Below are 72,089 nucleotides of genomic sequence, written 5' to 3'. Positions count from 1 at the left end.
AGTTTAAAAAGAAAGTTTCAAGCCAGAAGAGAAGATTGAGCTTTGATTTTCCCAGGATTTTCCACTGTGAAAGAGGTGGGAAATGAACAAGTTTTGACAGCTTATGTTTTGAAAAGAATAATTTTATATAGTTCATATTAGTTAAGAATAACTGGAATAGCAAAATAAAAGTCTCAAGAAAATAAAACGGTATAGAATTTAACAGTAAAATATCAAATGCAACATCTTTTGAAACAAATACTAAGTTTGGAAACAAACAAAAAATAAAGACTATATTTCAGATAAAACCTAAATAGACTTTTCTGATTTTTTAAAAATTAGATAATTCCTACTGTTTTTCAAAACAAGATGTCACTGGAACCAATACACTTCTACAGAACAGTTTGATGAATCCAGAACTTTTTCAGCAAACTTATTCTCTTCTATAGTTCTTTCATGGAGTCATACTGTTGATGTTTTCCCATCAGGATAATTTATAAGGTATTGACTGCGTTTCAGTAAATAATTAAGCCAAAGCCTGAGACTTTTCTCAGGCAGAATTCCCACTGAAGCTAGCAGGATCTCTGTTTGAATTGAGGCAAGAAGCCTGATCCAACATACTGAAGTTTTAATGATTCAATGGACTTTGCAAAAGGGTCCTAATAAAACTTAACTAAAAAAAAAAAAGTTGGTTTATTGCTGTTAAATGTCATCATAATACTTAAGAGGTGCAGAAGCTGCTCAGTTTGAAAGGAAGCACTTTTTGAAAAGAATAACGGTGAGGGAACTTTGCAAAATGTCAGCAAGCTAAATGACTACTATATTTGTAAAATAAATCTGTTCCCTGCAAATCTCCAGTCTTCCCTTTGTAGATCAGTATATAGCATGCACTTTAGCTGCTTTTCAGTCTGCTCATATGGAAGCTCAAAGAGATCTCCCCTAGCCAAATGTGATTTTGTACGGCAAAATAATTGTATAATTAAATGTGTTTTTCCTGTATTTTCTTCTCCATGTGTTTGCCTGCCAACATTTCTCCCTCCCTTTTCTTCCATTATATCACTTGTAACAGAGATGAAGCAGCCTTGGTTTCCAGTGAAATGGAAAGATAGCAGCAGGTCCACAGGAAGAATTCAGGATGCTTGCCATAAACCATCTACCACATACAGCAAACCAGGATTTTTTCCAGGATTATTCAGAGCCAATGCAAGCCTGCAACATACAGTGAGACATTTATCTTGAACACCCTATGGTGATCTATGGTGATTTTAATGGAAGAACAGTCATTCACAAGTACATGGAACTCCCCTCTCTTTTTCTTTTATATTTTTTAATCCTTTTCTTAGTTTTGTTGCAGGATCTTTACATTTAAAAAATTTTCTGGGTTATCCACTTTAAAAGTACCTCCACCACTGACAAGTGCAGAATCTGTTTTATGGATACTTTTGACATGATTTAAGCCTACAACGTCTTCCTAGAGAAACCACACTCCGCCTGTCTTGTATGATTTCAGTTTTAAAAGCACAACCTCAAAATACACATAGAGTTTGTCCAAAGATTCAGAGACATCAGTGAAATATAAACCTCATATTTTCACTGGTTTGATTTGTGGGTTTGGGAACTCACATATTTCATTTTGTATAAAAATATTTTTAATTGTAAAAAAATATAAATCAATGAGAAATAATAATATTCAACATAATTTAATTTTACTGTTAAATAAGTTAACAGTAAAATGTAAAATAACATACTTTTAAAACAAAACTTAAATTTGTGTAAGAAAATCTCTAGGCCTTTGAATAGTAAATACTTCTCTGACAGTTTTGATGGTACTTGGACAAAAACAGAAAATGTTGCTAATTATTGCTCTAAAAGTTCTGCCCACATAAAAGTAAAATCCAATGTGCAAAACCCCAGCATTTTTCCATGAGCTAAATATTTATTTGAAGAAAAAGCTGTGGAGTAGAGATTTGGTCATTCTTTCTTTTACAGTCCTGGGAGATGTAAATTATTGAATTCATCTTTTAAAATACAAGCACAAAGAAAACAATTCTTTGTCTCATGAAGAGCAAAACATTTGGTTTATATGACGTTGCTTTACTGGCTGACAGTTTTAACAGTTATACTCTTCAATGCTACACAGCTTTACGCCTATGTTAACATTTAAGCAGAAAAACACATTAATTGAGATTAAAACTACTGCACAGGCTGGAACTCCTGCCGCTTTGAAGAGTAATAGAAGCTCTGGGTCTGGGGCATTTTTTCTTCCAAAAGTGTGTATCCTCTGTGTTTTTTACCTAAGACGTGTGCCTGAATCTGCAGACAACCTCCAAAACCGTGAAGGAGCAGCGTGCACCAGCCATTTTGATGGACTACCCAATATAAAACCATTGTGGGTCAACGAACTACCCTTTTCTCCCCCCTACTGAGCTGTGTGTAGCAAGAGGCAAGCAGAAGCTGAGAAAAAAGACCAGGGCCTATCCACAACTTTACTTATCTGCTCCAAAAGGTGCAACCAACTTCCTGGAGAGTCTCCTACTACATTTTTTTCATCTTGAGATGTGCAGAATGGAGTCCCCAAGCTACTTCAGGGGAGGGGACCTGAAGCAGGGACTTAAATCTCACATCATACTGTATCTAGAGCCTCAGATTTCCTTCCTCTGAGTTGGAGCACTGCAAACATGCACAAATGCAGTTAAACAAATGCTTGCACCAATACAGGAAAGGGATTTTAGGCAGAAAGGAGAAATACAGATGCACACCATGTGCCAGTAGCCTCTGCAGAGGCTTACTGTGGTGCAGGATTTAAATTCTCTGCATACAAACAGTTAATCACCACAACCATTTAAAATGTCAATGGAAAAAAAATGGTTTCCAAGAGCATATAACTGCCCAGATAGCTTTCATCAGCCCAGCCACATGAAAGACCCAGAGGCAACTGCAAAACCACCGTCAACACAAGTGCCTGTGGAGTCCTCTCTGGTGCCAGATCCTGCTGCTTCGGTTATAAACAATATCTCCTATAGCGTTACATCTAGGATCTCTGGCTGCCAATCAAGCAGGAAGAGAAGGAGAAGGAAGAACTGTCTAATGCACTTGAGTAAATGTACTATCTCCATTAAGTGCTATATTTTATACCTTTGCGGTGTAGGTGGTTTTGCAAAAGGACAAACCTCCAAAATGTTAAAAACTCGTTGCAGAGAAAATGTAGTCGTGGCTTTGATGCTTAATTTTTATGAATATGAATATTTTTACAGACTTCAGTCTCCCCACAAAACATTAGGCTAATGGACATAAGTTAATTGTTCTTAAGTAACTTTATGCTCAGGCATTCTTGCATGTTTGTGTCAATTTGGGTGGTGCTTCTAGCAAGCAACAAACAGCAGGAGGTGTTTGCAGCATGCTTCCGTTTTCCTCGTTGGTCCTAAGACAGGGGCTCCCACCGAGACTAGGGTTTATAGGCTGAAAACAGTCGGGGGAAGCCATGGTTTCAGGCTGCACACACTGCTCTTGCCCGTAGCAACATCGTAATTTTGCACCTGTGCCTGAAGTAGTTCATTCTGTTTCCCTGTGAATAAGGCTGAACATGATGCTCAAACTGGGAACATCAGCTTTTGGTGCCCAATTTTGACTGGTTTCTGGTCTGTGTGTTGGACTAGACTCATGTAATGGCTCAAATTTTCATGAGACTCAACCCAGTCATTGTGTTTGTGTTCACTGTCAACTCAGGACTCAATTGCAAAAGAGCAGACGAGTGTTAAGGCTCCAGTCTGTGAACAGCAACTGCCTAGTTTTTATTAGGGTGTGTGTTTACCACGGTGGCAGAGATTCCATTTCCACAAGTCAAGATGAATAAGAAAGGTGAGGCAGACTGCAGTCCTGGATATCTAGTCTATAACTACTCTGTATTTATTTAGACATGTCAGCAATAGCATTTGCATCAGGGGCTAATTGCCCCATCAGTTTTATGCTAATAATTGACTGTAAGCCCAGAAGTGTGGGCAAAAGGAAAAAAGGAAACAGGAAGGAAAAAAAAAAAGAAACAAACAAACAACTTACTGAAAGCTAAAGCTAAATAGAAAACTTGTCTCTGATAGCTTTGGCATTATTAAATAAAAGGGAAGATATGGATAACTATTGCTCTGAAACTTCCACTAATGAAAAAAAAAAGTCTGCTATAAACATATTCCACAATTGCAGACTGTGGCTGAAATGGTAGTTTAACAATGTCGTGCTTTCCCTTCTGAGCTGTAAGCTTTTCTTTCAAATTGAACTAACTTTTCACCTATAGTCACCTGTTAGAATTTTAGTCAAGCAACTGCCCTACGTTGGCAGCACTGATTTTATCACACATTATAGAAAGGCTCAGCAGATCCTGGCAGTACGTAATTAAACAGCATGTTGGAATCTTTTCTTTCTTTGTTTGTTTTTCAAGTGACTGGCTAATCAAAACATTTAGAACTTTTTTGCAAATTCTTCAATAGGACAGCTGAATGTAGAGATGAATGCCTTAGTGAGAATATGTAAGAGTTTTTCCAAAATCTCATTAAAAATATAAATAAATATTTCTTATTTACGATACTAAATACAGAAAATACCTACTGGAAATTTATATTAGCAATGAGTTGATGGTCATCTCTGAATTCTGAGGTCCCATCAGTTTTCTACTGACCTGACATTACTGAAGGAAAGAAATTTACTTTAGAGTTACAAGTGAAATTCAGATTCAGTATGTACCATGTTACTTCTGTATCAAATAGATATTGCACAGGTCAGAACCAAGTGCGATATGATACTAAAACAACATAGGTGATTAATAATGGAGACTTGTTAATGTGAAAAACGTTAACTCTGCCTAAAGAGGAGTATACTGTGAGACATTTGTTTTATTTTTATCAATTAGCTTAATCTTTGATTTGAATTCTACACCCTCTGGCATCAAGAAGATGCTTGGTTTTTTTTTTCTTTTTCTTTAAACAAAAGATTATTCTTCCTCAAAAGGGGATTGTCTAGTTCTTTTATTGTTTTATGTCACACAGGGGAAAAATGCTTTTGAGGCATTACCTCTGAATTTAACAGGGACGAGAGTTTACTGCTATATAATCATTAGTCAATGCAGTAGCTGAAACCTTAAACAAAAGAAAACAAACTACAAACAGGCAAGCATCCCCTAAAGGCACATCAGAACACCAGAGAGAGGAAGCATGGATTTCAAACACGGCTGCCCAAGCATGTGCTAAATATTGCCGCTCCTGACTTTAAACAGCACACCAAGGAATACAACATCACCTTCTAGTCTTTGAAACAATACTAGGAAGCAAGTGAAAAAGAATTGAAAGGGTTTAGCAAATGTACTTTACTTCTACTCTTTTTTATTTTGAGACATGATGAAAATTGTATATCCAATGTCATAAAACCCCTCAGTATAAAGGAACTCTATCATAATGCTATTAGAAAGATATCATTAAACCCCAAATGTCTTCTTCCATGACACGTACTTCACCATAACAAGCAAACTGCCTGATCCCTGTGAACTGTCTCAGACAATTACTGCTCGTACCGTGGTTGTGAGCCACAAGAAAGCTTTGGAAAGATTTTTACCATGGCTGTCCAATTGCATGTACAAACAATCGCCAGGGCCACATTTGCTCTAATATGGGTGATCGCCAGCCTGGGGTAACTGTAAGTACTTGGAAGGAGCTAATTAGAGAACTGTATTTCATCCTGATATATGGCCAAATGTTATACAAATAATACGTACAGTGAAAAGCATCTAATTTATGCTACATGTGAAAAAGGAAGGTGATGTATCTAACACAAATGAGAAACATTAAATACATTCTATTTTCTTAATTTCTTTCTACTGGCATATTAACTATGAATTCAGAATATATTGTCGGTGTTATTCAAGACAGTGATTGCTTCATTAATTTAAGTATTTGTCAACCCAGAATAAATTGTAGGTCAGTGATTTGAATACAATCTACATCGGTAATGATCTGAGGCTGGATCCAGCCCCCTCTGCAGAATCATTTTGGCATCTGTAAGGTTTCAAGCAGGAGTCCAAAATACACCATCTGATGGTTGTTCAGTGATCTATATAGCATAAGCTCCTCTATAAAGATAGGTGTCCAGCACGCAAAGGCTTTAATCTGTATGTAATCGACTGAAAAAGTGACTCTGTCACACTCCATCTACCCAAGAGAAATGCCCATCCACTGAAGGATGCTGGTGTAGGGAGGTGCTCTCTGATAACAGTACTTTATACACTTTCTGAGCACAAGACTCCAGAACTGCTGCTTTAGTTTGCAAGAAGGAAATTCACCGCTTGTGTGTCAGTAATGACAAGGCAATTTGCAGGAGTCACTGGGAAAACAGAGAAGACAGGAAACACTCACAGGAGTTTATGGGAGTCAGGTGCAGAACAATAAACTAATTCCCAGAAAAATTATGGACAAAAGGTATTGAGAAAGAAAATGTCCCGGGAAAGGATGACATTCCAAAAAGAATAGGTATCAGTCAAGTCTTTAGCAAGAGTGTTGGTCTTCAGCTGTTTTTGTGAAAACATGGAAGGACAAATAGAAGCTGCATGAGGTTTTCTGCGGGAGCAGCTTCATAACACACAGTAGGGTTAAGGGAGACAAAATAGTGAGATTTTTGATATATTTTATTCCCCAGATTGATTTTTCCTGAGGAAAGCATAAGCTCATGGAATCACCTCTAGACTCACTTCCAAATCTCATGGCCACATAAAATCAACAGAAAGCAAAGGAAGCTTCCCTCAGAGATTGATGTTTTGCCCAGTGTCACAGCACTGTGACTGAGCGGGAACTGCTGTGCCAGGACCTCTTTTCCATCACTGCCACCAGAGCCCCCCTCAAGCTGAACTTATCCTGTACTTGCAACAGCTTCATAGTTTCTGTAGTGGGACATAGGTTCAGTGGGACAGCAGAGCAAAAGCCTTTTTTGTACTTAAAAAACAGTGTAAATGGCTGAGGCCTCTGCATTAGGTAATGAAAGAAATGGTCCACCCAACCTGCAAGATACCTGACACCCCTCCTAGTACTAGACTGGATATAAGGAAGAAATTTTTTACAATGAGGGTGGTGAAACACTGGCACAGGTTGCCCACAGAGGTGCCCAGATGCCTCATCCCTGGAAACATTCCAGGTCAGGCTGGACGGGGCTCTGAGCAACCTGATCTAGTTGAAGATGTCCCTGTGCACTGCAGGGGGGTTGGACTAGATGGCCTCTAAAGGTCCCTTCCAGCCCAACCCATTCTATGATTCTCTGATACTAACGAAGAGCAAGTGCTTCCTTCTATGGTCAGATTTCAATATAAGGTTTAGGTCTAAGGTAGCTGTTATTAAGAACACAGTCCTTGAAAAATTTACTTTTTAAAGATATTTTGAAAGTCTTTCACTTGCCAGAAACATCCTAAAGATGATACAAACCACATGCTATACAACAGCACTTCAAAAACAGACTTTTTATTGGATAATGATGTGGGATGAGAGATATTTCATCTTTCATACATTTATTTGACAATGATGAATTTAATTCATTCTATCACATTGAATGATACATTTATATTCAGTATGTAGTTTAAAATTTCATAAATGATTAAAGTCCTTCCCGTTTTAATTATAATATGAAGAGAGCAGCTAGAACTTATTTGCAGAGAATAATGTGCAAGTCAATAAATTTGGTGAGTACTTCTGACAACATATAAATGATGACTTTAGTTGCCTGACTACCTGTGGAAGACAGCTAGATAACGAGAGTCCTTGTGTTTCTTTTCAAGCAGAGTGAGGATGGAGTTCTGTTCACTTCCAAACTGCAACCATCTCATTTCAGCAACTCTTAGCAAATGATTCGCAGAGCTTTAAAAGTTGTCCTGTACATCCTGTGCTAATGGAAAAGGTCAGCTTGCCAAGCAGAGGGCTGCAGACAGCTATCATCCACCAAGTGGTGAGCTGTAATTTACCTTACCCATGTAAAGAAGAAGATTCTTCAAGCTGGGAGAATCAATAAGGGCTCAGAATAAACAAGGCAAGCAGCTTTTGGCTTAACCTTGCGCTACACAGACAACAGTTTAGGTTTCTTCATGCTTGACCCTCATCAGTCAGAGTTGCAGAGACCACCCCTAGTTAACTCGCATCCACTACGTGCATGACCAAAAGCCTAATGGAAAGATTTCATTGACTCCTTTTGGCTTTGGATAAGGCCCATGTGCATCAGCCACTACAAGAGGACTACTGAAGCATCCAGAAGTGATGTGAGTACCTGTCCATGAGAAACTGAACCAATACCAGTAGCACACAAGTCAGACATGTATCACAGGTCTATTTTTTTCTCTTCATTTTATTTTGCCTCAGGCATCGCAAAGGTATCAGAAGAAACTTTGGATAAACAGTCACAATTGAACTTACACTCTTCTGGTCCATGCAGACTCATTGAAAAAAAAAAGTTGCAGTATTGACCTTCACTCAATTTTCTTTCTGCCACTCACAATATGCAATACAGTAGATCCCAATTTATTCTGTTTACGTTCTTTTTTGACCTCAGAAGCTTGCACAAAGTCATAACACCATAAGTATTTATTTATAAAGAAAAATATTCATAAACTTTTCAAGCTGGAAGCAGTATTAAAACTAAGTGTTATTTTTTCTTCTAATCCTAATTAAAAAACAACAAAACCTAACACCGACAACTAAAGCAATTTTGATCAAATTTTGTTGAAAGAGAAGAAAAATGCCTGTGGGCTGAGGAGTTATACGCCAAGGTATAGTCCAAAGGAGGCTAAACCAAAGGAATCAAAAAGTCTTCTAGCAAACAAGGGCAGATAATGGAAACAAAGACAGACCTTTAACTGTAGTAATGCTGCTGGGTGCCACTATAATGAACTGAAACCTACAATCTCCTAGGGTTAATAAGACACCTGTCTTGAAACTAGCAGTCATATTGGTTTTCCAAGCCTGCCACAATACTTAAAGTCTTGATGAAGTTCTTACTGTGCCAAAGGAACTTACTAACAAAGCCACTGAGTCAATTTAACCTAGTGAAACTGGACCCTGTAGACTGGGTTATCAGAGTTTTGTGTTGAGATAATTACAGCACTAAAGAGAGCATATGGGCTGTCAAGGCTGGCACATGGCCTGCGCCAGCTGTTACCTGGGTGCTTTGGAAAATCTACTGAACAGCATTTTGGACACAGAACAGCTATATGTAAGTTTTCCAAGATATCTAGTGGGAGATACTCATAATAAATTTATTTTTTATATGGGGGAGGATTACACCCAGTAATGTAACTGCAAGAAGTATAACCTTAAACTTCAAAAGGAAAACACCAGAGGAAAACAGTCTTGCAAAAAGGGAAGTGAAGTGTACCAATAGCAAGCCTCACTTGCTAAAAAGAGTAAACTATCCAAGGAACTAGCTATTGTACAGCCCAACTTAAAAACATACACCTATTATACAAACACACCTACTTAAAAGCTTTTCTGGAAACATGTCTCTAAGTCAATGGGATTTATCCTATTATTCCTGGTATTGCTACTCCATAAAAAATGTCTTCCAAATGCAATGTCATAGCTAATCAATAATCATTACTAACAACAATTATTATTGATTAGCTGTGATGCTCTTACAGGGCCTGCCTTCATGAGGTAATATTACCAAGAAAAACATTTCATATAGGCTGTATCCAATGAATTAGAGAGAAAATATAAAGCGGAATAAAACAGAAACGTGCCCATACCTGATACAGAGCGCAACAACTGTAACAACACACCCCAACATTTTATAACATGTGGGGACTGGATATTATGATTATGGCATCCAGGTGGATTATAGTAAATGATATTTACTATTTGGATCAGCAGACTTAATTACCCAAACTGAACTTCCTAAGACGCAAGGTCATTCTAACTAAGCCTGCGGTATCTGCAATGTCTGTGACCTGAGAGAATGACTTGGAGACATGAAGGCTGACAAGTCATGGGGGAGCCAACGCTTAATTTCCAATAGCTGACCAGATGCATCAGAGTTTTGAGAGCAAAAGTGTTTGCCATAACTATAGCTGGGATTAGTGGCACTGCTGCAGCTCTGAAACCCATCCGCAGCATCCCAAATCTTAGTTTCTCAAAGCAAGTTGAGCTTAGAAAGCTGAGGTAATGAAGACCCAGCTTCAGTTGCAAGTCACCTTATCATACAAAAACTCAGATTCATTCCTCTGACGTCATTACCTTCACATACCTAATGTAAATATATCATTATTTGTTTCACATAATTCAATTTCATGTCTTCATGAATCTCTTGAGAAATTAATAGGTGGAAAAACTAAGTTTACTCTCTTTGAACATGTAATTTCAGTAGGAACATAGTTAACCCATATTTCTGCCTTTTCTGACTCAAAAATATGTCGACAGCATTGCTTGTAAAGAAGGGTTTGTAATAAGTTGGTGCCATTAAGAATTTTCTACATGCTGAAATTCTTAACATACCTTTGTTCATCTGCATCTATCTGAAAGCATTAGTAATGCACAGAAAAGCTCAAGGACTAACTATATTGGTATCATACCTTTTTCAAAGCAAAATCTGCCTTTTTTAGCTCTAAAACCCTATTTGATTGAGAAGGAATGTATTTTGGAGTTGAAAAATTCAACTATTAGATTTAAATTTTTAAAACCCTATCCCTTAAAAACATTTAGGAAATCCAGTTGTATTACATCAAAGTAAGGGCATTACCACATTATATTTTGCAAGCTTTAGCAAATAAAAAAATCCCCCAGAAGAATCTTAATTCTTATCTATGGAAAACATTAAACTGCTAAGCGCTAACAACTGGAATTAGTCCTTAAATCTCTAATGAGAATAATAAAACATGAGTGCAGTTTGTGCTGTAACTTGATAAGGCCTGAATTTACTTGCTGTTAGTAAAAGTTCCTGATCCAGCAGTATGGCGTTTTGCTCCCTGAGGTACAGGAAACAATATCTGTCCTTTAGGAGCATCCTCTGTGGTAAGCACTTCTTATCAGGGCTATCAAAGGACTAAGATAGCGTAATATCTAGTAACAGCAGCTTTATGAGCAGATCCATTACTGATTTAAATCAATCTAAAGCAGGTAGTTCTGCTTAACCCGTTCAGAACAAAACTGACCTCCCAGCAAAATAATTTCTTCTGAAAGTAATGCAAACTATTGCTGTGCTACTAGGCGTGATATGCTTTGAATCTGAGCAGCAGAGCAGCAGAAGTGAGGAGGAAACACCACAATGCTATAAGTCGTCCCCCCCGCCCGCCCCCCCCCCCGAAATGTCCCTTATACAAAAAGGCTGTTACTCTGCAAAGATACTATATTTTCCTTTAGTAAAATTTAATATTGTCTACACTACTGATATGAACTAAACTAGGACACTATATGCAGAAGGAATTTGACTGAGTCTGTCTAAAATCGGATTGCTGTCAATTTGTCTGAAAAACTATTCTTTTTAAAAAGTCAATATCTAAACACTCTCCACTGACATGTTCTGGCAAAACACTTATTGCAAGACAGTCTTCAGATTGTATTTTCTTATAAATACATTTTTATTCTTTGCAATGGAAAATGTAATTGTAACTGTTCTTAAACTTCTGAAAGTAAAATGAAAATATTACATTATCAGTCAGCAGTTTACCAAGCTACAGCTATTTAAATTCTTAGTATTTTTACTTACTTTATACTAATAGAGTTTCCCTCCCAAGTTTAAATGTAAAAAGTCATTAAAGGTGTATTTTGTACTTTTTCATATGAAGTAGGAAATAAGGGGTTTAAATACAGTCTAAAAACATTGCAAATGTCATTTATTTGAAAGATGATTTGCTAATTTTGCCAGTAATTAGATAACAGAGGTCTCTAAGCATTACTTTTTGATTAGTGTTTAGAAAGACAAAAAACCTATTGCACTCAGTTTGACACAGCTGCGAAATGTCAATCGGCTCCCAGCCAGGAGTGGCCCACCAAACACTGCACTTCGAGACATTACGAGAGTGCGTAAACAATATACACGGACGACAGCCTCTCGCTGCTACCTTCGGCTCAAGCATTTGTACTAAATGGTCACCTTCATAATTACCTTGGGCCTGATCCTGTTCTTTCCAAAGTCAGTATGAGTTAAATTATTGATTGCAACAGTCGGTCCCTCGTGTCTTAGGAGATAATGGGATCGAAGTGACATATAATCAGCATGCGTAATTTGAGGATCTCTAAGTTCTTGGACTCCCTCATGACTTATTTTGGAGACATTGCCTTTATTTCTGAACTACTCCTCTGAATAATAATAAGAAAAAAGAAATTCAGATTCTAGTAAACAAGCAGTTTGTTTTTCATCCTAAAGAGCAATTTCTCAGAGCTGCTTTAGAGTCTGACCTTGTAATCCTTCCATAACCCTTCCCTGGTGACCCAAACTATGCACGTACTTTCCCACCTTCAGTCTGAATCCATTCCCTTGCCAGAAATCAAGAAAAATCTTGGAGAGGGATAAACACAGGCAAAAAGTCAGCACTTCTGTTTCTGGCTTCATTACAAAGGTTCACAGACCAAATGAAAACTCTTACACATTTGAACTATTTTAATTACTGCAGTTTAGTATTGTCCTCAAATGCAAAAGGTTACGCTCTTACTGATTCTTTGATTTAAACATTTCCTATTAAACAGTGTAATTTTAGTTCAGTAAGTGCTTTCACAGTGCTTTATGCAAACGTGAACACTTTGAGATAACCAAATCAGCATGAATTTTGTATTAGAAATATATTGCAACATTAATAAAACAAAACAGTGTATTTTCTTATGATAATGTAGTTTAAAGAATTAGGTTTATTTTCCAGGTTCATACCATACAGGTGAAAATCTATTTATTTACTCCTGCCTTTATTGGTAGCTATATATTTCTTATTAGAGAAGAAATTTGATCCTCCAAACTATTCTGCTTGAGCATCAGAAAATATCCAAGTGCTAAAGGGAGAGACGGTACCCAAAAATATGCTGCTGAACTTCTCTTTCTTGATAAAACTGGAAGCTGCTCTGTAACTTGATCAATTTCTTGCATCAACAGAATATTGCTTTTTAAGGCTGGTATGGGAGAGGGATATCAAAACAGGCAGAGATATTTTCAGTTCTTCAGAAAGAGATTAAATTAAAAAGCTTTACCTTCAGTACCTTTTCAAAAAGACCTTAAAGAGGAGAAAAATCCTTTTTTCTTCTATCTGACTCAGGAATAGAATATATGCTCTTTATATCATATATGGCTTTAACACATGCAAACTTGCCATCAAAATGAAAGCTAAAACGGGGCCCAGAGCGATGGAGTGTAGTTTTTAAGAGTATGTCAAATTATCTTCAATAGCCATTTTTTAAATAAAATATGAATTCTTGAAGCAGACAGCAAAGAATTGTATTGAGGGTAAAATCTTTCATTCAGACATAAATTTAAAGAACCCACATCCCTGCATCTTAAGAAACCCTGGAATACTGTTTTCCAATTGCCATGGGATGTATATGCCAGTAGTACGAATGACTTTCACATGACAGTTTTAACAAAAGTTCCTCTAAATTTATTTCTTTAAACACACTGTCTTTTGGTAGGTCTACAGACCTACAGGAACAGATGAACAGTAGTATCTGTACATGTGTTTTGTTCCAGGCTGTAAATGTAATCCCATTGCATCCTATTTCAAGGTTACCAAGAGGGAGGAAGGCATTATCATTGTTTCTTCAGTCTGATTGTCCCATTTAGGTGATGTACATACTCTGAGCAAATTAATCGCTTTGCATTTTGCTTATATTTATTAACTGAGATTAGGAAAGGCAGTAAAATACTATATCAAAGCATTATGGAGAAAACAACTGGAATCAATCTCTCTCGTTCGTCACAGACAGCACTTATTTAAATCTAAAATATGTTCTTTGCTGTCCTTGGTCTATTCTGGTAGATAATAGCTTGTACCAAATATAGGGCTACAGACCACTCTCTTCTTTTTGAACATAAAACCCAGAAACAATAAAAAAGACATATCAAACTTCTATTAATAGAAGAACAACAAAAAAACCCCACCAAAAAAACCCCTGCAGTCTGTTAGATCTCTGCTTGTTGAGCTAAAAAGATTTTATTTCCGTTTTTGAAAACTCTAAGTGCATTATTTCTGCAGGGCTACTGCCAGAATTTAATCATTATGCCCCATCATTCAGACATTCATTTGGGGGCAAACCCTGCAATAACAAGAAATTCAGAAGGGCCTTGTGAAGAGGCAAAGTCAAAATTGTTAAGTAATACAGTGCATTGTGACTCTGTAAATAAGGCAGCTGCACACCACACTCCTCGTTCAGCAATTGTGCAAGAAAAGCATCACCCGACCGTAATTTCTTAGGCTCAGAAATGAATTTAAAATAGGCATGCATGCATGTATCCAACGCTGATTCAATCTCCCCAGTTTTTGAAAGTTTAAAATCTGAAACACTGCAACACCATCACCTGCTCATTATTATTTTTTAAACAAAGTTATAATGAATCTCCCACATAGGAAGGAAGATAAGCAACAATATAGTGCAGGCTCCAAGTTAAATCTGGTTCAGACAGCGTAATAATGATGTCATTAAGGCTCCGAGCTGAATGGGAATCAGACAGTACTGTAGTACAGCTGCAGACATAAATCTGAAAGAACTTTTTTGGCTACATTCTCAGACTTACCTTGAAAGATATTTAGGAGCTCCAGCAATGTGAGTTGAAAGAAATGTTCTCAAAGGGAGGTTCGCAGACTGAAGAACCCATGTAGGCCTTATAGGCACTTTCTTCTGTGGCACAGGAAGGAACATTTTGTTAAATGAATAAACTAAGAGAAATAATTTCAGAAGAAGTGCAAACCAGAAAACAAATAAACCTTAATACTACCACAAATAAATGAGACTAAGGCAATTGTGGGACTGCTCAAAGCCTTTTTGCCTTGCTGAATGAAAGCAATCCCTAAGACTGAATGGGTAATGAGATCCTGGCTCCTGAGATTTTAGCTTTCTTAATCATGTTCATAATTAATTCAAGAACATTGATAATTTCATTACATTCTTTTTGTCTTATCAATAAATGATGTGCCTGCACTTTTGGTCCTGTGTACAGGGAGAAAGGAGATGCTTTGGGTAATATTGCACCAAGAATCGTGTATGTGTATATATATACACATATATATTATCTATATGACCCAAAATAGGGATGTGGTAGTTATTATCCTTAACCAGGCCTCTATTATCAGAATATGATGACAAGCAGTTACAAATAATTAATAAGCTTTTTATGCAGAAATGCAAAACCCTTTAAAGAAAAATATGCTGCAAACAAAATTTCTGTCTGAAAGACACGTACCTAGAACAAAATATATTTTCAGAGATATTTAAGTATGGAATTTTCATTAATTCAAACTACAAATATATTTTTAAAGCATCTCTAGATTCTGTTTTTAAAATATCATTTTAAAAAAACCACCAACTTTAACTCCTTTCTCTATTTGAAGAGATGTGCCCTTCTGTTTGTCCTTCCAAACACATTTCCAGTATCAGCTTACATCTAACACCAAGCTGTACTCATCCACTCAGTTGAAACTGTCTGGGGCTTTTTACATTTTCTTTTTTTTTCTTTATTTTAATGAAGACTGAAAGCTCTTTCTTTATCTATCAGTCAGTCAAAGGGGAGGCATCCCTTCAGGGTTTACTACTTGCTCTACGTAATCTTCAACAAAGCAACAAATCTGTTTTGCTCCCTTTTTTCTGTTGTTGTTGATTTAGAGGGATCATTGGGTTTAGACAGCAGAGTCTGTAGAAGCAAAAGTTTCTTACCAGAGCCAAATACTGCTGTGTTATTTGCTCTCACTCGCACCTTATTTCATTCTGACATCAGTGAAACCATTTGCAGAGAAAGTGACCCTGCACCATAAATGGGTCCCAAACAGTCTAATAAACGACTGTAAGAACCTTCAGCACCCAAGCTACACTCAGAAAATGTCTACCACACTGCAGCAATCACTGCTTTTTAGCTAATTATCTTTTAAAGGTAATAAAACCAGGCATTTCCTTCTTATAAGCAGGTTAAAATGCCAACTTAAGGACAAATATATTCTCCATCAAATGCCTTCTTCTTCCTTTCTGATGACACCAGCTTCATGGGGATATTGCTTTACTGAAGGTCTACCTGGTCCAACCAACCCCAGAGGTGGCTTTTAGCCAGCACAGTGCATGCGAGGTCAGTCACATTCTAAATATCCCCTAATAAAGAAAAACCATTGATGGAGGTGTGGATAAAGGGTTTCCATTCTGAACCTACCTATCAAGGTTAGTGGGGAAAAAAGCTTGAATTTCATGTATGTGTAATGTTTTGTGGTCATAAGTAACTTAGCATATATTGTTTATACTGCTAAAAAAAGAGGCCAAGGAGCAATCCCTGGTCCAAGGTCAAATGGTACCATCTGACTCCAGCCCACAGTGATCCCATCATTGAACAGACATGTCAGGGGACAGATTACCCAAGAAGCCCAAAATACTTCTGGGGAACATGCTTGCAATTAAGTTGGGTGGATAAGTGGGGCACTGCACTCAGCCTGGTCTCTTAGCCTTCCCTTATTTTTTATGCCTCCAAAGGTAAAGATACCCAGAGGTGCCAAAAACCTTGGTATCAAAGAAACAGGGTATGCCCAGGATTTAGGGAGCTGAGGAGAGCTGTCAAGCAATTTTGTTTTGTTAGGGGGGTTCCTCAAGCGATGGGAGAGGCAGCATAAAGGGTCTACTATAGTATAAAAGTAAATCTTTCCCTCTTCAAGTTGTAAGCAATGCTATGTGAGGATAACAAGAGGCAAACTCAGGTAAACATAGTACAGATTATTTAGTATGCTTGATGTGTTTAATTGAAAATATTCAGGGTCTGAAATACTGCTTGTACCATCCCTCCTAGACCACCAGCTCTGTCCCTTGAGGCTGTAAAAACAAATCCAAACTGACTTAGGCAATCCAGATACTCCTATTCCCAGTGGAGACAAGAGTGTGCAGTCTTGAAGAGGCATTTATCCTGAGCTCCTGAGCCTCAGAAGGCCATAGCCATAAACCAGGACTGAGCCTATACTCAGATGATCTGAATTACCTCCTGGAGGGGCTCGTCTCCTCTCTGATAGTGTAAAAAGCCTCTGACTACATTTTCAGTTCAGGCATTTTAAGGGAATACCTGGAGTTAGGTGGGATACAGCCAAACTACCATTCCTGGATGCAATGAATTAAGAATACTGAATGCATTCAATTAAGTAGAAAACACTCTCCCTTAAACCTTGCTCTTTTCAGAGGACAGAATTCAAGAAAAGTAGGCTCAGATCCTGGATTTTTATTAGGTTGCTCTTGCTGTAGGTCAGTGTAGTGCCTTCAGGTGTTATGAATCCAAGCCTTATTGCTGATATCAGCAATTGTAATCCCTCTGAAATTTAGGGCAACATTTTGTTGAAGCAATTCTGAACTATAAATAATCTTGAAATCTCTCTGAACTTGATCATAACTTTTGCTGCAAGAGCTATTGACAAGATTGCAGGCATCCATAGTGAGCACATGGACTTTTTCAAGAGGGTAGTCTCAAAACTGGAGCAGTTTATGTGTTTAAAATCACTGACACTTTTTTATTTAGCAGTTTAGATATAGCCTTAGATTAACCATGCTTTACTCCTAATCTTTAAAATGTAAGTAGTACTCCTTGACTTTGGAAAGACACCTTAAAAGGGCCTAAGGGATTCAGAAAACCATCCTGAAATGCTTGAGGAGAATCCACAGCACAGTTGCTGATAGTTATCAACATTTTTTTCAGTGATAAGGCATCTATAAATTCACAAAGACAACCATTATATTCAAGTTTCTAGAATTACATTTCAAAACTAAATCCACTCATATAAGCTTGGGCAAAACTATGTGGGTTTTGTAGGATGAACTGATTACAGGAGAAAGAAGTCCAAAAAGAGCAACCCAGAATCACTTAGCAAGGCAAGCTGTTGCCTGTGACAGTGATGTATGAGACATGGGTGATATATATACTGGGTGGCTTTATCAGTAAATCATTGAGTTATTTACTTCCCTGAGGAACTGGGCATGTCCCTGGAAGAGACTGCACTGTGAAATGCACCAGTGGGGAATTAATATTGGCAAAACAGTCAATTTTGATTTGTTCGCACCAAGTAATCATAAAATATAATTTAATAAATAATAAGCCACAGATGTGCTTCCTCCTCTAAGTACTAGTCCTTTAAAAATGGTAGAATCTGGATCTTCCTGTTGTTTTCCTCATTAACCTGAAAGGAAAAGTCTTCATAAAATGGGTTAGCTTTAAATAAAGTATTTGTCCAATACATCCCTGGCAGGGTGTGAACAGTTACACACTGAAGAATAAAAAGAAAACAGAGTATGAAGCTCTGTAAAGAAAAGATATAATACAACTTTTATTTTCTATACATTGAATATTAAAAGTAGAAGACAATCTCCACCATCTGCAAGCAACAACCGTGAGGCCACTGCAGTTTTGAGCTTCTGCCACCGACCTTTGCTATAGGGCCATCCATAGGGACTCTCAAGCACAGCGATGAACAGGATGCTCCCCACAACCCCCCAGCAGGCAGAGCAGCAGTCAGAACAGCCACTTGTGCCTCACCCCTTCCTGAGGTGCTGCGCTTGCATGGGCAGGAGGATCAACTGCGCTCTGCACCTGGGCTTCAGCACCGCGCTCCCAGATTCACTGCCTGAAGGTGCTGCAAACCTGGTTTGAGAGAGAGCTTAAAGGGCTGTCCTGGTGCTCCACATGACAGTGCTGTATAAGCCCCTTAGTTCCTTGCCTTATGGTAATTATTTTGTTGGTTTTGTTTTTTGTTTGTTGTTTTTTTTTTCCACCTGATTTTAACAAATCTGTAGTTAAAAACCTGTAGACTGAAAAACTACAACATATGTACGTGGTCAAACTGCAAAATGAAATTTTAAAAAATCCATCATTGACACAAATCCTATAAATATTGCTACTTACTTCATCAAAAGTAAGCAAGAAAGCTCAAATACTGTAAACAGTTGCTGTGCAGAAAACAGTTCAACATTAAAGAGTGTTACAGGAAATGTTTCTGCTAACATTAACACAAGTTTCAGAAAAGCTTTGCACAAATAAAGAAAAAACAAACACTAATTTTCAGTGCAATAAAAGCAGTGGCAACTTTATCATTGCTAATGCACAGAAAATGACAGTTGTGATGCATAGCATATTATGGCAGAAATGCAAACAAAATACTTTTTCCTCTTTAATTCCCACACAGCATAGCCATTCATTGGAATTACACCACACCTTCAGCACCGTACAGTGAATTGGCTTTATTCTGATTTGGGGCTGCCACGCATATATGCATATATTTTTTGTTATTATGTGAGAGCTGTGGAGAATCCCAGCCTAAAGTCTAATCATTCCTAATGCTATATGCCAAGATTTTCAAATCAGAAGTGTGAAGTACACTGGACATGGTACTCACCTAGGTCATGAAAATATGACTGGATGTTAAAGCGTGGCCAGACCTAAAGACTAGCGACCAGCAGTACAACATCCAAAAGGTATCTGGTTACAAGTAGCATTTCTTAAGGCTTTATGCTAGGCCCAGAACATCTTGATTAGCACCCCCGACAATGAGGTGGCAGACATCCTCAGCAAGTTCATGAATGACTTCAAAACAGGAGGCACAGTGAATATGCTGGAAGGCAGCCATTCAGAGGGATCCTAACAGGCTAGAGAAAGGGGCTGAAAGAAATCTCAAAAAGTTCAGTAAAGAAAACTGCAAAGCTTTGTGCCTGTGACAGAATAATTCCATGGATCTAGGTTTCTATAGAGGGCTAACAGGCTAGAGAGTAGCTTTGGAAAATATAACCTAGTGATTCTGGTAGACAATAATTTGAGCATTTGTCAGCACCATGCCCTTGCAGAGATGAAGACCAACTGCATACTGAGCTGTGTTGGTAAAGCTGTAGCCAGAAAGTCAAAGGACATGATTATTCCTCACTGTTAGACACCTCTCTGATGCATCTGGACTAATGTTCGGTTTTGGACTCCCCAGCAAAAGAAAGATAGTGACATACCGGACCAAGTCCAGTGAGGGGCCAGCAAGATAGTTGAGGCCTTGAAGCTCACAATACCAAGAGGAGGCTCAGCCAGTTTGTTCAGGCTGAGTGGACACGGCCCCAAACAGCCTGCTGTAGCTGAACTGTGTTGAGTGGGGAGTTAGACCAGAGCACCCCCTCCAACTTGGATTATACCACTGTTCTGTGAGCAGAAAGGACTTAAAGAATACAATGACATATTCCAGACCTAAGACCATAGCACATTCAGTAAGTGCTCAAACCATGACCTGTACAGTCTAATGTTTCCCATGTTTTAAACTCCAGAGGTGGTGAATTGGTGTCACCAGTTCTTTATAGTACTTCTGTCTGTGCAACTCCTAACACTGACATTTTTTCATTAACCGCTTTAACTTCATTTACAGAACAAATGTAAATTGCATCAAAGCTTCAAAACAACTGTGAAATTTCCCCTGTTTAAAATGACTCTTAAGGAATGTGAAAACAATCATTACAACATAAGATATTAAACTGCTATATACAGTAGTTTTGTTCTACTTGTTCTGACCTACTCAAATGATATTTGCTTGAGGTATTTTTAATATCAAAGATGATCGATAATTTCCAAGTCAAAGCAGCCAGAGTCATCAAAGGCTTCTAGAAGCGAAAATGTTTTGAAGACCCTCTTTACAGAACAAATCACAGAATCATAGAATGCCCTGAGTTGGAAGGGACCCACAAGGATCATCAAGTCCAAATCCTGTCCCTGCACAGGACAACCTCAAAATTCACACTGTATCTCTGAGGGCGTTGTCCAAGTGCTTCTTAAATAGCGTCAGGTTGGTGCCGTGACTGCCTCCCTGGGGAGCCTGTTCCAGTGCTCCACCACCCTCTGGGGGAAGAACATTTTCCTAATATCCAACCTAAACCTCTCCTGGCACATCTTCCTGCCATCCCCTTGCGTCCTGTCATTGGTCACCAGAGAGAAGAGATCAATGCCTGCCCCTCCTCCTCCCCTTGTGAGGGAGCTGCAGACCGTGATGAGGTCTCCCCTCAGTCTCCTCTTCTCCAGGCTGAACAAACCAAGTGACTTTAACCACTCCTCATATGGTTTCTCCTTGAAACCCTCCATGAACTTCATGGCCCTCCTCCGGACACTCTAGTAGCTTTATGTCCTTAATGTACTGTGGCACCCAAAACTGCACACAGCACTCGAGGTGAGGCCGCACCAGCGCAGAGCAGAGCGGGACAATCCCCTCCCTCGACCAGCTGCAATGCAGTGTTTGATGCACCTCAGGGCATGGTTGGCCCTCTTGGCTGCCAGGGCACACTGTTGGCTCATGTCCAACTTGCTGGCGACCAGAACTCCCAGGTCCCTCTCTGCAGGGCTGCTCTCCAGCCTCTCGTTCCCCACTCTATATGTACATCCAGGGTTGCTGTGCCCCAGGAGTAAAATCCAGCATTTGCCCTTGTTAACCTTCGTACAGTCAGTGACTGCCCAGCTGTCTAATTTGCCTAGATCTCACTGCAGGGCCTCTCTGCCCTTGAAAGTGTCAACAGCTCCTCCCAGTTTTGTGTCATCAGCAAACTTAACTAGTATTCCTTCAAGTCCTGCATCCAAGTCATTTATTAAGACATTAAAGAGTACAGGACCCGGATGGATCCCTGTGGAACCCCACTAGTGACTGGTTGCCAGCCCGATGTAACTCCATTTACTATGACCCTTTGAGCCCAGCCCATCAGCCAATTGCTCACCCATCACATTACATGTTTATCCAGCTGTACACTGGACATTTTGTCCAAGAGGATACTGCGAGAGACAATATCAAAGGCTTTACCAAAATCCAAAAAGATAACACCAACTGGCTTCCCTTGGTCAAATAGGTGGGTAACCTTTTCACAGAAAGAAATTAAGTTTGTTAAGCAGGACTTTCCCCTCGCAAACCCGTGTTGGCTGGGACCAATGACTGCATTGTCTTTCAGGTGTTTTTCAATAACTCCCAGAATAATCTTCTCCATAATTTTACCAGGCACAGAAGTGAGACTGACAGGCCTGTAGTTACCAGGGTCATCCCTGTTGCCCTTCTTGAAGATTGGGACATTTGTCAGCTTCCAGTCAACTGGGACCTCTCCAGATTCCCAAGAGCATTGAAAAATCATTGAGAGAGGTCTCACTATGACATCAGCCAGCTCTTTAAGTACCCTGGGATGAATCTTATCGGGCTCCACCGACTTATAGGGATCCAGCAAGTCCTGCACAAGTTCAAGGTTGATTGGGAGTTTATCATTCCCACAGTCATGGTTCTCACCTGCTTGACTTCCTACACTTTGGAATTGCCTGCTCCTGTGCTCTTAGGAGATGGTACTTAAAAAGGGACGAGCACTGATGGACCCCAGCACCTTCAAAAGCTTTTTCCCAGGGGACATTACTAAGTAGTTCCCTGAGCAACATGAAGCCTGCTCTTCTCTCAGCAAGTTGAGGTGTTGCTGGCAGTTTTCTTTCTGTTACCATAGATTTTAAACTTCTTTTATAAAGGGTTAAATATCATAAAAATGTGACCTAATCCCAAACACCCGTATTCTACTCTCACCATTTGTTACTCTCCCAGATTCAGCTCTTTTTAGGAATCAGAACTACCTCTGGTTCTAGTAGCAGTAGGAGCATTGTCCACTTATTCTGCTTTTTCACATTACATATGTGGAAGTCCAGTCATACTCATCATATATAGAACTTCACATGAAACAATATGAAAAAGATGCATATAAGTCGCACATACATGAGCCAGAGGGATGTAATAGAGGAGGAATTTGTAAAATAATGCTTTTAATGCACAGGCAATATTTAAACAGGCAAGAATGTATGTCATTGCAACTGTTTCAAGGAGCAGATGGATAAGTATGTGCATTGATAGTGACACAAAATACAGAAGGTAAGACTGGTCAAGAGTAAGAAAAAGCACATAAAGGCTGAAGAGGATAAATACAGAAGAAAGGCATGGAGGTTACCAGAAGAGTAATTAGAAACACTAGAGAGAGAAAAATTTAGTTGTTGTGGAAATAGTAGAAACCAGAACAGAAAAGATCTGCAATAGATTGAATTTGATTTAAATGCCATAATCACAGAAGATATTAAGCATTTGCATTTAAAAAAACATTAACAAAAACCCAAAACTTCTGATGTAGCTAGAATAGTAGTGTTCAGTTAAATACTCCTGAAACTGGAAGCTGCATTTACAGTCATTCACATTTTAAAAGAAAAAAAAACACAAAAGGTCATAGGAAAGAGAATAAATTCTAAACGCAGTTTCAACTTTGTGCAAAATAATAAAGCAAGCTGCTTTTGATTGAATTTGAATTGACAGCAAAAATTTCTCATTTACTGTTATTTGAAGCTTCATTGGGTGACTTGCGGTTCGTTACCAGCTTTCTCAATTGATGTATCACTCTGCAGCCAAATAATGGACAATTGACACATGCTATGAAATATGCATTTCACTAAGAAACTGATTTCCATATCTTGAAAACCCTTGGTAGTATTTATGCTTGAAATTAAACCAAACACTGAGCATCGATTTTAATACGTTCAGATGAAATCAAATTGCCCTAACTGTGTTAACACTGTGGAACATGCAGTAATCCATGTATTTTATATGCTGATAAATCTGAAACTACAGTAAATGCATAATTATGCCATCAGTGATATCTGTTTCTGGTGCCTGTTACTCAGATATTGTGCTATCTACAGCTTTATGCATGAAAGTACCACCAAGGAAGCAATTAGTTTCTCTCACAAGTTACTGAATCAGTTTAAATCAAAAATTGATAGCATTAATCAACTGCATTTGTAATTTCAAGGAACAGCCTTTCACTTCCTTGCCTGTGGAGTACCGATTGACTTTGGGGGAGCTCCCTGCACTAAATATTTGGGGAACTGGGAGTTTGTTGAATCCCCGCACATTTCAGTTCTCAATGCTGACAGCAGTGCTGTTCTCCCCATCCATACTAGCGTGATTGTCTCAAGCCTCTTCCCATGTGAGCCAGAGAAATATTGTTCTGATAATTTCCCCTCCAGGACAGAAAGAAAAAAAAAAAGTTCAGGTAAGAATTCAGACTGCGTATTGCACAGTTACAAATTGGTTCTAATACTTACAGGCAAAGTTCAGATATTCTCAAGGAAGAGAGGAAAAAAGCAAGGGGGGAAGAAGGCAAAGGGTGGGAAATGGGAAGAAAGGAGGGCAACGGGGAGAAAAGGGAGGGAGGGGAAATGGAGACACCAAAGCATCATTTCCAGGTAGTGCCACATAGGCAACTGCAGGGTTTGTGTTTTCTTTTTTCTTTTGATGATGTTGAAGAATTTTTGATTCATTGACAGATGAGGAAAAAACCCAAAATTATTTGGAATTTTTGACAAATTAAAAAAATTAAAAATTAAATTAAATTTTAAAAATTAAAAATTAAAAATTTTTAATTAAAATTTTAAAAAAAAGTCAGCTTGTCATGTGAACCTCTTCTTTAATTAGACCAAACAGATTTAAAAGTTAGTCTGACAATGAGTTTTTAATTTTTCTTGAAATGGAGGAGCTGGCCTGGAACCTGGGACCTGGAGCACCGATGAGAGCAGCAGCAGCTTCTGAGCTCTGTTTTGAGATCTTCTAGATCTTCTAGGAACTTATCTGAGATCATTGGGGGGTTCCTGGGAACCCTTCAAGGAGCATCAGGGTGCGCGTTCTGCCCCATGAGGAAAACTACAGGAGGGCGTGACTTCCAGGAAGCTCTAGACTGAGGACATTGTAGAGAAACCTCTAACCTTTAGTGATCTGACCTTTGGACTATCACAGTCCAAAAGCATGGGAGCTCAGGTGGTTTTTCTCCTCCTTCCTGCCAATAAGGGTGAAGTGCTGGAGAAGGAGTGAATGGATTTTGTGGATCATCAGCTTGTTGCACAACTGGTATTCACAACAGGGGATTCTGCTTTTGTGACCATGGGACCTTCTCTGAGGATCGAGGAACCCAATTTGAGGATTTCTAGTAAGGGAGGGAATCCACTGAACAAGCAGGGCAAAAGCATCTTTGCTGGTATGCTGGTTAGCCTGGTGAGATCTTCAAACTAGGAACAATGCAGATGGGAGATGACCACAAGCAATCACGTGAGAAAGTGGTGGACTGAGATGGCAAGCAAAGGGTGTGATGTGGGCAGAAGAGACCTCACAATCATTAAAACAGGGCTGAAGGGTGACCATCTCAACCATATGCACAGAAATATGGGAGTGACTACAGGACAGTATCGTGGGAGTAGTTCTTACACGTTTTCTGGGAAATCAGTACAACCGGGTGTTTCTGAAGTATGTGCAAACAGTGTGCACAGCATGAGACACAAACTGGAGGAATGAGGGGTATGTGTACAGTTGTAGGGTTACGATCTTACTGAAATACAGATATGGTGGGGTAGCACACACAGCTGGAGTGCTGCAACAGACGGACAAAAGTTCTTTAGAAATGTCAGGCCAGGGTGACAAGGAGGAATGGAATTAGGAAAGCCAAAGCCTGAATCTGGCAAGTGATATCAAAGGCAGCAAGAAGGAATTCTTCAGGTGTATTAGTTGCAAAAGAAAGACCAGGAAAAAATGTGGGCTTACTGCTGAATGAGGCAGGGGACCTGATGGCAAAGGATGTGGGAAAGGGTGAGGTATTCAATACCCTCTTTTCTTCAGTCTTTACTTGCCTTTAGCAATCCCAGGTCCATGAGGCCCATGGGAAAGTCTGGAGCAAGGAAGACTTCCTTTCACTGGAGGAGGGTCAGGTTAGGGAACATTTAAACAAACTGGACATACACAGGTCCATCAAACCTGATGGGATACACCCACGAGTGCTGAGGGAGCTGACCAACCTCTTTGAAAGGTCACGGCAGTCACAGGAGATTCCTGACAACTAGGAGAAAGAAAATGTTTCTTCTAACCTCAAGAAGGCAGATCTGGGGAACAACAGGCTGATCAGACTCAGCTCCTTCCCTTTCAAAATGATGGAGCAGATCTACCTGGAAACTACTTCCATAAACATGAAGGATGGGAAGGTGATTTGGATTAATCAGCATGGATTTATGAAAAGGAAATCATGCTTGACCAGACTTAAAGCCTTCTACAAAGAGATGACTCTCAGTGAATGACAACAGGGCAGTGGATTTTTGTTATCTTGTCCTTAGCAAGACTTTTGACACTATCTCCCATAACATCCTCAAACCAACGAAGTACAGGCTTAATAAGTAGACACTGAGGAGGATCAAAAAACAGATGAACTTCTGGGTTCAAGGGGTTGTGATCAGTGGCACAAAGACCAGCTGGAGGACAGTCACTAGTGGTGTGCACCAGGGTCCATAGTAGAGCCAATACTGTTCAACATCCTCATTAATGACGTGGATGATGGGACAGAGTGCACCCTAAGCACATTTGCAGATGGTACAAAACCTGAGAGGAGTGGTGATACTCAAAACCCAGCTGGACACAGTCCTGAGCAATGTATTCTTTCTTTCTTTTTTTCTTTCTTTTTTCTTTTCTTTCTTCTTTTCTTTGAGATAAGGAAGATGAGCACTACATTTGGAGGTGACTGTCTCTCCTCATTGATTATGGAGAGCCTGGATGACAGTTTACACAATTTTTACATAACTAGCATGATATTCCTCAGATACAACGCAGGCATCTTACAGCAGATGCAGTTGTTGAAGTGCTTGTTTAGTCAACAGAGAGAAACAGGCATTGTTATTTTGTGTCTGCCTTATCCTGAAGCAGGCATACACATTTGGCAAAACAAACTGCTCCACAGAAGAACCACCAAAGTAATTTTTTCAAACTGGGACTAAGGTACTAAGGACTAAGTACTTTTGACAGTTAATAATAAGATGGTACATGCTAAATTGCATTGTGACTGTGCCTACATGAGCCAGCTTTTAATCAAGCTGTTATTATGTTCAACGAAGTACAAAGAGAACATAATAGGACAGCCCTGATTCTCTTTTTACAAAAAAACAGCAAACAGCGTGGCTCTTACCATTACTTTTAGAAATTTATGCCTGGATCAAATTAAATAGTTCTTCCCTTTCTTTTGCTGCTTATAGTCATTGCTGCATAATTTCATGCTGTTTTGTTCTTGATTCTGAAACAAAACCAAATATATGAAGAACAGTTCCACAAGGAACACTACCGTAATTCTTTACTCCATTGCTGGAAATAGCAAGGGTTTTTTTAAGGAACAAACTTCTTCATAGTAAAACTGCTACTAAAATAAAAATATAAACAATTATTGCAAATATATAGTCACAAGAAACATTAAATTTGTCTCTTAAACAGGTTTATTACTTCACTACGTATTTGAATAAAGATTTGTCTTCTATAGCTTTGGCACAAGAACAGATTTATTTAGTTTATAGAAACAATTATTTTTTTTCTCCATCAGCTACCCAGAATGGAATTGTTTAGGAGGTGTGCTTTGTCAAATGTTATTCTGACAAAAATAATCTGTTAAAGTATATTTAGATCTTTTAATAAACATATAGGCTTCAGTATTGTTTACGGCTTGTTCACAAAAGCTTCTAATTTATCAAGCCTTTTTACTGTACAACACTGGAAGCAAATGCAAGAGAGGCCTCACCTACATTAATATTGTTGCTCTTGTCTTATGTTACTTATGGAAGATTTGACAATCCTAGTATTACCGACATAGTCAATACAGTGGAATGCATGCAAACATAGCGTCCAACTTTTAAGCGATGCCACTGCCCAGGGCTGCTAGAAGCTTTAGGAACAAGAGACACTTTCAAGGTTGGCCATCTTGCACTGGAGGAAGCATAGTTACCAGTCCTGAGATTGGTATGACGTTTCACACTCCTTTCCGAAGCCATACCTGTACCGTTTTCTTTCTAAGGTATTACTATGTCAGTGTCACCCAGCAAAGTTCAGCACCCTTGGAACACATAAATCTCACAAGTCTGTGGTCATCAGTCTTCCTGTTATAATTTTTGCCATTAAAAATCAATTCACCTATGTGCTACTACAGCATGGGAGCGAAAACTGCAACATGCCTGTTAGTTATATGTAACGTATGGGATGCAATAGGTATTTAATGGGATTATTCTACTTTGTCCACCTATTTATGTAGGATCTCCTGAGGAGAAGACTGGCTGTATAATGCATGGACAAAGCATGCTAGGTAACAGCCAATGGGCCTCGGCCAAGCTGCCCTAAGAGCAAAGGGAATATTGCCATCGACTTAGCAAGGCTGCAGGTGAGAACAGTCTTTATTTGCATTCTTGCACACCTGATGGCAGTAAAAACAAGCTCTTTTTTTATGCCTTCCTTTAAAAATGTTTAAAAACCAGCTGAGGAAGTGGCTGTTAACACAACTGCTAGCATATTTAGCAACCTCAGCTTCTAATTCCTAGCTCTCAATTTGTTTTATCCAAAGTTTACTAGAACTGAGAGCGCTTGGGTTAAATAGCTCCTGCACTGGAGAAACTCCCCCCTCTACCATTGCTCAGGAAGCACAGGGGATGAAAAGATGTCTCTTTGGCAGCTGGTTTGTTAAGTCTGCCAACTGAGCATCGAGTGATTAGCAGTGCACCGCAGAACAGAAACTGGTACTGTACCAGTGGTGCAGTAGCTACATCATCCATAATGACTGAGAAAATACCCTTGGCTTAGATTTCTTAGCATGCTTCACACTTCATACATTGATTGCAGTTACAACGTATAGAGAACAACATTTTCTAGAATAACTCCTGACTTACATATCTTGACTCTCTCACAGGTTCAGCACGTCAGTGTCACTTAATTTACTTCTCCTTAATGTACCTCTCATTTTTCTTTTTGAAATCTGTCCCCCTAAATTGTGTTACCTCGTGTTCCACACTGTCAAATCTATCCTTTTTTATTCTAGCTTTCCAATCCAAAACTATTCTGTCCATATCAGTCATCTCCCAAATCAATTTGCATAATTATTTACTCAGTTATTCTCATTAAGTAAATTATTAGTCTTTTCTTTCTTCTACTGTATTTACCCTATGAATCTTTTGATTGTTTTTCTTACTTTGCCACTCTTCATTCAACAATCTATTTGTGTAACAAGCTTTATCTTTTTTCATTTCTCCTCCTCTATTACCCTTCCAGTCTTTCTGCCATACTTCAACACTTATTTCTTTTTATTTAGCTTCATATTTTCTGAAATACTGCTATTCTATATGATTCTGTCTTGTTATTTATACAGCCATTTGACACACAATATACAAAACTGGTCAGCAGCTTGCTTTTCCACACATCCTTTCTACTGGAAATTGACATAGTTAAAGGACTTTAAAAAAATTTTTTTCCATAGCTCAGTGACGTAACCACATGTGTTTTTGCAGGCATGACTTTCTTATTCCAGATAATAACCTACCCTTTGCGTAATGTGAATGGCAGGTCTACAGAATACTGCAGTGTGCCTGTTAGCGTTCTATGACACACATTTTATTAGAAATGGGGGGGGGGGGAAGGTCCCATCTGTTATCATCACCTCCTTCAGGAATCAGAAATTGTTTTGAGACAGAAGACTCTAAAACATTCAGACCGTACACAGAAGGCAGAAGAGTTGTACCTACATCTGAAGACCTCATCCTGCCATTTACAGGTGACTTAATGTCTTTCTAAGGCTTGGATTAATTTTTAGCATGTGAACCAGTCAAAACGTAGATAGATGGCTTCCAATTTTTTTTTTTTTTTTTGCTGAGAAGAAAATCCCCTAGGCTAGATAGTTCAATCCTTTTTATACTAAGTAGCAAGCACCTTGAATGTCTTGAGTGATGCATTTCTTTTGTACCCTGACTTGAATGTCAGGGCAACTCAGGCTTGCAAGATGATTGAACCCACTGACCACTATGTAGGTAACAGTCTTTCCTACTTCCTTGGTTTTATACTACAAGCCCCCGCTTTGACAAAATTTTCATAGTACCCATCTTCCAAAAAGATTTTGGATGGACAGTCAATCTCTTGGCATTATTGGATTGCATTATTTCCATGAAGAAGACTGACATCATGTTGTTCATCTCTCCCTTTTGAGGTATGGTATCAGAAGGGCTGGGATTCACTACTAACCCCAGTCTAGCACTGGACAGGAGGACTGGCTAAGGTTATACCTACACTAGAAAATGAAATGGGCCTGTGCTTGTTTTCTGGCCGTGACTGGAATGGCAGGGTGCAGTGCATACCTGTGTATCAAACTCATCTTTCTCCTCCCTCTTCCAAAACACCGGCAAAGAATCATTCCTTGCTCAGTCTATCTCCTGAACAACACTCAGCTATCACATGGCAGAGGGCTAGTTTGCAGAGGGCTGGTTTGCACAGCTCCACAGTTACATGTATTAATCAATGATTAATTGCAGGGCTCAGTGTATGCCAGTGCTAGAGCCTGTGATTTGGCCCCATTCAGTTTACTTGTGAAGATGTAGTTAACCTGACTAAAATTAAGAGGGCAAGTACCTTAACACACCACCAGTGGCATAGAGGAGAAGCACAGCTGGAACTGTTGGAGGATCTCCTGCCACAGAAGGAAAGAGTGGCCTTCCAGCTCCTAGGCGAATGAATAAGAGGTAAAAGTTTTCTCCTTAGAGCTCGCTCCTCTCTAAAGTTCAGCAGTGTGAGAGTATTAGAATGACTGTGAGTAATGGGCTATTAATTCTCATTTGCAAAATGAGACAATATGACACCATTTTTTACAGTGATGATAAAATGGAAAAATTAATTATTACTTTGCCTGTTAGAATGTATCTAATGTTACAGACAAGTGATTTTGAAATGTTCTCTGTATAGGCAAGTGTGCACAAACTGTACAACTGGACAAAACAGAAATTAAGTATGGCTGTTTCTTAGGAAACAAGGCATTACAGGTTGTCACAGGATCTGTAAACTGTACAGCTTGACATACCAGCAGTAGTTCCAATGGAGTGGAAATCTATTCAAACAGAGAAGAGTCCAATATAACTCAAGCCTGAGTAAATGATGTCCAGAAACTTTATGGGCTGAGCTTTTCTTTAAACAAGGAAAACACATGTTTTTTTCTGTTTAACTCTGCGTGACTGTTAGCATATATGTGAACTGGGAAGACATCCTTGTAGGTGTGCCTGCAGATGAGGAGGCACACACAGCAGACATATTGATAAGGACATAGATTAAATTCACACATACAAATGCATAAACACATATACTTGCAATTGTGCACAAAGGGGAAGTTTTCAAAATATTTTTAAAATAAATTTATTTAATTATTTTTGATGTCTCAGCTGAGTTCGCTAATAAATTTGAACCACCTTATAAAACTGGATTTTACACATCAGCTGAGAATACCTTAGTAATATAGCAGATGGATAGATGAACATTGTCAAAAGGGGATTCAGTTACCTATTCCAACTGCACCTGTGTCTTCAACACTGTAGTGAGTTGACCTTGGTCAGCTGCCAAACACCCACCCAGCCTCTCTGTCACTCCCCCTCTTCAAGAGAACAAGGTAGAAAATAAGATGAGAAACCTCATGTGTTGAAATAAAGACAGGGAAATCACTTACCAATTACCATCATGGACAAAACAGACTCAACTAGGGAAAATAAAAAAAAATAGAGTTGAATGATGAAAAACAAGGACAAAACAAAAACACCTTTTGCTCAGCTCCTTCCCCTTCTTCCCAGGCTCAACTTCACTCCTTCATTTCCAACTTCACCACCACCCCCGCCTCCAAGCTGCACAGGGGGATGGGGAATGGGGACTGTGGTCAGTCCATAACAGCTCCTCTCTGCCGTTCCTTCCTCACACTTTTCCCCTGCTCCAGCATGAGTCCTTTCCATGGGGTACACTCCTTCAAGAACAGGCTGCTTCAGTGTGGGTCCCCCATGGTGCACAGGTCATGCAAGAAAATCTGCTCCTGCCTGGGCTCGTCTCCATGGGCTGCAGTTCCTGCCAGAAGCCTGCTCTGGCAAGGGGTCTCCATGCACTGCAGTGTGGTATGTGGTCCACCATGGGCCTCTCTACAGGCTGCAGTGGATATCTGCCCCATGGTGGAGCACCTCCTCCCACTTCTTCTTCAGTGACCTTGGTATCTGGATAGGTGCTTCACATTTTCTCACTCCTCTCTCCCACCTGCTGTTGCACAACATTTTTATCCTTTCTTAAATATGTTATCACAGAGAGACTATCAGGTTTGGCTAGTGGCAGGTCCATCTTGGAGCCAGCTGGAACTGGCTCTGTCTGACACTGGGGGCAGCTTCTGGTGTCTTCTTACAAAAATCACCCCTGGAGTCCCCCCACTGCCAGCACCTTGCCATGGGCACCCAACACAAAGACCTGGCTTAGAGTGCTATGGATCACTCTCTGAAGACACTCTTTTCTCTCTCTTGGCAGACTAGATGACTCGCCATGGTAAGATCAGAGGAGCCCCACAGCAGCACATCAAGAAAAACAAAATCCAAGTGTACTTGAGCCTGACAGAATCAACAGAAAGATATTCACAGCACCCCAAGCTGGGGTTCAACAAGTCATTGTGAACTAGGCAGCCAGGTACTTCCATTTTCTTTCATCTTTCATTCTTTTTCTTAGGTATTATGTATAGGTGATTTTTCTTAACTACCGCATTCAAGCTGAGAGTTTATTAGAGTTTGTCTATAACTTTGTTGGTATATGTGTATATATTTATACACACATACACAGTATATCTGTAACATTTCAAAGAAATAATTATGCTTCCATTATAATAATTAGGACTTATAAACCTCTACTATGAAAAATCATTTAAAATGTATTATAACTGAGCATGTCCAGAGAAGGGCAACAAAGCTGGTGAAGGGTCTGGAGAGCAGGTCCTCTGAGGACCAGATGAGGGAGCTGGGGTTGTTTAGCCTGGAGAAGAGGAGGCTGAGGGGAGACCTTGTCACTCTCTACAACTACCTGAAAGGAGATTGTAGTGAGGTGGGGGTTGGTCTCTTCTCCCAAGTAACAAGTGATAGGATGAGAGGAAACGGCTTCAAGCTGCATCATGGGAAGTTTAGATTAAATATTAGGAAAAATTTCTTCACTGAAGGAGTGGTCAGGCATTGGAACAGGCTGTCCAGAGAGGTGGTGGAGTCACCACCCCCGGAGGTGTTCAAAAAACTTATAGACGTGGCACTTCAAGGCATGGGTTAGGAGGCCTGGGGGTGTTGGGTTGATGGCTGGACTTGATCCTAGAAGTGTTTTCCAACCTTAATGATACTATGATTCTACGATTCTATAACTGCTTCTTGCGAAGGCAAACTTTATGTCTTCATTTTAAAAAGAGAAATTATTTGTAAAAGCCTAATCTGACAGAATTGCCAGTAAGTGCTGATGGGAGATACCAGGAGGCTCAAGAAGAGAAATCCCCGCAGCCAGCTGTCACAGGGCTGTCACAGGACTCTCCCAAGGAGGTGTTACCACATGGAGGAAGTGCTGGAATTAAATCTCCGTTGCTCAAAAATTTGTGTTTTGTTCAAAAAGATCCTAAATAATAGAATCTCACACAGTATCATGGCTCAAATACTTTTGCAGCCAGCAACAGACTGCATCAACTATTTCCTACAAATGTAGGAGCTAAAGTTCAGAAAAGAACTCAAAGTTCAGAAGAAAAATCCCTCCAGCATACCAAGCTGAGTGGTGCAGTTGATTTGCTAGAGGGAAGAAGGGATGCCATCTAGAGGGACCTTGACAGGCTTGAGGAGTGGGCCCACATGAACCTCATGAAGTTCAACAAGGCCAGGTACAAGGCCCTGCACCTTGGCTGGGCCAATCCCTATATCCATACAAATTGCGGGATTAATTGATTGAGAGCAGCCCTGCCAAGAAGGACTTGGGGGTACCAGTGGATGAAAAAATGGACATAAGCCAGCAACCCAAAAAGCCTAGAAAGCCAACCATGTCCTGGGCTGCATCAAAAGAAGCGTGGTTAGCAGGCTGAAAGAGGTGATTATCCCACTCTACTCCACATTCATGAGACCCCACCTGGAGTACAGCATCCAGCCTCGGGGTCCCCAGTTCAAAAAACACCTGGACCTGTTGGAGCAGGTCCAGAGGAGGGCCATAGAAATGATCCAAGGGCTGGAACAACTCTCCTGTGAGGAAATGTTGACAGAGTTGGGGTTGTTCAGCCTGCAGGAGAATGCTCCCGGGAACACCTTATTGTGGCCCCTTTCAGTATTGGAAAGAGACTTATAAGAAAGATGGAGAAAGACTTTTTACCAAGACCTATAGTGACAGGACAAGGGGCAATGGTTTTAAACTGAAAGAGGGTAGATTTATATTGGACATAAGGAAAAAATTTTTTATGATGAGGGTGGTGAGACTCTAGAACAGGCTGCCCAGAGAAGTTGTAGATGCCCCATCACTGGAAGTGTTCACGGTCAGGTTGGATGGGTCTTTGAGCAACCTGATCTAATTGAAGATATCCCTGCCTATGGCAGGGAAGTTTGACTAGGTGATCTTCAAAGGCCCCTTCCAATCCAAACCATTCTATGATTCTTCAGAAATACTGCTAGGTAATTCAACAGTCAACTCCTCTGTCACTAAGGAAAAGAATAGCACTTTTTTTCAGCACAAAAGATGTTTACAGGTCATTGCACACAACACTGAGACTGGGACAGCTCAGATGTGTACAGCTTGTTGGCAATGTAATTTTATGAACGGGTGACTAAACAACAGCATTAAGGAATTGCTGCTGTGTGACACCAGACAGGCTGCATATCCTCCCACCTGTTTCTAGCCTGTCTACTTGAAATCTAACTTTTCTGAGAAGACATTATCATTATCTTCTGTCTGTATTATTCAATGTCTGGTACAATATGGTCTCTCCCAGCTAGGACCACTACATGCTATTGTGACATAAAGAGCAAATAATAGTATTCCAAAGTATTTCAATTCTACCTAGTTATTCCTTAAACTAGATATTATTCCCAAGAGTCTTCTAACATTATAATTTTTCCCTTAAAATGCAATGTACCCATCAGCATGGCAATCTGTATTTTTATTGTCTCTAATATGCTACTTCCTTTCTTCTTGTCTTTCCTTCTTTCCCTCTCTTCTTCTTTCTATCTACCTATCTATCAAGGGTGTACCTGAATGACTTACAAATATCTTTTCATTGTCTTATTTTTAAGTCACATCTGTAATTATCACATTTCCAATTATTTTTTCAAAGCAGAAGCTCCCCTCCAAACAAAGAAACAAAAGCTGTAATAACAGATAGAGTGACTTATCTGTACGTATCTTCACCATTATTTCACAGGAAATTTTGAAGCATCCATCTTCATGGCATTGTTCCATCCTGCTTGAAGGATTATGGCAGTCTGTATTCAAAGGACGAAAGCAAAGTCAGGATTATCTGTGGAACTCCAGCCATATCCAGTGTTTGCCTGTCTGTCCTAACTATTAAATACTAAGCTGTTCCCTGGAGGTCCTTATTAGGCCTATTTTTTTTCCCATCTTAAAAGTTATCCTCAGACATGATAATTTTAGATTTAGGATCACAGTACTTTCTGATGCATGGGACAAACGAACTCTGCCGTAACTAGTTTGCAACTCCATTCCTTGATTTCAAATATATGTAATGGTTAACTGCTTGCTTCTTTTTTCTTCTGCTGTTTCACCATAAAAATATAAGTAGGTGTGCTTTTTGACCTCTCCCCTTTCCTCACACCACCACCTGCCAATGAAGACGTTCTACAGCATAAATAATGAATGCTGTTATCTTAATTCCTAGGCTGCTACCAAGAAGCGTGTCCTCTTCACAGCTTCCTGTCTGTTTCCTGAGTCATTGCTGCATCCATAATGAAGTGCAACACGAATGTAACATTAAAGCTGCAAATTTAAATACACAGACGTTTAAACACACTCTCACAATAATGCTAGATGAGCAGAGCTGAATATGTCTTCTATTTCTGACACTTAGCAAATGGAAGGTCTTGCAAAAAAATCTGTAGGTAGCAGAAGGAACTTGACTCCATACAGTATGAAGACTCCCTCTTTATCCATGATAAAGATCCTATGTCTCTGTGATTTCTGCGGTATTGATGGCAGCTGTACAGCAAAAATTGCTTCTCAGCTTACCTCCAAGACTTCCAAGCCCCAGAAGCAGGAAACACAAGAACTCGTTTCCTTCTGCAATCACAAGGTAGGCTGATATGAAGCAGTTTCAGATTTTTCCCAGAAGAAACACATTAATGATGGGCACTGCTTATGAAGCATCATTAGCTCAGATTCACAGTCAGTAAAATTGTGTTAAAGACCATGTCGGAATCTTTAACAAGACCTGTTCTCTGATGGATTTCAGTCTCCAAACAAGTGCTTACTCAGATGTGCTCCACAGCCTTACAGAGGAGTTGTAGTGTTGTGATACCATATTGTTGTGTTGGTTAGGTTGCAAATTGTCAGGTAAGAGACATTGCCCATAAGACTGAAACAGACATTAGAGTCATTGCTGCTGGCACAACCATGGGATGATAGTGAATACAAGGATGGCACTTGCTATCACATTTAGAATCACCTATAGAAAGCCTAAATACATAATCTGTTTTATTGCATGCCAGAGAGGAACAACTTGAAGTACCAATGAGCCACAATACTGGTGCTCTCAGAATTTCAGAAAGTACCTCCGTTTGTTTAGGACTTCAGGGGATGGCCAGTCATTGGTTTACGTTATTAAAATGGAGACAATCCCTTTGGTTCAATTCAGCTACCTTCCATAGGCACCTAAAGCCATTTGAGATGCCCTAGGGCATCCTACCTGCACTTCTGCTACTACCACAAGGTCACCAGACTCCCATAACTCCCGTATCATATCTGCCAGGCCTGTGAACATGTCTGAGATACTTCAGGGCATTTACAATGGCCTAAGGCACATATGTATGGATGATCAACTTGAGCCCTTAGTAATAGACTAGAATTAATCTCACCTGAAACAGGCATTTAGTCTAAATTGCTTTCCCAGGCTCTGGTCTGCTATTAGTGGAGAAATACAGGCACCTTCAAAGGGTATTCATTCCTTACTAAAGTAGACATCCAAGGTGACTGAGACGAACTGTCTTTGGAAATTTACATTTACTTTGTTCAGGAATACAAGATTTATAGTAAGTGACTATTCACTTATTTATCTACTAATGCAATTTTAAGTATTTTCCTATGGATAAGTGTATTAGAATTAGTACATATTTTATCCCAAATATTATTTAAAATAAGGCAGCTGGAATGTTAAAGTTCCTAAAGTCTCCAAACACAGTAGTTTGACTTCTATTTTATTTAGTACCTTGTAAAGTTTTTGGTTTTCAATGGAACAAAGCTCTTTTTTCCCTTAATGTTCAAAATATTGTTTTCACAATGTGGAAACAAGTGAAATTTACACTTTTGAGAAGGAGTATCATGAGGCCTACCCTTGAGTTATATTTCCCAATTCCAGTTTAGTGGTGCACACAGATGGGCCTGTCTTTAATTTAAAGATTAATTTCGAGAGAATGTGGTTTTCTAAGGCAGCAGTTTCCAGCCTTTTTACCATACTGAAAATCCCTCGTATGTATTCCCATGGAGGCTCCAATATATATGCAACAAATTTAAGCAGTGTTTTCTTGTTTAATTTAGTATGTCCTCATATTTGTTGGTGAAATCCTTAATATAGACTATTGGTTGAAGAAGATAGGCTACTGGTATCCAATTTCAAAATACAGAAGGGTAACAACAGCTACCAGACCTATATTTTAAATATAATTAATCAAATAAACCAGCATAACCAAACAGACAAATGACCAACCCCTTTGTTAGGGACTGGAAGGCAAGAAGTGTGAAGTCACATCCTACCAGAAGGCAACACCCATTAAACATGTTCAAGTTGTTGTTTTGTTGGTTTTTTGTAAACTAAGATTTCTTAAAACTCTGAATAAGATTTTTAAGACTTTTTTCCCTATAACCAGATGAGATGAACCCTACTGCCTTTATTGTCTGAACAACTACACGTGTTAAAATAGCTGGAAATCTCATCACAATATCCAGAAATATATAAGAAATACTGCTAATAAATTTAATTGCATAACACAGATTACTCCAATAACTTGCCTTCAAATACAAGAAAGAGCATCCCCAATATAATATCATTATTCAAAATGAGTAAGGCTGTGAATCATATCAGAAGAAAGTGACCAAAGTTTTCTTAGAAAGACCTTCACAAAATTTGGGAACTAAAGAAGCAGATTTCAGAGGAAAAGTCCACCTCATAATGGAAAAAGTTTCTTACTGGAAGTGCTTCCTAACCTCCACATGAAAACCATCTATGGGACAGCAGCTTTCAAGTTCTCCATTACCTTCATTTGAGTGGAAGGTAATTTGGAAATGGAAATAAAAATAAATTTATTGCAAAGCTAATGTGAATAGGAAAGATAATCCTGTCCCAGAACAAATGGTTTTGTCATACTGTCCATTATATATTTGCTCCTGTGCCCTCTTAATGAACTCATGAATGCAATACATAACAGCTCACAGAAGTTATATACAGCGTCTCTTCAAATTTTGATTATGATGACATCTCGACATCTGCTGTTGGTGCTTTTGTGTACATCCAGCTTCTCACATGCTAATAAGTTAAATACCTCTAATTTCATAAAAGATTAAAAGGTCAAAAGCACAGAGTTGTTCCATGGTACAGAAGAATAAACATAGCACAGTAAAAAAAAAGTGTGTGTTGCCCACCAAAACCCTGGAGAATGTAAGGAAAATAGTACTGTACTAATACGGCATGTTATTTAAAGTCATAGAACAAAAGGGAGGAATGGAGGCTAAACCAGCCTTCCCTTATAAAGAAAGACTACTGAAAGAAAGACTTCTTTGTGTTCATGAATGCAAGAAGGCTGGAGCTCAAACATGTGACAGCAACTATGAAACTTCTTGACATTTATCTCACTCAATTTTAGGACAATGTCTGCCACATCTGTTGTAATGCTCACCCTTCACTAAAAACAAAGGGATTCAAGGGAGAGGGTGGCTGCCACAAACACTGAACGTGCATTGGAAGCCACTAGCAGAAAGGGATGCTTGTCCTCCACTGCCTATTGAGCTTCCCCAGAGGACTCACCAAGCTTTGTCTCTCAGCCAAACACATAATAGAAAGATCCTGTTCACCTGAAGAGAGTCAGGGATTAAATATTGGATGGAAATACAAATCAGGACTTCAGTATTATGCAGAGAGATTTCTCATTTTCTATCGGTTGAGTCCTGACACTTTGACAAAGGGAAGAGTTACACACCAATTAATTTCTCAGTATGTTTACATCATGGGGTCTGCTGAAATTTGCAGAATTTCCCTCACTACCCAACGTAATTTAATACCATCCTTAAAGTAATTATTTCCATTTTGCCTTTTTACCCATGATAATATCAGTCTCTTGTATTACATCCAACAAGTATGCTTAATAATTGTCTCATAATTTTACTCAAAAATGCTTGCTTCTTACAAGCCACCATTGCCTGAATACAATTGTTGTCTATCAGCCATATTGTGTAGGGGAAAAAATAACATTTTAAGTGAGCTTAAGGGTATATATTTGAAAGGACAGATTCACAGAATGCTGGCTTTTACTCTTTCACTAGGAAATCTGAAAAACAGTCATCACAAAAGGGAGAAAAACATGATCAAAGTCCAATTTTCTTCCATACAACCTTCCACCTATTAATCTGATACATTTGCTGTTCAAGAGAAAGGGAAGGTATCAAAACTTTCCTCCAAATTAGCTGAAACACTACAAGTCACAGGTAGCTACTGTTGGTCACGTGAAGGATTCCTTGTCTTCAGCTGATAATATCTAAATGGTCTGTAACCATAAATTTGTAAGAAGAGTATGAAAAAAACAGTACTGGATCTGCTGGAGCTGTATGAGAAGGAAGACAATCACACAGAATCACAGAATCACAGGTTGGAAGGGACCTCAGGGATCATCTAGTCCAACCTTTCTGGGAAGAGCACAGTCTAGACAAGGTGGCCCAGCACCCTGTCCGGCCGACTCTTGAAAGTGTCCGATGTGGCCGAGTCAACCACTTCCCTGGGGAGATTATTCCATTGTCTGACTGTTCTCACTGTGAAAAATGTCCCTCTGGTGTCCAATCGGAATCTCCCCAAAAGCAAGTTGTGTCCATTCCCCCTTGTCCTCTCCATGTCACTCCTTGTAAAAAGGGAGTCTCCATCTTCTTTGTAGCTACCCCTTAAGTACTGGTACATGGTGATGAGATCCCCTCTGAGCCTCCTTTTCTCAAGGCTGAACAATCCCAGTTCTTCCAGCCTATCCTTATATGGCAGGCTTCCCAGTCCTTTGATCATCTTGGTGGCCCTTCTCTGGACCCCTTCCAGCATGTCCACATCCTTTTTTGTACAGCGGGGACCAGAACTGTACACAGTACTCCGGGTGTGGCCTGACAAGCACTGAGTAGAGTGGGATAATGACATTTTTAGCTCTGCTGGTGATGCCCTTTTTGATGCAACCCAGCATCCTGTTGGTCTTCTTGGCCACAGCAGCACACTGTTCGCTCATGTTGAGCTTTCTGTCCACCAGGACCCCCAGGTCTCTTTCCACAGAGCTGCTCTCCAGCCAGGTGGATCCCAGTCTGTGCTGCATTCCCAGATTATGTTTTCCCAGGTGCATGATCTTCCACTTCTCCTTGTTGAACTTCATAAGGTTCTTGCTGGCCCACTCTTCCAGCCTATCCAGATCTTCCTGATGAGCAGCTCTCCTTTCTGGAGTGTCTACTTCCCCACTCAATTTGGTGTCATCTGCAGACTTCATCAGGCTACACTTCATCCCGTTACCCAGATCACTTGTAAAGATGTTGAAAAACATTGGGCCCAATATCAATCCCTGGGGGACCCCACTTGTGACAGGTTGCCACTTTGAAAAAGAGCTACTTACCACCACCCTTTGGGTGCGGCCCATCAGCCTATTCGCCACACACTGCACAGACCACTTCTCTAGGCCATAATGCATTAATTTCTCCAGGAGAAGGCTGTGGGGGATCGTATCAAAGGCCTTGGAGAAGTCCAGGTAGACAATGTCCACCGCCTGCCCCGTGTCAACCAGGCAAGTCACTTTGTCATAGAAGGCCACCAGGTTTGTCAAGTACGATCTGCCCTTAGTGAAGCCATGTTGGCTTTTCCCAATCACGTGCTTCATTTGACTTGTGATGGCTCCTAGGAGGATTCGTTCCATAACTTCCCCAGGGATTGAAGTAAGGCTGATGGTCCTATAGTTACCTGGATCCTCCCTCGAGCCTTTCTTGTAGATAGGGGTAACATTTGCCTTCCTCCAGTCCTCTGGGACATCCCCTGTTCTACAAAAGACTGTAGCTAGCATGATGTAAAAGCCACAAATGCAAAAGCTCCAGATACCAGGGGGAACACCAAAAAAAATGAGCAGAAGTAAAGCCAACAGGGTTGGTATTAGCTCCAGACATAATAAAGGTATCTGTACAGGGCAGGGTTTAGCTGCTACAGCATAATGTAGGGCCATTCAGGACCCCAGCACAGGACTGACCAGATATGACACCAGACTTTCGAGATCTCAGTACCCTTATTTAGGTCAGGTAGGATAGTCTAGAATATCTCAGATGGCAACTGTATCCCACCCTACATGCCTAAACTGTCATCATAGCCCACCCAGTGGAATCTAGAGAGCTATTAGCTGACTAAATGTAGGTTAGAGTGAGCTAGGTAGCTCTGCAGGCTTCACTGCCTGTATTAACTAAACAGTCTCCGTTGGCTAAAATTGGCTTAACATCTCCCTCACAGCTAGGCATACAACTCTACTGAGACTCACTTTTAAGTGTCCACTTTGAAGATGAATATCATCCCAAATGCACGGTCTCAATTAGTGCCTTAGCATAGGCCTTTAGTGCCATTTGAGGTGGTACAGGGCATCTGAGATACCTGGATGCCATTGGAAGATCTGACTTGAGACCTGTGGGAAACCTGAACCCTTCAGGACCAGTGGTGGGAGGCCAGGAAGAACAGCTAGGTTGTCCAGGGCTTTTCAAATGTCCCTAAACACTATATTTAGGAAAAAGGAAACAAAATGTATTTACTCAGCATCTGAACTTGAATCATGCCATATCTGCCCCATTAAGATCTTCAATAGCAGACTCATGTGCATACTCAAAGTCCCTTCTTGTAATAGTAGTCTGCAAATAGACGCCAAGTCTACAGGGCCTTTCAAATTAATTTTCCAGCTGAGGAGAGATAGGAACAACTGTTGCTTTAACCCCAGTACTACAAAAGTGGACATGGACCCCTTGTGACATGTCATGCTTCAGTAAGATGGAGGCAAGCTCTCCCTCAAAAATATCAAAATAATACCAAAGTCCAGTTTCGGGGAAAACTCTGCCTCAAGAATTTCATCAGCATAAATATATTCTGTTATTGCATGGATATCTTACTTGTCTTACTTATAAGCCTTATCTTACTCTGATAAGACTGCTTGTAAACAGAAAGTTTCCAGGGCCACGAGCTGGAAAGACCCAACTCATCTCAGGAGCCAAGCCTTTCCCACCTGCTAAGAAAAGAAACCTGCAAGATCACATTTAACAGTGTCACCCACTGATATATTTCATATCAAGGCAGAGTAACTGGTGTGAGAACTAACAGACAGTACCACTGCGTGGAAGATTCCTCCTACTAGTCTCTTTTGCTGTCATGATTTCACAGGAGAAAATGCTGGAGTATTACAGAACACCGCACAGCCAGGTAACTGACCTCCCCTGTTCTCTCCAGCATTCTGAGCCCTCTGAGCACCCATACTGCAAAAATGCTACTTTGCTACTGGGACCTCTTTAGGAACGAACCATCTAATGCCTTTCAAAACAGAAATCAAGCGAACTTTGGGGACTAGCTCACTGTGGAGACCACTGGTAAAAGACATATAGAGCAGACTGATGCAAAGTTGAATCCCTCAACCCTGCAATGTCCTGCTACACTGAAAAATATGAACAAGTAAGTGTGCACCACTTTCCCCATGGGCATGGATCATCCCCTAAGGCAGATCCAACAGGCAGTGTAGATTTAGTCTTAGACACTAGCCCCAAGGGAGAAATGCAGAACTTCTTCATTCCACTGGGATTCTTCATTGCAGACAAGACAGGAATAAGCAGATAGATTGGATTGTCTTTCTAAATGTCACACTTTACCCACATGTGACAAATGCAGACAAATTTCTGTGTTAGGAAGGTAAATATTAGGCAAACCGTGCATGCTGGATTGCAAAATGCAGTCTGTCATTAGCAATGCTGAAAGTAAGAACAGCTGCTGTAAGCAGGTGGGGAATCTCAAGAATATAGGGCAAAACTACTAGACACCAGGATAATGATGAAAACAGAGAACGCTTCAACTCGAAGGGGCAATCTACTTCAAAAGATGAGTTATCATAATTCAGAAAGATGAGAGCCAATATGTGGTGCCTAGAAGGAGGAGTTCAAAGTAGGAAGAGGAAGGAAAGGAAGAAGGTAGTTCAGGCTTGGGAATCCTTTGACTTTCAGGAGAACCAAAGAGAAAATGCCTCACAGCATTTGCTTCTGTATCTTGCAAAACACCCTTTACCCTTACCTTTTCCTTTTCACCTCATCCTGCTGTGTGCAATCCTGCGTCAAATGTTGTGAAATACAAGTCTTCATGTCAGCTCAGGAGTAGCAAATGTCTGGCTTCACAGAGACACATGGTGGCTTCTCTAATGCTGTTTTAAACCACAGAGGAGAGGTGGAAAGAAATACAGGCATGTTATCATCAGGGTTTTTTTTTAAGATTCTACAAGGCAATCAACCAATATAGTGCAGTACGCACCATGCTTTATTTAGTAACCTCTTCTAATATTACAATTGAAAATGACAGCTAAAAACCCACCATGTGGTATAGATTAATCCCACTTTAATTTATAACAATTGCCACTGGATTGCAAACTGTTTCTCTGTACTGTTTATTATATAATCGCTATAAGAATTGAAAAGAAACCATACAATGTTTAAGAAAAAACACATGCACTGGTCATCATCCCAGAATACAGTAGCAAAGTCTGAGCTAAATTAGAGAGCTGATAAATATATTAACACAGCACCAATACTGCATAATGAAATCTTTTAAATAACATAGAGAAAAGGAATAAAGTTATTAAAAATAAATGTCTTTTCTACAATGGTACATGCAAGGGGTCTCCACTGTATTAAAGCATATAAAAATAATGGAGAAGGAAATTGAGTTGTGAGCACTGAGATTTTCTACATTTTCTTATTTTTAATGTAGAATTCAGGGAGGTGTCTAAGACAATATACTACAGTTTCATGTATAAATGAAGCAGTAAGTTTCAGTAACTTAAAATTAATTTAGAATAAAATTGAAGTTTAGCCCCAAATGGAATTGAGTTGTGAAATAGTCCTGTCAAAAATGAATGGAGATCTAAATTTAAAATGACTGTTGGCTAACAGAATAGCAGAATATTGGTTAAAGACTGTGATTTGAAGCCCGCAATTACTAAAAAAGGAGATAAAACCAAGTCTTTAAGGAGAAGTATCTGGCCTATGTAAGCCATCATTTCAACTTGTTACCAAGTTAGCAATATTTACTTTCCTTCTTAGTTTTATAAATATAAAATCACTTTTAAAACACCACCGTACAAATCTTAATCTGACTCTTATGCTAATGTTTCTGAAAAATGTCAAAAAAGGAAATATTTCTTTATCTACCAGTAATGCTTTTATACCATATTTGCTCTCTCTTTACTTAAAAAAAAAAAAGGCAAAAAAACCCTCAATTTCCATATGACAGTACTCACCAAATCATTTGGCCATTTTATTAAAATATACATCAATAAGAAATGTTAAAAATCAGAAGTGACATTATTTTGGAGGGTGAATTGCTAATAAAGCAACACAGATTTTCATCCTGTGTGAAACAGCTGGACCATGACGAGATCACATTAGCACTAATTAAAATGATATTTTTTTGTGCAGTTTTTGTTAATCCAGCTTCATTGGACTCAAAAGGATTTTTGAAATCTGTAATAAAAGCTATTATGTAACCTTACTCTGGTTCTCTTGCATCGGGTTACTGTGTGAAATTTCCCTATAATAAACCATATTTTCTTAAAACTCTCACTCAATAAAATCAATATTAAGTTTTTTACTATTATAGCTGTTTTTTCCCAATATATGATCCTCATTTAATTAAAAAAAATTAAAGCTTTAATTTATTTTTGCTTGATGAACAAGAAAAATATCATATTAAAGGCAACATTTTGCCATGTTTCTCTTTCTCCCTCACTTTCCCAGGTCCCTGTTGTTCCCAATGTATAATTTGCAAAACATATTGCTTCAATACTTACAATGAGAGAGGCGGCCCAGCTGTGGGAGGGAAAGGACAGCAGTCTCCAATATTACCATAATAATCTGCCTAAGGTCCCATGAGCCCTCTGGAGTATACAATTCTCTATACTGCAGGCCCCAGCTGGAGAATGTTCTCTTGACATGTATGCCAACCTTTGCCTGCAGGCAAAATAAAAAAAGGCAGAGAAGTAATCATGAAAATAAAAAATCTTGTCAACTGTGGTAGGATGCAGTTTCCATGTTTTTTTGCTCACGTAGGCAGTCATTGTGCTAACAAAATGATAGGAGACTTTAAAAGACTGCAGCTGGTACATGTTTTGCTGGAGAGGGGAGAACATCATGTGCCACACTAATTCCGCAATTCTAACTTTGGGGAAAAAAATGAGCAGTGATATTGTATTACTGTCAATATGCATGACAGCTTTATTTACCTCCTCCTCCGATGGCTGCTCATTACAGCATTTAAGCAGGAAAGTGAAACCCTGACAGTATTGTGCTAATTGCAAAGGGCCAGACTGTGATCCTCATTGTTTTGTGTTGGGTGGCTGGGGTTTTATTTCACGGTGATGAGGGCTCTCAGGCAAACACTCTTGCTGGCTCAGTGGGACTAATTGGGAGGTAAACGCCCATCGCTGTGAAAGCCATGCAATTGGCTCAGTGAACTTTGCAAGAAAAAAAAACGTGCCTTTAAATCAAATAATGCAAGAAACGGAAAAGGTGGTTGGAAGACGCATGTATAAGGTCAAAGACCAAATCCATGCTTTTACCCTTCAGTTTCAAACTCAGTTTGAACCAAGAACCCAAGGTCTTTCTTCTGATTTCATTCAGACAGATGTGTAATAGGAACAGCAGCATCACAGAGCTCAAAACAAGTCCCACGTTGTTACAGATTTCAAAAAAAATAAAAGTGGTCTTCTGTAAAGAAAAAAAAAAAAGTGCGTGTACCAGTCGTGGGTTGGAGGCTGTATTTTCAAAACAGTGTTGTCAAAGTATGATGAAGGGCTATGTACCATTTTAACCCTAATTAGCACTATAACAAGATTTTCTTTTATTTTCCTTTGCTACTAGAAAACATATTCCCACTCAAGAGCATGATATTTCATCTCACAATAACTTCAAGGATTTTACAGGCTCCTCAGGGTGGAAGATCTTTGGTACTAAACCAGTACCTAAACTGAAGATCTTAACCCTCCAGTCTGAATGAATTCAGAATATAGCATCCATCAAAGAGAGTCACACATTTCTTAATCCAATGCATTTTGGATAGAGCAGATTTGTGTAACCATAAACATGTAGGCAAGTGGAGTGAAAATGACTGTGGAAAGCTAAGAGATCAGAAAATAGCTGCTTCAGGCTCAGAGGACACAGGCGTGGGAGAGACCCAGAGACAGGGGCTGTTCCCAGCAGGAGAAGTTTCAATGCAGTCACCATCTTCCTCCTCCCTTCTAACTCCCCGCTAACCCGCACAGAGTTTTTCTTTATGTGAGTAATAAAAACAAGCCTGGTAATTTGAAAGTACTTTTCAGCTACCTGTGTGTGTGTAAGTAAATATGTATTATTTTATTCTCCAAAATCTGTTTTAATCTCCTTTGCCTCCTTTCTTCAAGCCACCTAGAAGGAACAAGAACACATTTAGCTCAATAATTGCTCTTGAAGGATATGTACAGTAGCAAGTTAAAGAGTTCGATTTGTTGTCTGAAAGTGGAAGTCATTACTTACACTGGGTGGACTTGGGAGAGACCCTGTCTGTCTGGCACATGAATGAGACCATTCTTTAAGTCTGCCAGCCAAGCGGGGCTTAATTGAAGACGCTGGAGAATTTAAAATGAGGAGAAAATGAAAACAAAATAAAATATATATTGAAACTACTGGGCCAAGGTTAAACAGTGTACAGAATGTTCCACGTGGATGTAAGAGGAAAGAAGGAATCACAGCCAAAGCCTATTTAGACAGACTTGAACAATGCTCCCTCACAAACCTCCTGGAACTGAAGACCATGACTCTCCAGAAAGAAGGGGTTTTCGGAGTCCAAGGCACTAACCCTTAGGAAAAGTTTTCATGTAGCGCAGCTTTGAATATAGGTGTCTAAACTGTCTCTGCATTTCATCATGTGTAATAGGACATCACAGTCAGAATGAACAAATAAATCCCACTTCTTACCATAGAATGAGTTGGAAGCCTGGTTACCATCACTGTGGCTGAGTTAGGTATGTAACTTTGCTACCAGATTCATCTATGTTCTTACAAGAATGGGTACAGGTTTGGTGAGGCATTCCTTCTCTGTTTTCTTGCTTGTGTTAACTATTAACATGGCTTGTGTTAACTATTTACTGTCCCGAAGTCACCGCTCCAGCACTAAACCAAACATTCCCTAGTGCACTCCCTGGCACTGTGGTCAGCCTGCACCACACAGCCCAGATGAGAGCAGCTAAACACAAACCCAACTACTCTCTGCAACAGGGTGGCCTTATCCAAGCTGCCTGCTGGGAATCAGCAGCACCCTTCATAAACTCCCAGATTGTCCCCAGGAGCAGTTTGGTAAAGAATTACTCAGCATGGGCCAAAACCATGGGCAGAAAGATTTCCAATGCTATTTACCAGTACATATGTACAATGAATACAATTTTCTTGCATTTGAAATTAATTTAATGGAATATTTTCAGGTTAGTGAGACCACCATAAATACAAAAAAATAGATACCAACCTGCAAAGCTACTGTAAGTAGTTAAAAGAAAGTAGTCTATAACTGGGTTACAGATCTCTGTGAAACATACTTTATTTGCTGGTTCAATCACCTAATAATAAATAATGTTTGATATGATATGTCATTGTGACATAAAAAACCAAAGTGAGCTTTCACACAATGTAACACGTGTATATGCTAGCTTAAAAAATGTGGTTGGTTTACATCTGAAAAAATTTTATTGATCCAACCCAGAAAGAACATATAATTTGGATTTACCTGAATTTGCATTTTCCTTCAAGTAGGTGTGCTCATCGATATTAGGTATGGCAGTAGTATTTTGGTTCATAAGAAATATGAGTAGGACAGGAGGCCAGAGTCATTAGCAACAAAAAACCACTGTCTGCCAGAAAATGTATTTTAACAAGTGTCGCCCTCCCATAATCTCCAAATTACACAATTACACAATTCCATGGGTTTGCTTGATGGTAGGAGTACAAGTGGGGGTTTTGCATATTAATCTTCTCTTACTTTCTTCACCCAGTGGGATGAGAGGGACTGGTCTCACCCATTTACATTAGGCACCTATTTTTGCAGGGGATGAAATCTGGAAGTTCTTGTCTCTCTGCAGAGTCTAATCAGCTAGCTGATTAGACAGCCAAAGTTAGGTAAAACGAATGACCTGTTCCTGTTACTTCAAGATGATTTGGAAAATCCCTCTAGGCATGAGATGTGCCAAGTGCCTTTAAAAATCCAGCTCCAGATCTCTGCAAAATCCCAACCACCTGTGTTATGTGCTCAGTTTGCGAGTAATTCTCTGATTTCCAAACTCCCTTGGCTCACGTCAGCAGAAAATATTTGCCACCAACCCAAACAGTTCCAACTGCAGATGCTGCTGAGAAGCTGGCTCACCCCTGCAGGAGGAGGTCGGGAGTTGGCACAATACCGTAGGACACTGACAAAAGCAAAAGCAAAGCAAAACGTGTATGCATGCAGCCAGGAGTTAGCCAACAGCCACGCATGTGGGATTGCGGACACCACAGCAGCTACCACAGACCTGACGCTGAAGAAGTTTATGGTGGGTGTCCACCTACGGAAAGAACAGGAGATCAGAGCATTCACCCAAACAGAAAGACAAAATGAAAACAAGCATTTCCTAAAGTAGGAATAAGTATTTCTACCCTCCACTGAGGGAGAAAGAATTGGGGATCTGTTACTTTTCTCACTGCAATGGGCCCTCGGCACCTAATCTCAGCCATGTAACATGATTGTCCAACCAATCTAGTTGCTACTCTGCAGAAAGCTAGCTTACCACGTTTCCTTAGAAAGGAAGTAGTAGACAATGATGTGTTCATCCTGGAAAAACAAAAGCTTTGTTCTCTGTGTTATTTTGGAGGGAGATTGAGACCAATCACTGAGTGTTTGGCAAATTAAAAAAAAAAGCAAAACCAAAACACAGTCTCTTCAGCCTCTGCACTGTCAAATAGTCTCCTGTCCTTTCATAAACCTTTGGATGATTCTGAAAACCCTCCAAACCTCTGTTGTGATGCTTATCTCAGAGCCCAGGAAGTGCTAATCCATCAAGGGAATATTTGCTGAACACAACACACCATTCACAGACATGACTAGGAAAATAGGATTTGCAAGTTGCTACAGAGGAACCACCGAAACCCTGAAGGCAGAAGGAGAACAAAATATTTCCCTATGATACCAGAGATCTTCAAATAACTGAAAAAGACAAGAGAAGGTCTTTTACAGGAAAATTGTTGAGCAACATCTGAAATATTGAATGCAGCATAAACTGGGTGGACCTCCTGTCATGGCATGTTGCACTTCCGTCAAGGGTGTGAAACAAAGGGAGAGGAAAGGAAGAGTAAAACCTGACAGACTACAGTTCACTGAAAGGCTGATCAAAGACCCAAAAGAATAATTGGATTTTAATGAGTTTTGATTCAGTCCTGACAAGATTATTTCTGTCTGCGAACAATAGTTTTAGAAGTAAGCAGTATTACTTATAACCTCATGAGGGAAAATAACTACAGATGGTCAAATTAGAGGTTTCTAAGAGCATTATGAAGCATGAAAAGCAATAGGATGGGCTTTTAAAATTAATAAACGGGCTTAAAAATAAGGTTATTATTTTGAAGTTAGAAAGTTAGTGATAGGACCTTAAAAGAAACCCCCTCCACAAAGAAGAAAACAAGTATAAATTGCTAGGAAAAACTGACATAACAGACACTCAAAAGATGCAGAGATTTTTGTTTGGAAAAAAGAGAAGAATTTGGGCATATTGAAGGAAAGCAGGATTGTGATGTTAACGATTAGGTGAAAAGAAAGTTGTGTCAGGTCTGGAGCCTTTTCTGTTTCTGAATTGCCTGGTATCAGTTAATTTTATTCTCTCCTTCTCTAGGTTTCCTAGTGTTGTTGCCATTCTGGGGTCAATTCACCTCCAGTTCAAGAAGGAGATCATGATGCTGTGACTGAGCTGGTTACAAAAAGAAAACTGACTATGATAACTCAGATTAATGTACAGGCATCAGTTTTCCTTTGCAAGCTGTTAACACAGATGTAAGTCTTCAGAGAGGCTCAGCTGTCCTTTCTCCTTCCAGACTCTCCCCTCTCTGATTCCCTGTCTCCCAGTGGAAGTGAAAGGGGCAGCGCCAGGGCAGGCCATTTTGCTTCTTAGTTGCTTTCCTTGACATCCACTTACAAACCTAAAAGCATATTTATTCACTTTTTGTTTTGCCATCATAACTAAAGCCTTTCATTAGATACAAGAACGTCACTTTGACATACACCAGAATATTACCTCTGTCGCAGAAAGTTCTTGGAGGCAAGTCTAATTTACTTCCGTAGAGTCAAAGGGAGGGGAAGCTAGTGATGGAAATGTCATTCACTGGAGGGCCAAAACTAATAACACTGCACAGAAATAAAAATATAAGTTTGTCCAAACAGAAAATATAAGAATGTATCTCATACAACCGTAATTCAAAGATAAGGAAAATCTCAGATCTGGAATGGGGGGGATGGGGAGCAACTTACTTCCTTCACTGAGAAATACACCTCAAATAGTGGCTGCTCCTAGGCAAGTAATTTTAAAAAGTTTTCTAGTGCACAGAAGGCTGATCCAAACACCTGAGTTTACAGAAGCCATGAACTCAAAGCAGGGCTGTTCTCTTGGTGTGTGGAACAGTTGTTCCTATGGTGGAGCAAAGGTTAGGGAACCATGGCTACAGAGTCATATCCAGAAAGAGGCTTGCCGCAACCATGGGACAACCTAGGCAGAATTTAAAATCTGTGATACAAGGCTTGTTAATTCAGAAGTCTAAAATTCAAAGCCTAGACTTAATGGCTGAAGCATCAAGTCCAAGATATGTGTGAAGTTCTGCTACTGGGAAAATACCACATCTAAAAAAGAGCTGCCGGGATTCATGAACTACACGAGAAAGTGTAAGTGCTGCATGGTTTCAATTTCAATTTCCATGCTTTAGAACCCCTTACAAAGCAGTGTGCAAAGACAGCAAGTAGCGTAAGGGAGTTGGTGTCACAGAAAAAGCATGCTCAGGTTGTTTGCCTTACACTGCTTAAGCCAGAACTTACAGCAAGAAATTAGTATCAATAATAGCATTGCCCATTATTAAGGTCCAGGGACATGCTCTGGCCATATCTCAACTACACACTGGGAGCACTAGGCCACTGCATGCAGCAGCCTCATACTTTTTAATGCTCCTATTATTACTTTGAGTTCAATATAAGGAAACCCAGACTGCTGCCTGGGCAAGATGCGGTTGGATCCAAACTACTCCCTAGTCTGCGTGTTCAGGGGATGAAGGTTCCTATATACAGTGAGGTGAACAAATGATGCTGGTGAGGGAGTGCTAAGGCACATGTGTGACAGCTACTGTCATCTAAGAGGCCAAGGCTTATGTCGTATCCTTCCCATGCCTCCACACCTTTTATTCAGAAAGGATGTTTCTGGACCAGAAATGTCGAGTGAGGGAACCTTACCACTGCAACATTTCCTTCTCCCCTTACCATTCTCTCATTCTTCTTGAACAGAGAGTCACCCTCTCTGTTGGCCTGAGAAGAATCATCAACTTTTTCAGGTTTTTCCTGGCAAAGATATTTAGGAATGGGTAATGATGCTGCTGTCAATGCTAAGCAGGAAAGTATGTGCTCAAATAGCCACGGAAAATTCCTGTGATTATTTTTGATACGGTATATCACATTCTTTATTGAATAAAAAGGACCTGGAGTACCTACTTTCCTTAGTTTGGGGGTTTAAAAAAAAAAAAGAAAAAAGAAAAAGACCAAACTACTTTTCTAATGGATTTGGGCTGCATACATTTGTTTATCTATTCTTCAGTGTCAGGAATAAGTGAAAAATACAATCAATCTAAATAGATAAATTAATAAAAATTTTAAGTGTTGCTGTGAGAGTGATGCCAGCAGCTGTGATACAAGGGTAGTTATATATCAGTGATTACACATTAGTTCTGTTTAAAGCATTTTGAGATCTCAAAAAGAGCAACAACAAAAGCCCCACAATGTGACTGTATTGTTTATTCAATATAGTCTATACCACATGCTGCATTTACATATGAAGAATACCTTATACAGAGTATACAGAGTTACAGAAAGAAGAAGTAGGCAAGGGGTGTTGGATCACCTCTTCCATCTCCCTGCCAACACAGTATCAGTCCCTACTGGGTATTTTTAGTGTTTCGTCCAGTCTAGATTAAAATGGGACTCAGTAGGGACCCAGCAAGAAATCAGCTTGATTATTCTTCACACGTTTTTTTCATATTCATGAACAAGAAATATTTGTATACCCTGTATCGCATATATGGCAACGTTAATTTGCACAGTCATGTGATAACTATATTTTTAGGAATATTTGTGTCCCGTATGCAACCAAAATCCTTATGACTAAGTGTAACATTCCAAATAGGCAACAGTCAGTCATGCTAAATTTGCCCTAATAAACATTTGTTCTCACCAGAAGTGGAGTTCCATCCCCAATTGCAAATGTCCATGAAACAAGTGTCCAAAATTCTTCTTAAAGCAATAACTTTTTTGTACATAAAAATGTTAGGTTTTTAAGCATCATTTCCCAACCTGCTGTTGCTAGAAGTGGGCATTTTGTGCCTTTAAAGAAGGACACCCTTGGCTTTCCAAGGGAACACTTCACACATTTCTCACCCTGCAGTGCCATGAGATAACAGGCTTTAGAATCATGCAATGATATAAAATCATGGAAGAGCTACCTAAGGTGGATTCACAAGAGGAGTAGTTTCAGACATACTGCAAATGACATTGCTTACAATGCAGTAAAACAGTGAGTTCCCTTAAAATACCTTGACTGAATCTCTTTCCCAATGTGTGGCTGCTTGGCACAGAATCACAGAATCATAGAATGCCCTGAGTTGGAAGGCACCCTCAAGGATCATCAAGTCCAACTCCTGTCCCTGCACAGCACAACCCCAAAATTCACACCATGTCTCTGAGGGCATTGTCCAAGTGCTTCTTGAATAGCGTCAGGCTTGGCGCCATGACTGCCTCCCTGGGGAGCCTGTTCCAGTGCTCCACCGCCCTCTGGGTGAAGGACCTTTTCCTAACTGGCATGGTCCAATCCAGTCATTGGTATTCATTTGTGGATGACCTGCACCACTTATCTGAGATTTTGCTACCTGCTGACTCTGCATCTACACTAAACACAGGTTGATAAAACACTCCACCATACCCCCTTGCAGTTTGTCCAGGTAAAGGCTGATGGAAGAACTTCCTTCAGGCCAGACGTAGTTGTTGGCTTCCTCACCTGTGACACATCTGCTCACCATCAACTTTCTAATGACACTACGTTATTTCAGTTGTTTGCTCCAGTTAAAAAAAATTGAACATTACCAACAAAAGGATGCTTAAAGCCTTAAGCACTGATCTCTAAAACAGATCTGTCGAGGCACTAAAGTGTTCTAAACATGATAGCCAGCCTACACAAATGGCATCAGTTCCTACTGATATACTGACTGGATCATTTATTTTTAGAAGGTTGTTTTCTGTTTACTGATTATCACCTTCTTACCAAACACCTCTGAGTGCAGCATGCTACTTCTCCTAAGAAAGAAAACCTAGTCTCAGTGATACCCCATGGATTTCAGGTTTTCATCCATATTTTCTAAGGTCTCAAAGGAAATGATTCAAATAATATGCATGTGCTCTGCACCAAACACCTGGGCCCTAACTGAAACACTTATTTTTCTGGCTTAAGGTCTTCCTAAAAACAAATTAATGGGCCTTTCTTGACTGAAGTGCTACAGAAATAGTACAATCACATCTTTATTCTACAGACTAGGCATCTCCTGGTGCCATATTACCCATCATAAGTGTAACCTATTTATAAGGGGAAATTTTGGCATTTGATTTTTTTTGCAAATTATCTTCCTGTTATGACAATTAAAATACCCTGTCATTTTAAGAAGTAGGTACATATGTTGAAAAATAGGACTATATGAAATAAGACCAGTGAAAAACTTGAAAACAGAAGTTTTTGTGCCTGCACTGGAAAGATCAGCCAATCAAACTTGGGATTGTTACCTCAGCTCACCAGCCCATATGGACTTCACATACAAAAGACCCATGTTTCCTGTGGAAACACAGCCAACCGCAAGCATTCATTTCCAAGTAGTTAGGTATATTCAGCTGTATGCACACAAACGTAAAAGCATGGTCATATTAAAATATTTAAATTAGAAGTAACACATCATTTACAATGTAACAGTACTTCGTGCGCAATGGCATGTCATGGTACCTGATTCCGCTGGTAGATAGGGAAGCAGATATGGAAAGGCATTTCAACAGATGGGTTTGGTCTCACAACATGACTGTTAACATATGGTATCCTTGGCAGCAGCAGTGGTCATTTAATGAAGGTCATTTTAAGCTGTGCATGTAATTTACGTTTTAACTTTTGTAAACAGCACCTAGTTGCTATGGCTGGAGGCTCTGTATAAATCATTAAACAAATATATTCAACAATTTATATGAAGTCAAGAAGCAGTAAATCTCCATTTCCATATTTAAATCGGCCTGCATGTACATCATGACTGTATTTATCAACTTGCCAAAATATGCACCCCCATCTGCATACTGTATTGAAGACAGTTGTCTTTTTTGTATCCTATACTTACATAATCTTGTATGGAGCTGTAGAAAAATTAGTTGTAGTGATGGTTTGTAAGCATTCTTTAAGTAACCAAGTCAAGAGAGGTCCACGCCCAGATTAATAAAACTGCTACTTATAAGAAAATGAGCTATGGCTGCAAATTGCAATCAAATCAGGATTTGTAGAGCGAGCATATATGATCTCTTCCAAGATCACATCGGGCTTCTTCCAGAAACTGAAAAAGCCAGTCCTACAAAGGCTCAAGCACATGCTAATGTGAGTAATCACATTAGCATCAGTTGAACTTCTCTTTTGCTTAAACACATGTGTAGGTCTTTGTAGGATTGGTATCTAAATTCATATGGTTAGACTTTTATGGAATACAGAAACTGCAGAGTGCATAACTCTAAGAAAAAATGTACTTTTATGGTTGATTTTACTCACCCAAACAGTTCAGAGTTCTAATAAAAGGCACACAGAGTAATAGTATAAAATTATTCTTATCCCTTATTCTCAGTAGCATCAGTCAATGAGAAGAAAAGACTATAGTCTATCCATATTTAATTATACAGAAGGTTTCTCTCTGATTAATTGAATCATTACACATGCACAGATACATTTCATGGTATTAAATATTAGTTACCTTCCAGTATATTAAGAAGTAAAAATCAGAGTGGATTAAATGGGAAGAATTATTCTTAGTGTACGTCTCGCAGTGCATACAACCTCTCACTTGTTTCCCAGGAAACGAAAAGGAAGCACAGACATTCAACACAGAACAAGAAAATGTGCGTAGTCTGCAGAACAACTGGCAAAAAATCTTGGCCTCTCTTTAATTTATGGTTTTAGCTATTGTGCTGTTTATTCTAGCTTTACAAAAGAACAATTCCAGTATTGTGGTACTGTGAGTTGGTGTTTCTATTAAAAATAAAATAAAAATACTACTTTAGGCATTTGGAGATATGGAAAAACATATCCAACCAAAATATCTGCAGCATATGTTCATAATTGTCCTGGTTTCAGCTGGAATAGAGTTAATTTTTCTTCCTAGTAGCTGGTACAGTGCTGTGTTTTGGTTTTAGCATGAGAACAATGTGATAACACACACTGATGTTTTAGTTATTGCTAAGCAGTGCTTATATTAAGTCAGGGAATTTTTGGTGCTTCTCTCTGGCAGTACAGTTCCCATGCTCTGCCAGGTGCACAAGAAGCTGGGAGGAAGCACAGCCAGGACAGCTGACCCAAACTGGCCAAAGCCATATTCCATACCATATCATATCATGCTCAGTATATAAGATGGAGGGATTTGGCCAGGGGGCAGTGACCACTGCCTGGGGACTGGCTGGGTGTCAGTCAGTGGGTGGTGAGCCGTTGCATCAGTTGTTGTCCTGGGTTTTGTTCCTCTATCTCTTTTTTTTTTTTTTTTTTCTCCTTTTCACTACACTTTTTAATTATTATTCAATTATTAAACTGTTCTTATCTCAGCCAATGAGTACTCTTACTTTTGCTCTTCTGATTCTCTCCCCCATCCCACCGGGGCTGGGGACAGGGGAAGGGTGAGTGAGTGGCTGTGTGGTGCTTGCTTGGTTGCTGACTGGTGTTAAACCACAACAATAATACAGCAGGATTTATCAAAATATTTTTACCTGAAAATCCCTGTGTTGTAAGTGGCAAGTTACTGCATTAGCAAAAAGTACATTTTTCAAGGACTGTGTTCTTAATAACAGCTACCTTAGACCTAAACCTTATATTGAAATCTGACCATAGAAGGAAGCACTTGCTCTTCGTTAGTATCAGAGAATCAGAATGGGTTGGCCTGGAAAGGACCTTTAGAGGCCGTCTAGTCCAACCCCCCTGCAGTGCACAGGGACATCTTCAACTAGATCAGGTTGCTCAAAGCTCCATCCAACCTGGCCTTGAACACTTCCAGGGATGAGGCATTCACAACTTCTCTGGGTAGCCTGTTCCTGTGCATCACCACCCTCATAGTGAAGAATTTATTCTTTGAATCTATTCTAAATCTACCCTCTTTCAGTTTAAAGCCATTACCCCTTGTCCATTCACTACATGCCCTTGTAAGGAGTCCCCCTCCAGCTTTCTTGTGGGCCCCCTTCAGGTACTGGAAGGCTGCCATAAGGTCTCCCCAGAGCCTTCTCTTCTCCAAGCTGAACAGCCTGAACTCTCTCAGCCTGTCCTCATAGGAGAGGAGTTGCAGCCCTCTGATCATTTCCATGGCCCTCTTGCAACAACAGGTCCACGTCTTATGTTGGGAGGCCCCAGAGCTGAATGCCGTACTCCAAGTGGGGTCTCATGAGAGCAGAGTAGAGGGTGAGAACCAACTCCCTTAACCTGCTGGTCATGCTTCTTTTGATGCAGCCCAGGATACAGTTGGCTTTCTGGGCTACAAGTGCACATTGCCAGGTCACATTGAGCTTCTCATCAACCAACACCTCCAAGGCCTTCTCCTCAGGGCTGCTCTCGATCCCTTCACTCCCCAGCCTGTATTTGTGCTTTGGATTGCCCTGACCCATGTGTAGGACCTTGCACTCTGCCTTGTCAAACCTCATGAGGTTCACACAGGCCCACCTTTCAAACCTGTCCAGGTCCCTCTGGATGGCATACCTTCCCTCCAGCGTGTCAACCACACCACACAGCTTGGTGTCATTAGCAAACTTGCTGAGGGTGCACTCAATCCCACTGTCCATGCCACTGAGTATTAAGCTCTCAATACCAACCCCTGAGGATCACCACTTGTCACTGAGCCGTTGACTGCAATTCTTTGAGTGTGAGCACCCAGCCAATTCCTTATCCACCAAGTTGATCCATCTGTCAAATCCATGCCTCTCCAATTTCATAGAATCATAGAATGCCTTGAGTTGGAAGGGACCCTCAAGGATCATCAAGTCCAACTCCTGTCCATGCACAGCACAACCCCAAAATTCACACTAGGTCTCTGAGGGCATTGTCCAAGTGCTTCTTGAATAACATCAGGCTTGGCACCGTGACTGCCTCCCTGGGGAGCCTGTTCCAGTGCTCCATCGCCCTCTGGGGGAAGAACATTTTCCGAATATCCAACCTAAACCTCTCCTGGCACATCTTCCTGCCATACCCTTGGGTCCTGTCATTGGTTACCAGAGAGAAGAGATCAGTGCCTGCCCCTCCTCCTCCCCTTGTGAGGAAGCTGCAGACCACGATGAGGTCTCCCCTCAGTCTCCTCTTCTCCAGGCTGAACAAACCTAGTCACTTTAGCTGCTCCTCATACAGTTTCTCCTCGAAACCCTTCACCAACCTCATGGCCCTCCTCTGGACACTCTCTAGTAGCTTTATATCCTTAATGTACTGTGGTGCCCAAAACTGCACACTGTACTCGAGGTGAGGCGACACCAGCGCAGAGCAGAGCGGGACGATCCCCTCCCTCAACCAGCTGCAATGCAGGGCTTGATGCACCCCAGGGCATGGTTGGCCCTCTTGGCTGCCAGGGCACACTGTTGGCTTTAGAGAGACAAGAATGTGATGTGGGACAGTGACAAGTGCTTTGCACAAGCTGAGGTAGATGACATCAGTTACTCTTCCCTTATCCACCAATGCTGTAACCCCATCATAGAAGACCACCAAATCTGTCAGGCACAATTTGTCCTTAGTGAAGCCATGTTGGCTGTCACCAATCACCTCCTTATTTTCCATGTGCCTTAGCATAGCGCCCAGGAGGATCTGCTTCATGATCTTGCCAGGCACAGAGGTGAGACTGACTGGCCTGTAGCTCCCCGGGTCTTCCTTTTTTCATTGTTTTAAAAATGGTGGTTATGTTTCCCCTTTTCCAGTCAGTGGGAACTTCACCAGACTGCCACAACTTCTCAGATATGACAGATAGATAGTAGCTTAGCAACTTCATCCTCCAGTTCTCTCAGGACCTGTGGATGTATCTCATCAGGTCTCATGGACTTTTGCACCTTCAGGTTCCTTAGATGGTCTCAAACCTGATCTTCTCCTACAGTGGGTGGTTTTTCATTTTCCCAGTCCCTGCCTTTTCCTTCTGCAACTTGGGTGGTGTGGCTTGTGCACTTGCCAGTGAAGACTGAGGCAAAAAATAATCGTTGAGTACCTCAGCCTTCTCCATATCCCAGGTAACCAGGTCTCCTGTTTCCCTCCAGAGAGGGCCCACACTTCCCTTAGTCTTTGTTTTATCACCAACATATCTATAGAAACATTTCTTGTTGCCCTTGATGTCCCTGGCCAAATTTAATTCTATCAGGACTTTAGCTTTCCTAACCTGATCTGTGGCTGTTTGGACAATTTCTCTGTATTCCTCCCAGGCTACCTGTCCTTCTTCCACCCTCTGTAGGCTTCCTTTTTGTGTTCAAGTTTGTCCAGGAGCTCCTTACTCATCCATGCAGGCCTCCTGGCATTTTTGCCTAACTTCCTCTTTGTTGGGATGCATCGCTCCCAAGCTTGGAGGCAGTGATCCTTGAATATATACCAGCTTTCTTAGGCCCCTCTTCCCTCCAGGGCTTGATCTCTACCAAGCAGATCCCTGAAGACATCAGAGTCTGCTCTCATGAAGTTCAGGGTAGTGAGCTTGCTGCGCACTCTTCTCAATGCTCTAAGGATCTTGAACTCCACAAGTGGTCACTCAGCCAAGGCTGCCCTTGAGCTTCACATTCCCCATCAGCCTCTCCTTGCTGGTGAAAAAAAGGTCCAGCATAGCACCTCTTCTCATTGGCTCCTATATCACTTGGAGAAGAAAGTTACTATCAACACATTCCAGGAACCTCCTGGATTGCTTATGCCCTGCTCTATTGTCCCTCCAACAGATAACTGGGGAGGTTGAAGTCTCCCATGAGGACCAGGGCTTGTGAGTGTGAGGCTGCTCCTATCTGTCTACAGAGAGCCTCATCCATTCAGTCTTCCTGGCTGGGTGGCCTGTAGCAGACCCCCACTATAATGTCACCTATCCCTGCTCTCCTTTTAATCCTGACCCATAAGCTCTCGGTCAGCTCCTCATCCACCCCAAAGCAGAGCTCCGTGCACTCCAGCTGATCATTGACATAGAGGGTGACACCCCCTCCTTGTCTCTCCTGACTGTCCTTCCTAAAGAGCCTGCATCCTTCCATTCCAACACTGTACTCACATGAGCTATCCCACCCCATCTCTGTGATGCTAATAAGATCATAGCCCTGCAGGCATGCGCACATCTCTAACTCCTCTTGTTTATTCCCCATGCTATGTGCATTTGCATAGAGGCGTTTAAGTTGGGGCCCAAATGAAGTTGACTTACTGGCTGGAATTCCTTTGTGCTGCTCTTCAGGTCCTCTCCTGCTGACCTGTGATCCTTCTCCAGGTTCTGGGCATCTATTGCTGGCACTGACTGGCATCAAACTGGCAGGAGTGGGATGGATTGAGGTTCCCCTCCACCAGCAATTTTAGTTTAAAGCCCTCTTCACCATCTTGGCAAGCCTATGACCAAAGATGCTCTTCTCCTTCTCTGACAGATGGACCCCATTGGCCCCTAGAAGACCAGATTTCTCAAAGCAAGTCCCATGGTCTAAGTAGCCAAATATTTCCACCTTTCCAGACAAATAATTCCATATTTCTGTCCAATAATTTAATTAAAAGAGAGTATAAAGGGGAAAATTAGGAAAAATAAAAAAAGGAAACCAGGTGCCACTCAAAGAAATATCAAGGCTGAGAGACTAGTTTGGAGCGGAGGTTTTAAGCTGCCATGCTGTGCGTTTCACAGCTGCCTCCACTTCATGTCATTAATAACCAGTAAATAAGATCTGCAGGTGGGCATATAGGGCACCCTGAGCCAAGAAGCTGTAGCTAGGGCTTCTGTCTCTAAGATGGGTGGCCAGGCTCATTTGCACAAGGCTGCTTATGTTTCCGTACAGAAGTGTAACCCTACTTAGCATAGCTTCAGGGAAGCTGCTACAATACCGAGAATGCTAATTACTGTAACCAACTGGCAATGATGCATCCAAAATTAAATGGCCTGTGACTGAGCAGATGAACAATTTTTATAGCCCTAAGTTCAGGGAACATGGATATTCTGTCAAATTAACAGACAGTCTATTTGGTCTTAATAGGTAAATTGAAGCCTTTTAAAAGACGTTTAGATGTGCTATTAAGTTATCAGTGTGAGTGCAGTTCTCCTTCCTGTTTAAAGGTGTCTAGTTTGAAACTAAAATACCCATAGCCTATTACAGGAATAAATAAAAAAACAAATAAACCCAAAACCCACAACATTTTGTGGCCCTTATGAGCGTCATTTTCAGGTGAAGCTGCAGCGTGGCCTCTGCTCCTATTCTAGGTTCACCTCTTTGTACTCAGGCAAAATCTCCACTGAAGCCAGCAGCAGCTCTGAGCACAGAGACCTTTGGGCAGACACTGCCAGCTGCCTCCTCAGTCTCCAATTCCAGTGAAATTCACAGTTCTTTCAGGAGAACATTTTAAGATCAAAGTTTTTACTTGAGCTTTAACAAGTAAATCAAAGCCGAGGCCAGACATAAATAGGCTTTGATTTTTCCTGATTGCACTTAGCTAATGAATTACCCATATATTTCAGCACAGATGATATAGCAGTCCAGCTTTCCTACAAGCACTCTCAACAAATATATGTATTCATCAATTGACCTTGTTATCATCTTTAAAGTTACCAAAACTCTTTTTCTGAATAACAGAAAATACTTGAGAAAAGGAAAAAAATAATAAACTATGTAGAAAAATGTTCCAAAAGACAAATTTTATTGCCAGCATGCATTCCTTTTCAAAGGATGTTTTGTAGCAAGTGAGACTTACAAGGAAAGCTATTGGTGCAGTACATCTGGCAGAATGGTTCGTTTAGATATTTATCAGTAAGCAAGACTCTGGGTGCTTTCAGGAAAAGCAGAGCTGTAAGCAAGTCTGGCTTAGTCTTCCCCCCCCCTTCCCGACAAGAAACAGCTGGATCTAAAACCCACTGTACTTAGGATATGATTGCAGAAACATCAACTGTATGTTGTATATCTGTACAAATACTGAAATCAAGATCTTCAGTTACTTGTCAGAGTTCTCTTTTCTGCCGACCATATTGAATTGAAATACAGATGTCTCTCATCCTCCCAACACAAAGTATGGGATTCACCTCATTAGTCTTAAGACACATATACAATGTCTGGTCTACTCACCCTAGTGTCCCTTTATAGGCAGTGGGGAAAAACTAGGCACTTATAGAATACAAATCATCAAAGTAATTTAGGATGTTTATGTGAGGATATGATGCATCATATCCTAGAAACTCTGTTTCTCTGCAGTGACTCTCAGACGTATTTGGTGAGATTTGCTCACATGTAGATATCTACATCGTCCTGTTGGGTGAAGAGGAATCTACAAAAAAATTCTCACTCATTTTTCAGACACCCGAGACAAAAGCTGTGTACCCTGCACGTCCTTCAAAGTGCTCTTTATGGGTTACTTGAAGAGTGCATGCACACTGGGAGAGCACCGCTTCGTGGCCACCAGGACTCACGCAGGGTCTCCTCCTCCTTCACCCCCATGAGCCTGGAGGGGTGGGGGAGCTGCAGAGACGAGGTCGCCAAGGAGCAAAGCTGACAGAACAGCTGCAGCCGCCGTTCATGCAGAAGTTGATGGATATTGATAACATCATCAGAATATCTCTGCAGTGTTCACATTGGCCCCTCTCTCCCCTTCGCTTATTGGCTGTTCGCTCCAATTGCTTCTATCTTTGCTTTTCTGTCTCTCCATTTACCTCCTAACATAACCCCCCTGGATAGATTTAAAAAACAATAACACAAAGCTTATAAAACTCCAGCAGTTCCTGGATGTATGTTATATCCTTCCCTCCCTTCCTCTCTTGACAATTGAAGATATGTACAGCAGTCTATTTCTTAATCGTGTTTTTCCTTAAACTAGCCTCAGAGGCTGTCTAAATTTACCTGAGCTGTGGTGTCCCAGGGGCTCACGCAAGTCTCCTAAGTCGTGTCAGACAAGCTATCATCAACTATTAAAAATGGGGTGGGGTGTTTCTGTTTTAATATGGTAACATTACCATAATAGACAACAAGGAAAATTACTTGAATACTAAATGTCTTTGCTAAATGTGATTGTAATAAAGAGACAGAGAAACAGGGAGTACAGATCTCAGAGGTAAATCAAGCAGGAAAGAACTGGGACCGATCTGGATCCATAGCGTCTCTCATATCTTGCTGACGAATGCCTGGTCCTGCAAGGAGCTCTATACAACACCCAGGTTGCCGCTGCACTCCAGAGGTCCCTGATTCCGAGCCAAGGGTAAGCATATATGTCATCAAAATGAAAAACAACACCTTTTTTTTTTTTTTTTCTTACAAGAGATCCATTAGAAAGTCTTCCAAAGATCAGCTGAACTTATTAAATCAACTCAATCCAATTAATCTAAAATTTAGAGAAACAGAAGTATCTACTGAATATACCAGCAGGAAAGACTTTATTTTTCTCTTACATTATTATGACGTTAAAACAGTTTTATTAAAATCCACAGCTCTGCATATTGTGAACTAAAAGAAGTCTAAGTATTTAGGGAGGGATAGGATATTTTAAAAAAGAAAGATGCATTTCCATAAACTAGTAGCTCATATTCAGCAACTGGATTCATTCTCAGAAGTGCTGAAGTTGTTGAACAGTGAGTTAGTGACGCAGTACTTCAGTGGGAAATCTCCAATTGGGCCATTTTGCAGGTGTCTGCAGCAAAAAGCCAGGAAGAGCTGGGGCATTGTTACAGCCGTCTCTCTCTCCTGCTTTGCAGCTTCTCCTTTTCTTCTTTTCTGCCAGGGAAGATTGTCCGGGATTACTGAGCTCAGTACAAAACTTAACACACTGCTCACATTCATGCTAGCATCTGTCAAATCACCGGATGAGCAGACAGCTGGTTCCCGCTGCCACATTATTGCAAAGAAATGCTCAGAGGGTGATATATTTACTAGATCCCCTTGGCATCCCTCCTGTTTGAAGACATCAGCTGCAACTGGACTCACAACCCGCTTCTGATTATGCAACATACAGAGAATAGACAGGCATCTTTTTAAGGAGTAACTTAACACATCCCCCGTTACATGTGCCTGCTAGCACTTCTCTGCTGGAAATGACTGTCCCCATAGCAGGCAATACCCTTCTTGATTCGCCACAATGCAAAACAAATTCTGTCCAGCACCTTGACAGCCCATGGACAATGAAAGCGAAAAATGAGTGTGACTTTGCAGCAAACAGATGAAGAGAGCAGGGGTAGCGAAAAGCTCAGAGGTGATAAGATCTTAAACCATCACAGCTATTTGTAAAACGAATGGATTATTTGGATGCCCTCCGTACATGTTGTCTCTGACATGATCCTTAGAGGATTACTTTTCTGAAAGGGCAGAAAAGCACTGTGTGTGACTGAGATTTAAAGGAAGGGGTCTGAGAACTTGATGTAGTGTGATTTCATTTTTTACAGGAAAAATTAGTGCTATGGATATGCCAAATGTATATAAGGATGTAACATTTCAGTGGATTATATGGTAAATGAGTAGTATATATTGATTGGGGGATAGGTCTCTGAAAATTAGACCCTTTTTTTTCAATTTTAGTCACAGAAATCATCCATTCTCCATATTACACACATCTAAGGTCAGCAAAAATAAGGAACACTGACAGGGGTTCGCACGACTCCATATTGATGCTGAGGAGCACACCAGGATGCTCTGTGGCCCATTTTTTGAAGCTGTATTTCAGAGCCTCTCAGAAGAGCTGTGCCAGAATAAACATGGTTCTGGAGTGACAACAATGGGCAACCAGTTTCGATTTCAGACACTAAAGATGAAGCTAAGGGTTTTTCAGAGGTGTAAAAGATAACATGACCCCACCACTCCAAAGTCCTCAGTCAAGTGAGATTTCAGGGAACAGTGACTTAATGTGTTTTAGCGGAGAACAGGACAAAGAACCCAAACGTACTGCAGAAGCTGTAGCAAGTCTGCCATTCAGATGTTCCTGGCCTGGAGAAATCTGTCATTCTCAGCATGAAACAGGTGCTTAGGAACAAAGAGCCCCCACCCCGCCTTACAGTGTTTCTCTTTAAAAATCCTTAGACTTTCTGTTTACAAATGCCAACTCCTGCAAAAGCAAGTATTGGGTTTACTCCCAAGTGCAAGAGATGCATTGGCAGACCCTGCAAGAGCACCTCCAGGTACCCTGACTGTCCTGGGATGGGTGATCACCTCACATATGACCTCCATGACAGAGACTACAGCAGGGCTGGGGACATTCGAAGTGTGTACCCACAAACACACACCCTCAGACAGCTTGTCTGATTCTTGGGAGAGGCCAGAGCAGCCAGAGCGCTGCAGGGCCATCAGGAACGCACTACCATCTGTGATGGACTACCAGTAAATCAGGACATGGCCACTGAGGGTGGGACAGGAAAGACCAGATCCCTGTTTTCTCCCCTAAGAAAAATCCACACTCGCTCTCAAATTAATCCTTCTGCCTGGCATAGACAGTGGCCTGCAACTCCCAGCTAAAGAGGTTTTATAGGTGACAGATGCCAGTCAGCAGCCTGACAGTATGACCTGTGGGTACTCAGGACTTTTCAGGAGGAGGTGATAAACCTGCCGAGAGGTGGCACAATGTGCAGTGGCTGCACTCTTGGCTGGCTGCTCAAGTTAAATTTTAATAGAACTTTTAAAAATCATTTCAGCATAAACTACAATGTATGTGAGCGAGCCTAAATTAATAAAAAAACTATCTTTCAAGAATGAAGAATAAATGTAATCTGAGATCAATATTTATGAAGCTGTGATTAATTGACTGATGACCAAATGATTACAAACTTCTGTCTGAGGCAGCTACTCAAACGTATTAGCTTTGACGAAAAAAAAAAATAATTAAAAAAAAATACAAACTGGGTCAATGAAAAAATGCATTCCTAATCAATTTTTAATAGCACTTAAGATTTTATGATTTTTTAAACTTTCCTTTTAATAATTAATCAGAAAAATGAATCTAATTTAAACAAGGTGGTGTAAGGTGTTCTGTATCTGTTTGATGGTGTTCTTAAAGAAGAAATTCAATTAGGGCTGACTTTTCGTTATAAATCTCTGGTTTTAGGGAATGCTCTGATTGGGTGGTAAACATCTGAGACTGGGAGAATAACGGAGGTGAACCGCAGCGCTCAGCACAATCCACTCATTAAGATTTTACACTGTTAATTCCAGCCTCCCCTTGCTTCAAAAAAAAAGGAAAAGAAAGTCAGAATGTCCGTGATCTCTCTAACTTTTTTGAACTTTTCTGGTGTGTTGCAGTGCTTTGCCTTGTTCCTTGCGACATCCCAGGGGACAAATTCTCAGCTGGTATCAGGCACCATAAGGTGTACTGGAAGGCCATCATAATCACAGTTTAAATCAAGGCCTGTTGCACCCACGTGTATATTTTGTCGGTAACAAACTCCATGGTTCAAACTCTGGTGTAAGGAGGAACATCAGAGGTTCAGCAGCAGTCAAAACTTGCAGAATAATGGCCCAAAATTGAAGATGTTCCCTGCATGGACAGAGAGAAGCACCGCTCTCCTGAAGTCAGTTAAACCTCTGCAGATGGAAGGCTTGGAGGGCTCTTTCATGCACAAAAAGTAGCTAAAATCCACCCCTCTTTTCTGTAACATTGCCTATTGCACAAAGGCTCTGTATTACTAGCAAGTAAAATAAGCACAGGACACAGAGCATGGCCTGTTTATCCTTACCTCGCTGATGGTCGGGACGCTGCCTGGTACAGCTGTGGCTCACTGCAACCAGCCTTCCCCCAGACAGTCTCCTGAACAGCCCATGGATATGTCCTTAGGCTGAGACATACCATTACAGGTGGGTTAGAGAATACTTGTGGAGCTTCTTCCTGCCCTTGGATGTCATTCTAGTATAATTCAGTTTGTTCGGATAAAATGTTCACCTGAAAAAGGGTCTGACAGGAAATCAACCTCCTACGTCAGCCTCATAAACGAAAAGGGGAATCTCCTAACACCCTAGGTGCACAAGCTGCACCGAGTTCAGATATAATCCAGCATTTCTATTTACCTGTTTGGTTCCTTGCTGATGCATGGCAAGAAAAGTGGAAAATGTCAGCAGGGCAAGATCAAAAAAATATTAAAAATGACATAAAGAACAGGGCTTTTCTCACTGAACTTCGGACACCCGAAAGATGTCTAGGTCTGAGCTTGTCACTTTGAATTCCTTGGTGGACCACAGACCCTCAGAGAAGGTATATCCCACTTCAAGAGGAGATAAAGTTACAGCGGTTAAGCACAAAACAATAACTGCATCTGTAAAAGCGATTTGTCATCTTTTACTAGCTCATGTGAAGAAGACTAACTGCACCGAGCTTACACAAAACTGTCAATCTCAGACATTATTAAATTGCCAAAGCTACGCTCTTACTCTGCCCCCAGCTCGCGTACCCAATGGCCAGAGATTTACCTTCTGGCCTCTGGCACTCATTTTATTACCTTTCTGGTGGTACAATGTTTTTTCCACAGCCAAAACCCAAAACATTGTTTTAAAGGGAGGGTTAAAATTTGCCTTTGTTTTAAAATGAAAGCCACAAGGGAACTCCCAAAGAGCAAGGAGGAAGTAGCAAGAGCAGCCTACAGTGCTCAGGCAATACAGGCAGGGGGTATCTGAGAATTATGTATTTCCACTGAATGGCCTCCGAATGGCATCAAGAAGGGATCACGCAGCCAGTGAATCCCCGAGCTGGTGCCTCACAGGCGAGGCCATCACTCTGCAGGGCTTGGCAACAGTAAAATCTTAAGCAGGGGGGACCCGTTTTCCCCCTTTCTGAAAGTACTGTATTTTAAGGGCCATGGGTTTGAATTTAGGCACCCAGAATCCCACACTTAGATCACTTCTTTACTCTTGGTTTAAGGCAAATTTCACCCTATATTCTTCCCCTAAATCATGTAAAACCACCTGGTAAACCCTTCTTAAAAGCTAAAGATTCAGCCTTGTTTCTCAAAGAGGAAACTCTTCAAGGCAAACTTGAACAGACTTCACTTGCAAAAGTGGATAATGAGAGTGGATAGCCTGGCTTGGCAGCTTCCAGTCATTTCTACCTCAGCAGAACGAGAAAGAAAAACAGAAATCAGTGTTTTATATCTGTTTGTGCAGCTGTCAACAACGATCTTCAAGTTAGGTTTCCATGGTACAAAACTACACATCAAAATGTACCCAAATTACTGGAACCAATACAACTGCATCAGTTGCTTTTTGCTTATCAGCTGGGCTAATCAGCCAAGACGACAGGAATTTCACTGTTCACACACTGCCTCCTTGGTCTCTCTGCACAACATGCTGTGGGGAAACATGCACAGATCTAAAATACAGACGATTTATGCACTGTAAGTCAAAAATACAGTAACTTTATTTGGCGTTATGACCCAAGCAATATGAGTCTCAAGTTGAAAAGATTTAACTGGCTCAGTTCAGTATTCTGACCAGTTTTTCTTGTCCTAAATCGGTTCCTTTCAAGCTCTCTTCAAAGAACTTTTCATTTTTGTGATAGACAAAGTTCCATATTTTCACTGTTAGTCATCTGGAGGTTTCTGAGGTTTCAAGAGCAGGTAATGAAGTGGCTGAAGCATTTCCCTAACAAATCCCTAACCTTGGGAGATCATTCGTGGCTAGGTTCTCGGCTTTTAACCCATCCTTTTAACCATCTTTTCTCTGTAGATTTACTAACAGCAGTGGCCAGACACTCAACTCCTGCCTGCCTGTTTGATCCTTACACCCCAGTGCCTCCGCAGAGGCATGCCAGGCATTCCAGGAAGATTTTTATCTGTTTCATTCTGGCTCCAGCCCTAATGCAAAAGCACCCTCCACGCTACACGGACTACGGTGTTAGGTAGCCTGGACTCTTTAAATGTTTGTTACCTCCTGCAGACACAGTGTATTTCTCAGCTCCCCTTAGCTGCAGCAGATTGTTACCCCTCCACCTCCCTTCTCCTCGCTCTCTGCCGTCTCTCTCTCTCTCAGCACTACAGAATTAAATATTTTCCATGCCCCTGAAGAGTTGGTAACATCATCCCACAAATTTCAACTAAACCTCAGGCGCTACTAGATCACAAATGATTTTTGAAGTATTCGTTCACTGACTAGGCATCTAACTTCAGCAGAAAACCTCTAAACAAATAAGTTTAACCTCCTTACACACAAAATATATTCCTTTTAGCAGCTTATTCAGAAAAATAAGCTCCTTTACAAGCTATTTTTGAGAGAAAATATATTCATCCCAACAGAGCTTGTTCTCTAACAGGTCACTTTCCAGTTACATATACCTTTTTGAAGCAGTGGAAGTCATGCCTTTGAAAGGGTTCCTGCTTTATCCCAGATTCATTTAAAAGAGTTTCACATGTCAGCTGCAAGATGCACTTCCTTGCTTTTGATTTCTCTTTCATGCATTTACCCTTTCTGCTCTTTGTATTGTCTATTCATTTTTTTTTTCAATAAAAATCAATATAAAAATAAAGCTAAGAATGACAAATAACAAGGATTCACTGCATTCCTGTGCAGTTCACTGGCTGCATGATAAACATACTCATTGGATTTCAGGCTCCAGTGGTTCTCTTTAAAGCTGAAAACCCAATAATTTTATATTCCTCTTGAAAAAATACTCTGAGCACCCTCCCACCTAAATGGCAGGTCAGTCATGCCAGGATTGAAAGCATCTCCTCGCAGTGGATGTCCACTCCAGTTTATGACAATTAACAGTATGTCCATCATGTTGGTTACTGGTTCTTTTTTCACTTGACATTAAAGCAGTTTTCCTAAAATTTACTAAAAAGTGTTGTGTCTCAACACGTGAATATTCAATCTTCATCAAGCACACCTTACTCAGACCTGTCCTTTCCCACATAAGGATACGTTACCATCAAAGCCACTAGGCCTTATCTACACTGGAGTGTCACAGTGGATTAGTTTGCTCACTTTATTTGCAGCGACTTACCTATATCAAACTGAAATGCATCTGTGCAACTCTGCCATGTCAGCCTAAGATACTTTCCTTGTTAATCATTGCATCCACAACTTTACACTTGTTTGAATTAGCTGCTCAGCATTCTAAGCATTTATCATGTGGCGCAATGTTAAATCACTCAGGTCTGTAATTTTCAGCATGCTGAGGCACGTTTACAAGAAACTACAGGAATCCTGGGACTGAGGTCAAGCAAGCAGACTCCTAGGAGCCTCCCGTCCCGCCAGCACCACTTCCCAGCTGCTCCCTGGCAGCCCAGAAAGCGCAACACCACAGCTCCGTGAGTTGGAGAGTCATCGGTGCAAGCTGGGCAGCGTACACCAATTTTCAGCCGTGGATTTGGCCCCTCGGTTTCCATGGATCAAGACAGGATCTTCCATCAGGTGTTGTTCGGCAAGCGCCACTGCACACGGCACTCACAGGGTGTGAGGGCTTATGGCAGTCCTCATTTCCTTGTCACCCTCAAAGCCGCAGCCGCATGGGCTATGAAAATCCCACCTGAGCCGACAGGCAATGCTTTGGGCCAAGAAGCGAGGGGTTTTGGCTGAGCAGCCTCTGCAGCAGGAGGGCAGCACAGGGGGCTGAGGGGCAACGCCAGGCACGAGATGGCTGCCAGCTGGGGGCTGCTGCAGCCTGGGGCGAGGTGGTGGGAAGAGTGGGGTTTTTCCCCCGGGGATGTGTTCCTATTTGCTGTGCTGGAGTAGGACAAAAAAAAGGACACGAGGAAAATGCACAGAGGAAGGCTCGGGGGAATTAAGAGGATTAAACGGGCCAGTTTATTTAATTCAGCACAATGAAACCTGAGTGAGGTTGATAACGGGAAAGGACAGCCCTTGTCACCGCGTCGGCCTCCTGCTGCAAGGGCCCTTTACCAAGCGCTCCCCACGGCGCCCTGTCCCCCCCTCACGGAGGCCAAAAACCCCGCGGGCTCCCCAGACCACCCCTTCGGGGCCGCGGGCCGGCGAGGCCTTGCCCCGAGGCCGGCCCTTCGCAGTGCGGGGCGGCGGCGGGCTGCCCCCGGCGGCGGGCAAAGGCGTGAGGGGCCCGCGGCTCCCGCCCGCCCTCCAGGGGAGCGCTGCAAAAGCGCGCACCGCCTTCCCTCCGCCGGGCGGCGGCTTGGCCTCGCCGGCTTGCCGTAGCGGGGGCTGGCGGGGCGCCGCTGCTGCCGCCGCCGTTACCGCCCGCGGGACTTCCGTGCTGGCGGGGCCGGGCCGCCGCCATGGCGCAGCACGGGCCGAGCGTCACGCTGTCCCTCACGCTGCCCATCACCTGCCACATCTGCCTGGGGAAGGTAACGGCGCCGCCGCTGCCCTTCCCCCTCAGCTCCCCACCCCCCCGCCTGCGGGAGGCCCGGTGCGGGCACGGGAGGGCGACCCGCTCTCGTCCCTAAGGGCGGGGGGTGTCCCTTCGCCTCGGGGAGGAGGGTATCCCGTCCCCGGGGGGGCCGGTCCAGGTCCCGGCCGCGGGCGAGGTTCGTTGCCGGCGCTGGGAGGCGTGGGCCGGGGCGGCGGGAGCCTCCCGGGGGCGGCGGGAGGGGACTGGGGGCCGCAGTCCCCCCCGGCAGCGGCCGCCCCGAAGCGGGGTGTAGGGCTCCCGGGGAGCGTTTGCGGGGTTTTTCTCTCTCCGGTATCTGTGGGAGCTAGAACGTTTTAGAATACTAGGTGAGCGTGTGTTTGAGCGCGGTGCTGCGCGGTGGGGGCCAGGCGGAACAAAGAGGG

General features: G+C 41.0%; 1 protein-coding gene and 1 long non-coding RNA gene across 2 annotated transcripts in view; one reads left to right on the top strand and one right to left on the bottom strand.

Moving 5' to 3' along the window:
* Nucleotides 1-43,676: 43,676 nt before the first annotated feature.
* LOC142052088 (uncharacterized) lies at nucleotides 43,677-47,785 on the bottom strand. Its single transcript, XR_012658706.1, has 5 exons — nucleotides 47,669-47,785; nucleotides 47,039-47,119; nucleotides 46,276-46,423; nucleotides 45,508-45,667; nucleotides 43,677-43,866 (listed from the first exon to the last, which is right to left on the bottom strand). It is a non-coding gene; the product is annotated as an uncharacterized LOC142052088 (long non-coding RNA).
* Nucleotides 47,786-71,472: 23,687 nt separating this feature from the next.
* OBI1 (ORC ubiquitin ligase 1) overlaps nucleotides 71,473-72,089 on the top strand; it is a 23,477-nt gene continuing 22,860 nt past the window's right edge. Inside the window, exon 1 of the mRNA XM_075089330.1 lies at nucleotides 71,473-71,662. Within this exon, the coding sequence (XP_074945431.1) occupies nucleotides 71,591-71,662 (72 nt within the window). The 5' untranslated portion in view covers nucleotides 71,473-71,590. The remainder of the gene's footprint in view (nucleotides 71,663-72,089) is intronic.

This window comes from Phalacrocorax aristotelis, chromosome 1 (genome assembly GCF_949628215.1).
Source record: "Phalacrocorax aristotelis chromosome 1, bGulAri2.1, whole genome shotgun sequence".
In the NCBI taxonomy this organism is placed as follows: domain Eukaryota; kingdom Metazoa; phylum Chordata; class Aves; order Suliformes; family Phalacrocoracidae; genus Phalacrocorax; species Phalacrocorax aristotelis.
The sequence above is the reverse complement of the archived record's forward strand: the minus strand, read 5'-3'. Positions and strand labels throughout refer to the sequence as shown.